The sequence below is a fragment of the Cajanus cajan genome, chromosome 4 (assembly GCF_000230855.2).
Source record: "Cajanus cajan strain Asha chromosome 4, NIPB_CcT2T_4, whole genome shotgun sequence".
NCBI classification, from domain to species: domain Eukaryota; kingdom Viridiplantae; phylum Streptophyta; class Magnoliopsida; order Fabales; family Fabaceae; genus Cajanus; species Cajanus cajan.
This window is the reverse complement of record NC_138520.1, coordinates 71,267,247-71,331,295: the sequence shown is the minus strand read 5'-3', so window position 1 is coordinate 71,331,295 and position 64,049 is coordinate 71,267,247. Positions and strand designations below refer to the sequence as shown.

The following is a 64,049-nucleotide window of genomic DNA, read 5'->3' as shown; positions in this document are numbered from 1 at the left end:
AGAAATGTCATCAAATAGTCAAATACAAACAAGATATATACACAACATGAACAAATTGGTAACAATAACACATTTCACTATTTCATGACATAATAATTAAATAACACATAACATTAAGATGCATATGCAATCAACGAACTACATATTATCATTCATGTGAAAATAACATATGCAATGGACATGAACTACATATTATTATGTATGTGACGTCAGTAAAAATATCACACATTACACTTGTGCATTGTCGCTGACAATACACGTAGAGTAGCTTAAGAGTAGATATTGGGTCACACCTTCAACATACTTTCACTAAGAGAACATATTATCAGGGTTTGGTCGGGATAGCTAAGCTGTGCAAGAATCCTATTCACACAAAGGGTGAGACTGAAACTTCCAAACCAAGCTATCTCCAAGGATTGATCCTCAAGCTTTTACATAAGGGGGTCTTCCTTGGTGGTGTATTTTATATTGTATCCTTAAAAACACTTTTATGCATATGATGCATGTTAACAAACTCTATGCATAATAGTTCACACAATCTCATTAATTCACATATCATATGTCTTATCAAATCACATTATCACATCATTTCACTGTGAATTGATCTCATATCATACAATCCTTAATTATTTCAATGTTAAAGCACATAAATTAATTCACAATAGCTCACGATTATGTGAATAACATACTCGCATACCACAACTAGTTATCGACATTAATTTGTACAATGATTACACATGTTCACAGTTCAAACACAACAATTACACAACATTCTTCGATATACTTCAAGATAGAATCATTATAAAATTATCTAATTATTTGTTAATACCTTAACCATAGTCACTAAGAGATCAATGTCACTAAGAATTTAAATCAATAACTTAACTAGTTTAGCAATCTTATCAATATTACACATTAAGTCTTTAGACATTGTTATTATTAAAACACCCCAAGTCGTTAACAATCAACTTATGTCATAACTTATTGACAATTGATTTATCCCATGATTTATCTTTCCTAAACATTGATATAGGTACCACAAACCATTAATAAGATCAAATACTTAAAAGGTAAAGTTATTCATCATCACCATTTATAAACTACATTCTCACAACTTATTATCTTCAACTTCTATGCTCACCTCAAGAGTTAATTCCACATCTATTATATTTAAAAAAATACAAAATCGTAGTGTTTCAGTTTAAATTTGACAACCTAAACTTCACTCACTAATTTTATCATAACTCAAGTTATAGACTTCTTTTTTAAGTAATTCCAACAACATTTGAAAGCTAAATCTAAGGTTACAACTCTCATGATACACCAAAGGCTAATTCAGTCATTTGGAACACTTGCATGGGCATGCAAGTGGATGCACGTTTGTGTTAGTTGCGATTCAGCATGAAACTTTTCAACACTAGTCAAATGGGCATGCAATGGAGGCACAGGTGTGGTAGTTGTTGTCCTAAGGTGAAATTCATTGCAACAAAGTGCAAAATCCGTACATGATGAACCCAAAACTCTAAACCAGTTGGTAAAAATCATGATTTAAGTTTAATACTACTTTATTATATCGTCAATTACTCCAATCTAACCTCAATTTTATATTCTAATTACATACTCATATTAACTACTTACATAATAACCATTTAGGGATCCCACGAGAACCCACAAGTAATCCAAATTTCTTCACAATTACAGGTTTAATCTTGAAATTGCAAACATATACGACTACATAATATCAAATAGAACAATAAGGAATCATATAGAAGACCAAAAGCACATAATGCAATCAATTGAAAAAACTCTTTCATACGATACAAGTATCAAAGAAGGGATTTGGGGTCAATTCCACTATCCTGAATACATTCCCACACCTTGAGCGAGATTTCTCACTCCTCCATTTACCTTGATAAGCAAAAGAAGATAGTCTTGCAACTTCAGGGTGGTTTCTTTCGTTCTACGATTCTTCGAGATCAAAAGTGTAGAAAGCATAAAAGAAAGTCTAATTAGAAACTTTATCTCTTAAAAACTTAACTCCTCTTTAACCATTTAGTTAAAATACCTGATCATATTTACAAATTTCCTTCTCTTCAATAAATCAATAAATAAACGAAACACTTAATTATAAAACCTGATAATATATTTATTCACACACACACACATTTCTCCAAATAATTATTATAACAAAACATTATAAAAATACATATTTCTCTAATAAATATTATATAAAATAATTTTTGCAAATATCTATTACTTAAATAAAATATTTATAATTATTAAAAGTCTAAAAAATATTTCATAAAACCCTTTAATTAATCAAAATATCCTTTTAATAATTTTAGAAAATTTGGATAGTTATAGAAGTCATTTTCTCAAAAGTGAATATGTTAACTTTGAATACTCTTGACCACTATTTTAAAAATCGAATCGGACCGGCTGGTCAGACTGGTTGCACTAGGAATCGGTGGTCACATATCTAAACAATAAAAAATTATAATGAAAAATATATATTTTTCTCCAAATAATTATTATAACAAAACATTATAAAAATACATATTTCTCTACTAAATACTATACAAAATAATTTTTTGCAAATATTTATTATTTAATTAAAATATTTATAATTATTAAAAGTCTAAAAAATATTTCATAAAACCTTTTAATTAATCAAAATATCCTTTTAATAATTTTAGAAAATTTGGATAGTTATAGAAGTCATTTTCTCAAAATTAGTGAATATGTTAACTTTGAATACTCTTAACCACTATTTTAAAAATCGAATCGGACCGACTGGTCAGACTGGTTGTACTAGGAATTGGTGGTCACATATCTAAACAAAAAAAAATTATAATGAAAATTATATATTTTTCTCCAAATAATTATTATAACAAAACATTATAAAAATACATATTTCTCTAATAAATACTATACAAAATAATTTTTGCAAATATTTATTATTTAATTAAAATATTTATAATTATTAAAAGTCTAAAAAATATTTCATAAAACCCTTTAATTAATCAAAATATCCTTTTAATAATTTTAGAAAATTTGGATAGTTATAGAAGTCATTTTCTCAAAAGTTAATATGTTAACTTTGAATCCTCTTGATCACTATTTTAAAAATTGAATCGGACCGGCTGGTCAGATTGGTTGCACTAGAAATCGGTGGTCCAGCCGGTCCGAATCTTGAGTTGAATCAGTTATGCATTTGATCCATTTCAAATTGGTGTGAACCGGTCAATTTTTTGGTTTAACTAGTGAACTGGTTGGTCAAACTGGTTCAACCACAAATTTTTTTAAATTTTTTTTAAGGGACCACAAACCACAAAAATAACAATGAGAATTGAATCCTGTTAATGAAAGAGCAAAGAGTCTTATTAAATATAACAATGATTACTTGTTCTAATATATTTGTTTGTAATATATGCAACCTAAATAACTTTTATAGTATATTATTAATTTTAAATGATATATTTAATAATATAATATTTATGTATATTTAATAATATAATATCTATGTATATATTATATAATTATTTTGTGATATCAATTGTAAGTATATTATATATGTACATATTATTTATATTTTTAATTTGTATTAATATACAGTTTAACATGTAATTTTTTATGTATTTTTTTTTATATAAAATAAAAATAAAGATAATTTTAAATAAGATGGAAATTGAAATTTAAAATATAGTATAATTTTATTGAAATTTATAAATATAAAATATATTTAATATAAATATTTAAAAATAATAATAAAAATTAAGTCTTGTAATTCAATTCATGACTTACCGGTTCAATCTTTAACCCACCAACCCAATATCCTAACCAATTTAATGACCAATTCGATTTTTCAAACTATGCTCTCATTTCTATCTTAAGTACTGTTAATGATAAGCAAGATTCCATTCAGGTTTTAAAATTGAATCCACCGTAAAATTTAGGAATTTGAGTTGTATTTCATGTCATCCTAACCGGTTTTTCATTCATGTTATAAAAGGAACAACTTTTTCCTTCTAGCTTCTCTCCAATAATTTTCCCTTAAATATTTTTTCTTTGCAAAACTTCTCTCTAATAACTTTTCTAAATATTTTTATATATAAATATTATTATAAAATAACCTATTATTGAAAATAATTAAAAGTAAACATATATATAAAAAAAATACCAAATTTATCCAAATAAAAGTAAAAAATTAGATAAAAAATATTTTAATAATTACTATTCATTATTAAAAATTTTACAAAATCTAATCGTTAAAATAAAAAAAGGGTAAAATATTTTAACAATTACTAATCATTATTAAATTCCACAAAATCCAATAGTTATGCATTATTAAAAATTGAAAATTGTGTGTTTTAGATAAGAACAATTATAAAATGTGAAGGGTATAATTATATGTGAAGAAGTTTAAGAGAAAAATATTTTAAAACAAGATAAACAAATAGAAAGAGAAAAACACATGAGATCCAATGTGTGAAAACCAAAAGCAATTAATGGTATAAGTTTTGAAAGGTAAAATAATTCTAATAAGAATGGAAACTAAAAACAATTAACAAAGGAATTATTCATTTTATATAATGGTATAAAGATGTACAAGTAATCTAGTAATTTTAAAATGTACTACATTCCGTGTAAATAAAAAATGAGTTTGTTGTGTTCTTTTCTTATATTGCAATAAGAATAAGAAATTAATTATTATTTTTGTTATCATTAATTAGTTATTGTATTTTAGAATGGATTGAAGTGAGACTATATATACGCGGCACGATACTCCCTTTATTTGAGAAAATTTCGCCAGAAATTAAAATTTCTCAACTTCAGATCATGAGATATTGTTTAGATTATTCAAAGAAAGTAAGGGCAATATAATAAAGATGGAAAGAATATTTATATATGTAACTACTTTCTTCATTTGTTTACATTAAAATTTTGGAATGGGAACCAACTATAGTCTATATCTATATTTGTCAAGTTCTAATAGGTGAGACAAAATAATAATTAATCATCTGCATTTTTTTTAGAAACTAAAGGTGTTATTTATTTATTTATTAAAAATAACATTAATTGTTCATATCAAATAAGACCAGTGTAAGTAGCAAAGATCTCTTTCTAAGTTATTTAGCGTAGTTGTCCCTTGAATGTACAATTAACGTAATATTATACCTGGCAATCATTTGAAATAGATAAAGCTCCGAATCCAACACACTTCGATTTATTCACAGATATGGACATATATATTTTCGTGTCTGATCTGCATGATATTGAAGAAAATTAAAATATAAAAAAGAAAACCAATGCAAATAATTTTCCCGGAAGGAAGAAAGAACTATCCCGTGATTAATTAAGTGATAATATATTTTTGCCAATTTTAAAATTTGCAGAAAATTTTTTTACAAAATTTTTTGTAAAAAAAAATTTACAAGAAAGTTTTTTACAAAAACAAAATTTGCAAAAAAAATTTGCAAGAAAGTTTAATTTCTAAGAAAATTCGTAGGAAAGTTTCCTGTAAATTTTTTTGCAAGAAATTCTGCAGGAATATTTTTTATGAAAAAAATTAAAGAAATTACTATAAATTCTATCAATAATTCTTCAACTTTCAAATGCTCACAATGAATTCATTCGAAGTATTTGTTTCCATGTCTCCAACATGTGATACATAATCTTTTAAATTCTAAAATTGTAGATTATAAGCCTAACACTTAACAATACAAATTAACTTATAAGGTAAGTGTTATCTCAACTTATATACTCTTTAATTGTTTTATTTTTAATTGATGTGGGACTTCAAATTTTTTTAAAATATTAAACTTATAAATTTTATTTTTTTTTATTTTTCCTGCAGATTAAAATTTGCAGGAAAATCTGCAGGAAAAGTTACCTATAAATTTTTTCTACCATTTAGTAAACATTATTTGCGAATTTATTTTTGCAAGAAAATTTGTAAAAAACAAAATAAAATTCTTACGATATTTTCTGCAAATTTTTGCCATGGAAAAAAAATTCTATGATCATTAAAATTGTAGCAAAATTTGAAAGAATTTCTTGCAAATTATTTTTCGTAAAAAATTTGTAAGAAATATCTGTAAATTATTTTTCACAAATAAATCCGTAAAAAAATTTTGCGAAATTATTATTGCAAGAAAATTTACAAAAAAATTATGTAAATATTTTTTTAAAAAAAATTTGTAAGAAAATGGCACTTTTCTAGTAATATTCATATATGAGCAATTAACACACTTTGAATAAAAAATATATTGCTCCAAATATTTGGGGTATTCATACCCTCCTTAGTCTTTACCGAAGAATTAGTGTACAATATGATATGAACAAATTTAGACTTGAGACCAGAATCGGATGCTAATATATATGTATGTCATATAGTCTTCTTTTTTTTTTTTTTTTTACTTAAATATTGCAAAATAAAATTTAAAAATCAATGTCTCTCATATTTTCATTTTCATTCAGGATTTCAAATTTACAAAAATAAGTATACATTCATTGTAACTAATCATAATCAAAAAAGAGAAATTAATTACACTTCTTAACAGTAATTACACTTCTTAACTGTACTTTGTACAACAACATATATGGAAGAATTAATTTAATTTACTAAGTAATACAATTTTATCTACACTTGCGAAATCAAGGTTAAATTTGCTCGCTCTTGCTTATGAGATCTAAGATTGCAATTGCTTTCCTCTGTGCTCTATTTGTTCCATTTTGTTTGATCTCCACTAGATGATCATACACTCCAAACTGAAGTGCTGCCAAAATAAACTTTGAGTTATTTGAGCACAACTCAAGAAGAACAGAAGCTGCACATTCCTTGTTCTTGGGACTCCCATCTCTCATGAACCCAACTAGGGTTTCAATGAAGGAGAGTTGTCCAATCTCTTGTCTTCCTTCTGAATTCAACACAAGTAGTAACAGAATGGAGAGTGCCTCATCAATCATTCCCAAGTTTGTGTCCGTGAGCAATTGAAGCAAGGGTGTCACAATGCCAGCCCTAATGGCCCTACCTTTATTTGCATGGTTGAGAGATAGGTTAAAAAGAGCTGTAGCAGCATCTTTCTTCCCTCTTACTGTTCCATTCCTCAACAACTTTACCAAAGGGGGTATCCCATTTGATTGTCCAATAATCTCTTTGATCTCATCAAGCATTGACAAGCTGAATAATGTAGCTGCTGAGTTTTCCTTAGCCACACAACTCCCATTCTCCAAAACTTCTATGATAGCTGGAATGGCACCTTCTTTGGATATAAGCCTCTTGTTACCCTCATCAATTGATAGATTCAAAAGTGCTGTCACAGCATGCTCCTGAATTTTTGAGTCTGGATAGGATAGTAGTTGCACTATGGCTGGAATTCCTCCAAGTTCAGCCACCAAAACCCTATTCTCAGGACTTTCCTTTGATATCATACGTATCTTCTCCACTGCCCTTCTTTGCTCTTCTAAATGAATAGAGGATAGGCTCCCAACCAAAGATGGAATTTCATCTTTGCTGTCTATGGTAGAGCTTTCTTGACTTGAAGAATTGTACTTTTTGGGAAGTTTGAAGTTGTTGTTCTCGCACCATTCTTCAATCAAGCTTTTCAATGCACAGTTTGGTGCCAATGATAGATGTTCCAAAGGTTTCCTAGTCTTTGGGCATGTGTTATGGTTGGCTTGGAACCATTTCTCTATGCTTTCCCTTTCATATGTCTTTGATAACCACAAGAAAAATAAATTCGTGAGTGTCATATATAGAGGAAAAAAAAAAAAAAGGCATCATATTTCTTCAAGCATGATCCCTTTTCAACTAAGTTCCAATTTGGTTAAGTTTACTTTAAAGAAATAACCACTTCCTTCGTTTTGTCAATTTGCTAAAAATGTTTTTGAAATAAGAACAAAAATCTTGAAACGTTAGAGTTCTTGAATTTGAGTTTGGTCTAACTCAACTGTGGTGAGGAATATTATCCAAGTCTTTATAAGCATACTTTGAACATATTATACTCCTTGTGTGATCTCAACAAGCATTAAAAAACATGCAATAAGATATAGGTAACTAAAGAAAATCCATTCAAGAACTGTATGATTACCTGTCCAGTTGTGACAATAACAGGATCTGTCATGATTTCTAGTGTTATAGGGCAGAGAAACTCATGAGGAATGATCAAAGAGGTGCTCCTCTCAAGAACCTTTGGCATGGCAGGATCATCAAGGACGTTGGTTTCTTCCATTCCAGCAATTTGTTTGAACCTGTTAAGAAGGCCAATTATTCGCTGAGTACTCTCGTTTTGTTGCCCTTTTCTTTCTTTAGCAAGGTTCCTAATAGCCATTGTTTCTACATTGAGATCCTCCACACTATGAAGCTCCAGCTTTTTAGCCAGCCTCTCAATGATAGCACTATCAGCATTTCTATCATCCTCATCAGAGAACACTACCATCATATCCATTGCTAGTTCTATATCTTGTGTATCAGTTCTTCTCCTGGCTCGCCTGAGTTGCACGTGCATTAGCTCAAGCTGAATCACACAGTACATTACCTCAAGATGTATGATTGAAGATATAGATATAAAGAGGAAAAAAATAGCGTGAACCGAATAATCTTCATGATTTTATCAATGGCACCAGAATTCATACTCCTCATATATACCACAAAGAAGAGCAAATTAATTATTACCCATGGGTAATTAAAGATCCCAGCAAGGGAATTTCTTTCCACATTTTTAAGTATTAACTTTGATACTAAAGCCAACCGAAAATCAGGGTTCAACGGACATGATTACATTTGTTCATAGTAAATAGACAACTACATCTACAAAAAGAAAATATAGTACTGATGCTGTGATGCGGGTTCATTGAGGACACTATTAAGCAACTAAGCATTTGTCTCGACGTGCATGCATTTTCACAGACATAAATGATTATAATTTGAGCTGAGAAAACAAAAAGGCAACAATATTGGGGCTTTCACTGTTCAACAAAATACGGCATCGTGTTTTCCTTCTATACTACATGTTACACAAAATGTATTACTTTTATTTAAACCATTCGCAGAAATAACTTCCACAAACATTTACAAACTAGCCATTTCATTCCTCCTAAAGAAAAGAAAAATCACGTTTCCTACACAAATATGAAGAAAACAAAGCCTACCTGTTCTTTGACTTCATCTGAGACACTCAATTCGTCACAAGGCACACAAGCAAACACTTGGCTTAATTTATCATAAATTTTCTGAAAGTTGATCATAACCGACTCGCACTCCAAAGCCTGAAGAAAAAATAAATAAAAAACAAAATACCCCATTAATTTGTCAAAACTCCCCCGGCAAAACCATCAGTTTTACATCTTCATATACACCCCCCACCAACCCATTTAGCCTTGAAAAACAAGGCATGCATAAACATTCTCAAAATCATGCCAAGTACTAACAACTTCCCGGCAAAAGGTCAAATAAAAACCCTTATGTCAAACATCCTTAAACTCCATAAAATAATAACCCAACAACATATTATATATCAATATTAAAAAATAACTCTCATGGATCAGAAAAGTGAAACAGAAGTTGGTTCAGAACACCGCTAGAAGCATCTAATAATTTCTTGGGACAACATATATAACAGATTGAAGTTTGAATCTGTATGAAGACATATTTAGGAGGATATAGCTAGGAAAGGAGAAAGTTAAAGCATATTTACGAGGTGAATCTTGCTTCCTTGGCTGCACAATTTGAGCAAGTCCTTGGCAGACAAAAGGGCGTCCTTGAGTTTGGCCAACCATGCAAGGCCGTGTTGGTGTAAGGGTTTGGGCAGGTCACGAAGCTCTTCCAAGAGAGGCAACATGAGCTTGAAGCGACGCACGAGGTTGTGGCTCTCCTTCTTCTGCGTCCTTCGGTACTCTCCGAACTGAACCACCGTTTCTATGACTCGCTGGATCTCCTCCACCGGGTCCACTTCCTCCTCTCCCTTCATCGCCATCTCCTCTCACTGCGCCATGCACGCACGTCGCTACGTACCTATTCTCACCACACCCACAAAGCTAGTAAATCAACACAAACATCTTTAATTTTATCTAACTAACTCTTTTCTTTTGGGCTTCATTCATCATGTCACCTTTTGTTTCATTCCGACATTCTTGTGCGGGCAAAATACGATTGAGCAAAGGTTCATGTCTACTTTTGGCGCTTGCCCCTATATTTCGGGATTAATCATTCGCTTCAATGTAATGGGATAATTAAAAGAATCAATAAATTTCACCGAGAATGTATTACATGGGGTTGGGGTTGTCTATACCTCATACTGAGATTCGTCTGTAGTTTTTTATGGGCGTTACTCTTCCTTGCCACTAAAACATAAAAATATCACCGAAAATATGGATAAATTCGTCACAAATTCATTAATATACAATTATATATGATATCCTTTTATGAATGTGACAAAACAAGTTAAATTTCTTTGATCCTATTATTTAGAATTTAAAATTAAAACTAACTTTTTAAAGATATTGAGTGATTGACTATAATCTTACAAAAATATGTTAAGTCATTGACTTTTTATAATTTTTGTTATTGAGTCTACAAAGGTATATTTTAGCAATTAATTTGTAGAGATTTTTATAATTTTAAGAATCCAATTACAGAAGTTTTAGAAGATCAAGATCTAATTACAATTTTTATTAATTTAGGAATTTAATTAAAAAAAAATTAAAAATTCATTCACCTACTTATATTTTAAAAATTATATTAAATACTAAAGAAGATTTTGAATATAAATCCTCTAAAGTATAAAATTATTAGTTCATATATTTTTTTCAATTTTATTTTGTTTGTTATTTTAGAAAAAAAAACAAATTTCTATTTTGATTATTATTTTGCAATATAATGAAAAATTAAATGTATTTTTTCTATTATATCCTTAACTATTTATTATAAAAGTGAAAAAATATAAATACAAATGAAAAAGCATCTATATATATTAAAAAATCACATAATACTCATAATATATGTCAAAAAACTTAATATCAAACAAAATGAAATAGAAAAAGTAACACTTCAACTATATAAACTATTGTACTTGATCTATCCATTTTATATACAATTGTATTGTTTTTATTTCATTTAAGTAAACAACTCTAAATTCCACTTCATTCATTTTATAATATAAGTTTATATTTAATAATTTTTTTTATATTCTCTCCTTCTTGTAAACATATATAATATATTCTTATTTTGTAAAATTTTATAACAAAACAATTTTTTATAATTAGTTATCTAATTATAAAAGATATTTAATTTTTTATTATTTTGATTAACATTTAAATTTTTTCAATCAATTTTAATTAATTGTAATAAAATATTTTAATTAATTTTTTTTTTTATAAATAGAATAAAGCATTGATACTTATATAAAAATATAAAGAAAAATTATGAAAAAAGAAGAGAGAGAAATATGGAATAAAAGAGTTTTTTATTTTTATTTTTGAGAATCAAATTAACCAAACATTCACGTATGTATTTAACCAACTAAACTAAAAACCTTTAGTAAAATATGAAATAAAATGTGAAATATGACAAGAAAAGATAAGGAGAAAAAAGGTAATTTTTTACCCATAATTTTCTCTCTCAAATGAAACTGAATATAGCATTTTACTGTAAAATTATATAAGTAACTTATTCAATAAATTGCTAAATCTAAATTATGAACCTTAACGATAAAAGTATAACATCCATTCTCGTTTTTTTAACTGAATATCGTTTTTTCTTGTAAATTCATTTTTATAAATTAAATGCAGATAGTTACTTTGTACGAGAATAATTTTAACTATTTTTTTTTTCAACGAGAGTCTTTTAGATTTTTTTTATCAATAAATATGTTTTTTGGATTTTTTTTTCATAACCTTATCACTAATAACATAACTTGTTACTTTACTAATAAAAATATATCTTTAATTTAATTAAATGTTATTATTAAATAAATTATAAATAATAACCCTCTCGATAAAATTTAGAATAATTCTCCTAAACAACAAAACTTTCAAGTATTATTTTTCAAGGGTATCTTTAACTATTTTTTTTCTACAAAGATAATCATTTTAGAAAATTTTCTTAACCTTTTAATCTCTTGAAATTTATCGTTCGCAATTTTATTTATAAATCAACTTTGAATACTTTTAAAAAAAATTGATTGTTAAAAATAATTTTGTATGACAATATAAGTTATTTATCATAAAATTAAGATATAATTTATATACTCAAAAATATTTTTTTAACATAAATTTAAATAGAAAATAATTTTATATGCAAAACATATTTATTTTTTATAATTTTTTGTTATTTAAAATAAAATTAATCTTTTGTATTGCATAAATAAAATAAAATAAAAATATTATTATTTTGTTAAAAATTCACCGTAATAATTAAAATAAAACTAATGTATAATTTAATAATTTATTGGATACAAAATCGAGTAAAAAAAGTTGCAAAATGTGGTCACCCATCCGTTAAAATACTGATTATATAAACAATCTGATACGTAAATTATAAAATATAAATTAAGAAACCTCAAAGATAATATATATATATATATATATATATATATATATATATATATATATATATATAACCAATTCTAATTAGTTTTATTGAATATAATAGTATGGATAAAACTATCTTGTGCCTCCATGAAAAGTAAATAAATAAGTGCTCTTATAAAAAAAAAAATAAAAGAGTAATTATTACTTTTAAAAATGTATAATTGTCTTAAAAAAGTGAAAATTAAAAAATATTTTCTTTTATATATTATTAGTATTTTAGTTCGTGAAATGTATTTTATTATATATAATATAATTAAAATTTATAATTCATTATATAAAAATATTATATTTAGATATATAAATTATATTTAAAATAAATATATGTAAATATTTTTAAAAATATAAATTGTATTTTAAATTTATAATAAATAATTTATATTATAAAAAATATTTTTAATTAATAATTTATTTTAAAATATTAATATTTAATTAATAAATATTTATAATAAATATAAAAAAATTAAATAAGAGATTAAAAAAATCTCTAAAAGTGCTCTCATCGAAAAACAATTCTTAAAAACATTCTCAATAGAAATTTGTGTTTAATATATGTTGATCAACATAAATTTTTTATAAAAAAAATGAGATTACTTATTATTTTTTAAAATGTATAATTGTCTTTAAAAGTGGAAATTAAAAAATAATCCCTTTTATATATTGTTAACTTATAAAAACACTAATTTGTACTTTCATATACTTTATTTATAAATTAAAAAAAGATAAATATTAATTAATTAATTAATTAAAGTTAAATAGGAGAGAACGATTAATAATATAAATATTATGCGAGTAATTTTTTTTATAGTTAATCAAAGGTGAAATAAAATTTAAATAATAAATACTTTGAAAATTATATATAGATAAAACAGTGAGAAAAAAGTATATATATATATATAGAAGAGAGATCATTTTAAATTGAAAAGATTAAATGGTTAAAACTTGATATAGAATATAAATTATTAACGAAGTAAGTCTAAATTTAAATAGATTTATTTTCCTATAATAAATAAACTTATTTTTTTTGGAATAAAAAAATCTATCCTCGTATATATATATTACCTTGGTTAAGAGTATTGATATCCATTATACAGATAAAAAAATATTTTTAAAAAAGTTTTACCGAAGAGAACTATTATCATATCTACCAGCGATAGAAATCGAACCGTAATCATATATCAACACTTGATAAGATCCGCATGAACTCCAAAATCGTGTCAAGTGATAAATCCCGGAGTCTCAAATGAAGCTGCTTTTGTTACATTCTGTTTAGAATTGTTATTAACCTTTTTTTCACTGTACTCCACCAAACCACACACTCCACCCTCTCTCACTGTCTATATATCTGGTGCTACTTATTTGTGGGGTACGTTCTCCTTCCTTCCCTATTTTTTATTTGTTTATTTTTTGTGTGAAAACTCAAACAGTCAAACCATTGATCATGTCCACCATGAACAACAAGAACCTCAAAGATTCCGAGCACTTGCACTTTTCATGGACCATAACAAAACTATTGTCTTCCTTCTTCCTCTTAGTCTCCCTCTTCTACCTCTTCTACTCCCTTGGCTTCCTCACACACTCTTACAATTGTGCACAAAAGAAGCCTTACCCTTATTACCCTCTTCCCACCATCAACCACAACGTTAACACCACTCCTCCCCAAGTGCCCTTTGAAAAAACCAACATCTCCCACATAGTATTCGGCATAGGGGCCTCGTCCAGGCTCTGGGCCCACCGAAAAGAGTTCATCAAGCTCTGGTGGAGGCCCAACGAGACAAGGGGCAACGTGTGGCTAGACCAACCAGTGGAAAAAACCGAACCCAGCGAAGACCACCTAGTTCCAACGTTGAAGATATCGAGCGATGTCTCGAACTTCAAGAGCAAGAATCCACGTGGCAACAGGTTGGGGATTCGAATATCCCGCATAGTGTCGGAGACAGTGAGGCTTGGGATGGAGAATGTGAGGTGGTTTGTGATGGGGGATGATGACACTTTCTTTGTGACGGAGAATTTGGTGAAGGTGTTGCAGAAATATGACCATAATGAGTTTTACTACATTGGGACATCTTCGGAGAGCCACATGCAGAATATTCATTTTTCTTATAATATGGCATTTGGGGGAGGGGGGTTTGCGATAAGTTACCCTTTGGCTGTGGCGTTGGAGAGGATGCAGGATAGGTGCATAGAGAGGTACCCTGCATTGTTTACCTCAGATGATATGATCCAGGCTTGTATGGCTGAGCTTGGGGTTCCTCTCACCAAAGAAATTGGCTTCCATCAGGTTAGTGAGTGCTAGTGTGGTACCTAGATTTGAAATTCTCTAGTCTCTTGCATGCTTTAATTTCTCAATGTGTTACTCTTTCTGTTTGGCTTCATCATAAATTGCTCAAAAAGATTTAATTATTTTTTTTTTCGTAAGTTTTACTTTTTAATCTTTATAGTTAATTTTTTTTTATTGCAGTTCTTGTGTGTATATTTTTTTACTGTCTTCTATTTTTATAGGAGTAAAACACAAAGTCTGTGTAACAAAGTATTGGATTTTTTTTTTTTTTTTGATTTAGTGTTAGTTTATATCAATAGGTGACTATGATTAAGAGACTGTTTTATTATAGTTTTTAGTTTTTTTTTTATGTAATCCACACATGCGTTTAGTATTATTTTTCATATTTTTGTAGTGTTATTTAAGTGGGTCTTTTGCTGCTTGACTTTGGTCATTAGTATGACTTAGATGGGGTAAGTGGAGAAACATAAAGGACACATGAGAAGGTAGGTGATGGGTGATTCATTATATGGTTTATTATCATTAATTTAGAAAATCAGACCTAATGTGTTGTAGCTGGAAAATTGAGGAGATGAAAGGAAACAGTGAAGGGTTTTTATTGAACATTTCTTAGTTGGTTGAAGATTTAAGCTATCCATGAGAATTATCTTTTTGATTTATTGTGTTTTTGTTTCTGAAAATATCACATTGACGTAACTAGCTAATTATCTGCACACTCTAAGTCTTACCTATAATAAAAATGTGTTTCGTGTGTCAATTTTCTGTGAAATATACAAACTTGAAACCAGGATGATTGTTTTATCAATAATAATAATAAATCTACGCGTACGAGGCAATAAATGGCATAAACACAAAAAAGACAATATTCATATGTGGTGTCATGGCATGCATACAGTACCAAATACAATATTTTGCTATCATATGAGAGGCGAAATCTGTCTGTTATTTAGAAAATTTATTTTTCTTATTTAAGATTCCTTGGAAATGCTCCAGTTATCGAATTCATCTTAACTTTCACTATCAAAAGACACCGAAACCACCACTGATAATGTCATCCCACGCCACCATCCACAGAGCAATAATGAAAAGTTGTTGCTTTCTCCATCTTTTTAATTCTTTCCTTTTTCTTTAATTAATTCTTTTGAGAATTAATTGTGTATATGTATTATTTAACATGAGCTTTTAACAACATCTAAGACATGATGCGCAGCCTCCACGTGTACTGCACGTGGCAAATTTTATTACTATTGTGAAGAGGTGTCCTGACACAACTCATGACACGTTATATTTGAAACATCGCATAATATAAAACCTTTTCTGTGATCGATTCTTGTTGGTCTAATGGTCGCTGTCAGTGTTAGATGGCATGCATGCATATGTAAGCTGCAACATCTGTTACATAGTTTTGGCACCTAGTGTACATGTTTAAGGAAAATGTTTATATTACGTTCAATACTCTTATAAAGAAAGAAAAACAAAATATAAATATGATATGCGAATATAAAAGAAAAAGTAAAAATACGTAATTACATTTTTAGATATTCAGTATAAAAAAATTACTAACACTCACGCACTCAGCCTCAACTCTTCTATGAACTTGAGAGAGTGTTTTGAGATAAAATATACAGATTTGTCAAAATTAATCAAACATACATATTAAATTAATTTGAGATTTCATTCTTAAATTTTACGAAGTCACGTCATAGCCCATTCTTAATTAATACGTAAATTTCACTAATTAATATTTGAATTTCTTGGATTAACATGAAATACGATAGGATATAATTTTTTCATCTTAGAATTATTTTGATTTTCCTTTTGGTTTATAGTTTGATGTGCACGGCAACGTGTTCGGGCTGCTAGCAGCTCACCCCATCACACCGCTAGTTTCGATGCACCACTTGGACCTGGTGGAGCCCATATTCCCGAACGTGGAGCGCGTGGAGGCCCTACAGCGGCTGATTGGGCCGATGAAAGTGGACCCGTATGGGCTGATGCAACAGTCGATTTGCTACGACAAGGCCCGGCACTGGACCATATCGGTGTCTTGGGGTTACGCAGTTCAAATATTCCGGGGCGTGTTCGTGGCCCGGGACATGGAGATGCCCGCCAGAACCTTTCTCAATTGGGACCGCCGTGCAGATTATACGGGCTTTCCCTTCAACACGCGCCCATTCAGCCGCAATGTTTGTCAGAAGCCTTTTGTTTTTTACTTGTCCGCTTATGATGGGCTTGTTAATCACACTCTCACCGAGTATATTCGGGTCCAGCCCAACCCCGACTGCAAGTGGAAAATGCCGGATCCAGCCCAAATCCAGATTGTGAAGGTCATCAAGAAACCCGACCCGCATTTATGGGATAAGGTCGGTTCCTTTCTTTTCCTAAGGCCCAATAGAACTTATTGTATGATATAAAATGAGAGATTAACACACATTCTGCCCTTAATGTATTATTATTATTATTTTGATTTGAGTGGAACTGAGAATTTGGTTACTTAAATGGGTTTTGTTTTTTGTTATTGGTTGAGCAGTCTCCAAGAAGAAATTGTTGCAGGGTTCAACCAACAAATGAAGAAGGAACTCTGGTGATTGACGTGGGAGAATGCAGAAAAGATGAAATTGTTGAGTAATAGTACTTAATTAGAGGCATGGGGAATAGCTCAGCTTTCTTCTCATGATTCTTAGTCACGTTCTTTATTATTATATGTCCTTTTCAAATGATTTTGGGAACTTCATAGCCAAGGTGTGGAGTATGCAAAAAGACAAGTGTAAATTGGTGTGGGTTTTTGGGTAGGGGTCTATGTAAAAATGTTATAAACTACATTAGATTTTTAAGATTTCATGAAAGAATACTGATTGTAATGTGTTCTTCAATTAAGTAAATACTTTTTTTTTTATTTTCCAAATATAAATTTTCTTCAGCATAATTTTGTATGTAGTTTTTGGACAGGTGAAAAATATAGTTGTAAGTTTTAACATTGAAGCTTTTCTATATTTTTCTTTGAAAAATGCTTTTGCATTAAGAGCTAGTTACATTCTTTAGGGCTATGGCACTTTCACAATTGCTATCAATTATCATTATGCCGTATGGAACAATTCCTCTCCAAGTGTAGAAATATACATGTGTCCTTCAGCAAGTATGGAGGGGAAAATATCTTATTATAAAATTAATTCTAAATTAATAACTAATTTTAAACTACTTTTTATATTCTTCTAGTGACTTTATTAAACTAGTTGGCAACTAAAGGTATTAGAATACTGATGGGTTAGACTAAGAGAACTATCCTAAACACAAAGTGGGTTTATTCAAGTCACCACCATTATATATATCTAAGTCACTTTCACATCATAGCTACTTCATCTTTAATTCACATATCATCCTTCATTTTCTTCCTCTTCCATGACTTTTCCCCTTATACCTCCATCCAATTTTTCTCCTCCCACCTTATCCATTTGTTTTTGTCCCACCTTTTTCACTTTCTGTGCTTCTTCAGCCTTATATCCTTCCGTGACTTTCTAACTCCCACTACTATGATTTTCCCCCTTTTTCAAATTACAATGATAAAGGTAAATGACTCATAACAATTAATACTCATAAAAGACAATTGGAATTAGATAGAAAAATGGAAGGTTGGAAGAAAAAAGTTGTAGACGTAGGAAAAGGAGTAAAGAGATGTAATATCGGGAGAGAAAGGTGGTAAGGAGGTAGCACATGACAAATATAAAAGGCGATGGAAACATGAAATGAGGAGATTCTAGCGTCAAAAAGAGAGAGAAAGAGAAACATAAGTATACTTAGTAATACACTTCAAATAACTTTTATATAGAGACTAATCAAATTCTATTTATAAATTTAAAAATTAATTTTGATAACACTCACTTCAATTGTATGAGAAAAATAAGTTTTTTTTAATCTTAAACATAAGAAACACAAATATCAATTTAAGTTGGTATGAATAGTTAAAAATTCTCATTGCTTTATCAAATGGCTAGAATTCAAATTCTAATTTTTGAATATTTAGAGCACTCAAGCTTGGAGAGTATGTATACTTATTTGATACTTTTCAAATTTAGATACTCCTCAATAATAAATTATAAAAAAAAAATACAAACTCATTTTCATATGTACTAATTCGTATAATTTTTTATACTCTTAATTTAGTATAAAAAATAATGATGAAATATTTATTTATTTCCTATATAAAAGGATGCATTCATTTTTAATGATATAAATTACATTAATGGATTAGGAAAAAGTTATTTCTTACTATTATACTAATAATGTTAGGAATTGTAATTTAAATATATTTTATCTATAGAATTATAATCACAATGTCATAATATTAAAATTCATACTTAAATTTAAGAATTTATATATTATACTTCAATTTTGTAATAATGATTGAATCTATGTCCTCATATTTTTAACTATCTTAATCTCTTCTCACCCAATTACTAAACTAACTCTAGTTTTGAATTTATAGACAAAACATCTCATTGATTTTTACATTTCAAAAAAATAAAAATAGTCTTCAATTAGTTAAAAGATATTTTTTGATGACATAAAAATTATAATCAACACTAAAATTAATTTATTTAAATTTATGATATTATTAATTAAAGTTAATTAAATGTACCTAATTTTATTAATCTTCATTTAATTACTTTTTATTTAAAGGTAGAAAAAAATAATGTGACATCCAGCTAAGAAAAAAATAAAATCCACTCTTAATATATATATATATATATAAAATAAATTTTTTAAAAAAAATTGGAATCCTTGGAATGAGTCAAGACAGTGAATTCCCAGGTTGTTAGAGCGTGTGGGTCCATCCATCTGACTCTCTTCTTCTTCTTCTTCTTCTTCTTCTTCTTCTTCTTCTTCTTGTTTTTCTTCTTCCACTCATTTCTTCGCTACACAACACAACCATGTCTTCCACTCTCTTCTCTCTCCTCTTCCTCCTTCTCCCCTTCACCACCCTCTCCCACCTCTTCTCTCCCCCCGACAACTACCTCATCAACTGCGGCTCCTCCGCCCCCTCCACCCCCGTCGACTACCGCCCCTTCGCCGGCGACCTCGTCCCCCGCCACTCCCCCTTCTCCCCCTCCCCACGCGCCGTTTCAGTCCAAAACGACAACCCCCTCCCCAACCTTCCCCCAATCTACCACACCGCTAGGCTTTTCACCACCCCCGCCAGATACTCCTTCCCCATCACCCTCAAAGGCACTCACATGCTCCGCCTCCACTTTCACCCCTTCAATTCCTCCAATCTCGACCTGGGTCGCGCCCAATTTCACGTCTTGGTCAACGGCCACGTCGTTCTCAGCAACTTCACGCGCTTCGTAAATCCCCAGAGAAACCCTAGAATCGTCGAATATCTCATCTGGGTCGATTCGGAGAAGCTCGTTGTCATGTTTGTGCCTAGCAAGGATTCCAAATTCGCGTTCGTGAATGCCATTGAGGTGATTTCCGCGCCCAAGGACCTTGTTCCCGAGACTGCCCAGTATTTGAGTTCGTCAAAAGTTGAGGTTTTTGATGGGTTGAACAAACAGGCTCTTGAGGTTGTTTACAGGGTCACTGTTGGGGGTCCCAAAGTTACTCCTTTTAATGATTCCTTGTGGAGGACTTGGGTTCCTGATGATGGGTTTTTCAAATCAAGTGCTGGGTCTGAAAAGCTTTACTTTGGTGGGAGGATCAAGTACCGCGTTGGAGGGGCTAGTCGTGAGGTTGGCCCTGATAATGTGTACAATAGTGCAAGGTTGATAAGGAGTAAGAATGATTCTGTTCCTAATGTTAACATGACTTGGGTGTTTCCTGTTGTTGGAGGGTATAAGTACTTGGTTCGGTTGCATTTCTGTGATATTGCTAGTATTTCGCTTGGCTTGCTTTACTTCAATGTGTATGTGAATGGGTATTTGGCGTATGAAGATTTGGATCTCTCTTATGTTATGAATTCGCTGGCTTCGCCGTTTTACGCGGACTTTGTGGTTGATGGAGGAGATGATGGTGTGGGGGGTTTGAGTGTTAGCATTGGTCCTTCCAAGAGCAGCATGGCTCATGTCATTGATGGTATATTGAATGGAGTTGAGGTTATGAAGATGAACAATTCTCACAATAGTCTTGATGGAGAGGTTTGTGCTGATTTTGTTCTGAAGAGCTGGTCCACGGGGAATTCAGGTTTGTTGTTTACTTTGGTGGCTGCTGTTTGCATTGTGTTGAGCTTATCCATAGTGGTTCGTAGGAGGTTCATTGGATCAAGGGAATCTGTGTCGTGGTCGAGGTTGCCTGTGAATTTATCGGACGATAGTGTTAAGAATTAAGATTGGTGATATTTAGTTGTATACTTATATCAAAAGATAAGAAAAAATATTGGCAATATTTAATCAGCAAGTGAATAGTTTGTGTGTAAACTATCAGCAAATCTAGCCATCTAAGGTGGCTTTCAAGAGAAAAGAGAAACATGAAGGCACATGCTGCAGATCAAGCTAGAAAAAGGAAGGAATTCTTCAAAGTCCTACTAGTACCAACTTTTTAGGTATTATTGTATTATATCTATAAGTTGCCTTGTTTATATCATGATATTAGGCATTCCTTTTGCCACTAGACTTTGCTTTCTTATCATTGTTCATTTTGATCTGTTTTGTAATGTTGTAGCCATTTCATCATTTTTATAGTTTGTACTTGTGGAAAATACTGTAACTTTCATATTGAGTGGTTATACTTATATGAGTTTACTGGTGCCCCCAAATTATCTGTTTTGGTTTATGCTTGAACTGAGTTTTGTTTAAATTAATTATGGAACAAATTTCTGATTCCATGAGCATACCTGAAGAACGCAGGGAAATCCAATTTAGAGTATTGCATAGAAAATTGCTTTTGTAGCTCATATGTTTAATTGGTTACCTATTAGATCTGACGACGCACTTAAAGCTCTTGGCTTGAATTACCCTCTTCATAGGTGGCAATGGAATTTGAGATTTTATAATATATGAACCATTATCCTAAGTCTGAATGGAAATTAGCATTTCTGCATTTGCCAGCCTTTTCAGAGAAGTTCTCACATGCTCCTTGAACGATTTTTTCTTTCTCCATGGCCAAGTCATAAGTTCTTATTTGATATTTTGCAACACTTGTTTGTTTTCAATAAGTTCTCTCTTCTTTAATATTAAACTTCTTTGCTTTGATAGCATTTTCCATCCAATGTGATTGTTTTTGGACTTCCGCACGAGTTTTGGATGGAATCTGAGCTCTTTTCTGTTGTGAGAGTTAGCATTTTGTCTTTGCATGGGTCATATCATACTCGGATTTTTCTTCTACCCATGTTCGAAAGCTTATAAAGTTGTTTTAGTTCTTCTATTTGTTTTCTACGCTTTTCTAAACCAGTCCTTTAGCTTGATAATCGTTAAGGGTTAGATGTGTGAGGACTTCGTTGTGAATTTTAAGAAGCTGGAGATTATTTTTGTGAATCTTCTGGATTTGGAGTCTTCTGAAAGATAACAGTAAGCTTTTGATTGTCTAAAGTCTTTCTATTGAAACTTCCTCTAGACTTTTGAGACATTCTCATACCGGTTTAATGGTAATGCAATGTGGATGTAAAATCTTTGATATTGTGAACTAATAAAAAATTATTATTAGTATGATTTCTGAGGTAATTATTGTAATAGTCAATAAACTTGTTAGAATGATGCATACCTGAAAGGTGATTAATGATGTGTTTTGCAACCATTTTGTTCTTAACAACGCTTATTTTCTGACTACTAGACTTCATATCTTTTGATACATATCATTTGTAAAATGCCTTCTAAGGTACAATCTTCTAACTGCATGTTTGATTGCGCGGTGAACCTCTCTAAAGCGCTAAAAAAGAAGGAAACATTGAAGTCATATCAAGTAGCTTTACATTCAACAAACATATTCTAAAACTAGGGATAGTCTTTTGAACGCCATATATTGTAGCATTTACATACGAAAGTACCACAAACGTAAAATAAATTAACATTTTATTAAAGTTCACAATGCCATGTTTATTTTCTTAAATATGAATTTTCTTTTGTGATTTAAATAATTATTATACATGGATTTTACATTTTATATTATAATTATATTATGTATGAATTTTATATGTTAAAATAATATTTGATCAATAAAATTTATGTCATGTAAATTTAATTTAGTCTTTAATTATTAGATTTAGAACATCAAGTATGTCGATAAATAAATAAAAAAATAGTTACGTGGTCTCTTCTGATATTTAATATATGTTCATACCAACATCCTTTATTGTAAATATGTGCTCTGTAAGTGAGTTTATTTACTTTTATCTCCTCATTTAAACATGTTTTGAATTCTCCCATGATGAAAGAAAAAGCATAAATATATTTAAATCTAATTTTTTTTAATTAAAATATATTCAAAAGACAAAAATGAAAGAAAAACACAGCCCAACTAATAACTCGGAGAGGTCATGACCTTTAATTATTCCTAATATTGTAGGCAAGCCATTTTTTATGGTTGATGATGCAGAGCCAAATGAACCATAAATCCCTATATCCCTAGCTCACGCGTTTGGTTGAGTTAATAGGTTTTGATATACACAAACACAATGCCACACCGCCATAATAGTCACCGTTTGAAAAACGTGCTGTTAGATATCAAGTGTACAAATTTTCTACACCGTCGTTCTTGCATTTAAATCTCTCCTTATCTATTAAGAATTTAGGACTCCCATGTTTTCATTTTTGATATTTTTTTACACAATTCAGCCTATAATACGCAAGAGCAAGGTGTATGAAATGCCATATACTGTGATGAAAACATACCAAATGTTTTCGTGAGTAAGGTATGTATTAAGGATAGGTGTATTGGATTAGGATTTTAAAGGATTTCTTTAGTTGAAAAAAGTCATGTGAATTTTAAAAGATTTTGTAGGATTTCTATAATTTTTAAGGTTTTGTAGGATTTTGCAAGATTTTAAATCAAGATTTTAATAAATTCTGTAAGAAATCAGAATTTTAACAGATTCTATGAGACTTTATAGACTTTGCAGAATTTCGTGAATTTTTCACGTATGATAAAAGTTCAAGAATTTTTCATATATTCAAATTTAGAAAGAGTCAAAGACAATTTTTTTTTAATTTTTAATTACTTTCAATTATTTACTCGTGAAGAAATATTTCTAGTATTAAATTTTAAGATACCATAATGTCTTATGTTTATTTCCTTTTAAAAATATGAAAAATCCTAATTTCATAATATAAAAATTAAAAAAAATTAGGGTTCTTCCCCCAATTAAGTTTCATTCTCATTTCATTCTACTCACAGAAATTCTAACTTAAATTCATCTTGATTACAAAGTCTTAAAGATCTACGGTTGATTTTAGAGATCATGATATCAATTTCAGCTTTTACCTTTCCTTTTTCTTGACATATTTTATAAAAAAAATACTACTTAAAAGTTGAAATTTTCTTTGTTATATATCTAAGGAACAAACTCAACTAAATAGAGCAAAATAAAAGCAACTCAATTAAAGAGAACAGAGAGAAAAATAGAGCAAGTCATTAACACTGTTAGGCCCATTTCCCAGTATGACCCACCAGACCCATTAAGTGTGCAGGAGGAAGTTATTACTTATGGAAGACCCCAAAGGATCCGTAACAAACCACCTCACCTAGACGACTACGTGACTGAATGAATTAGCGGCTGCATATTATTCAATGGGCAATTCGGTTATTGTATGCAGGACAGGGTTAACAAACTTTTATTCCTTTTTCTTTTGTCGCATTGTACGTAAGGTGCATATATAGCACCATGAATTAAGCACAAAGGGTAATGAGAATTTTTACGTAACTGTCACATCTTTCTTTCTGATATCCCTTTTTCTGATTTTCTTCTCTTTCTTTCTGAAAACCCCCTTGCATTGGTGCTCTCGTTGTCCCCACATCATGGCAGACCCCTCTGACGCCATTTCCAAACTTGACAAAAAAATTGAACAAATCCTCCTCGCCCAGGCTAATTTTTCCAACACTTTACATGACATTGCTTCCCGCACGTCCCTTTTGGAATCCAAACCATCTTCCCCACCACCATTTGCAAACCACACCTCTCCTCGACCCATAAAATTTGACTTACCCTCCTTCAACGGGGATGATGCTCTGGACTGGATCTTCAAAATTACCCAGTTCTTCGAGTTTCATCAAACCCCACCGGAGCAACACACTCAAATCTCTTCCTTCTATCTTGAAGGACCAGCACTGGCATGGTACCAATGGATGCACAACAATGGTCTCCTCACCTCTTGGGACGCCTTCCTTCGTGCCTTGGAGCTCCGTTTTGCCCCCTCCAAGTTCAAAGACCCCATTGCTGCACTCTGTAAGTTGTCTCAGACCCAATTACTTCAAGATTACATCACTGAGTTCGAATCCATTGCCAATCGCATCTCCGGCTACCCAGCTAGTTTCTACCTTAGTTGCTTCATTTCTGGGTTGAAACCACATCTCCGTCGGGAGGTTACAGCTCTACAACCCACCGACATGCCTCAGGCGGTGGCTTTTGCCAAGCTTCATGACGATAAGTCCCGTATTGTCACACCTCCATTTTCCAGATTCTCCAAACCATCCCTGCCACTAACCGCATCCACCCCACCCAAACCGCTTCCCCCCTCCTTCCTACCCCCTCGACCAAAATACCCATCAAACGACTCACTGAGGCCGAAATGCAGGATCGTAGGGACAAGAACCTTTGTTACAACTGCGATGAAAGGTACACCAGGGGCCACCGTTGCAAATCACAATTTCTCTTACTCGTTGTCCCTGCGGCTGACAACATCTCTGATAGTCTTCCAGAGTAGGAATCCCAACCCCCTGATGACCCTTCACTTGAAGCGGGTCTATCAATCTCCACTCTCTTTCGGGTCAATGGACTCCACAGACTTTTCGGATCACCGGGTCACTTAAAGAATACGAGGTCCATATTATGGTGGATAGCGGGGCAACACACAATTTCATTCAATCCAAAGTGGCCCACTTCCTTAACCTTCCCCTCGAGCCCACTTTGAGTCCACTAAAGGTCATGGTAGGTAATGGAGACTTCCTACCGTGTACAACTTATTGTCCTCAAGCCCAAATTACTCTTGCATCTCTGAAATTTCCCATTGATCTATACCCCTTAGACCTCTCTGGTACAGATATTGTGTTAGGAGTGCAATGGCTTACACAAATAAGCCCATTTATTATGGACTACAATGGGCCCTTTATGTGGTTCATGTGGGAAGGCAACATGGTCGAACTAAAGGGAGAACATAGCTCCAGCCCCATCCCAATCACTGCCCACCAGTTACGACGCTTACATCATACAAATCGTGTTGAAGCTCTTTTCCAACTAATACTAGAGCCTTCTTCACCAACACTACCCTTACCCCCTCAAACTCAACAGCCACAAACAAATTCCACCATTCCTTCCATTGCCCCCCCCCCCCCATTCCAATCATTACTCATAAAATATTGCACCTTATTCACCACCCCTACATCCCTTCCACCCTCGCGAAGCACAGACCATTCCATTCCCCTACTGCCCAATACCCCTCCCATTTCAGTTCGACCATACCACTATCCTCATTTCCAAAAACAGGAAATCAAGACACAGGTTGCAAAGATGCTTGAATCTGGGTTTATCACTCCCAATATCAGTCCATTCTCATCTCCGGTGCTCTTAGTCAAAAAGAAGGACGGCACATGGCGATTTTGCGTGGACTATCGTGCTCTAAATGCCGCCACTGTCAAGGACAAATTCCCCATCCCAACCGTTGATGAATTGTTGGACGAACTCGGTCATGCTTCATGGTTTTCCAAGCTTGATCTCTTCTCAGGATTTCATCAGATATTGATGGTGCCTTCGGATTCAAAGAAAACAGCGTTCAGAACCCATAACAGCCATTTCGAGTTCAAGGTTATGCCCTTTGGGTTGTGTAATGCTCCATCCACATTCCAAGCTACCATGAACGACCTGTTACGGCCACATTTACGACGTTTCATCATTATTTTTTTTATGACATACTCGTCTACAGTCCCACATTGGAGTCTCATCTCAGCCACCTGGAAACAGCTTTCCAACTTCTGCTTGCAAAACTGTTTTCACCTCAACGACTCCAAATGTTCAATTGGCCAGTAATCCATTCATTATTTGGGTCACATTGTATCTCAGAAAGGAGTGCAACCTGACCCTTCTAAAATTCAAGCAGTGCTCGAATGGCCAACTCCAACCTCACTCAAATCCCTTCGAGGCTTCCTGGAGCTTACAGGTTTTTATAGACGCTTCGTGGCAGGTTATGCGTCTATCGCTTCTGCTTTAACTGATTTATTAAAGAAAGATAATTTTCATTGGTTTGATTCTGCTTCTGTTGCATTTACCTCTCTCAAAACTGCTCTAACTAAGGCTCCAGTTCTGGCTTTGCCTCGTTTTGATTGTGTATTCACAGTGCAGACAGATGCATCAACCACGGGCATGGGAGCCGTGCTTTCACAAAACGGACACCCCATTGCTTTTTTCAGTAAACAGTTCTGCCCCAAATTACAACACTCCTCTGCTTATATCCGAGAATTATGCGCCATCACAAGTGCTGTGCAAAAGTGGAGGCAGTACCTGTTGGGTAATCACTTTATCATACTTACCGACCAACAATCCATAAGGGAGTTAACATCACAAACGGTTCTCACCCCTGCTCAACAACCTTATCTGATCAAGCTTCTGGGCTTTGATTTTGACATTCATTACAGGCCAGGCAGAACTAACATTGTTGCTGATGCTCTTTCCAGGGTCGAATCACCACTAGCGACCCCTATTGACACTACATTATCACATTCGGCTCTCTTCATCTTATCCATTCCCCACATGGATTTCATTGAGGATCTAAAGTCCTCCCTTGCTTCCAACAGTGACTTCCAGGACGTCAAGAACAAGTTTGCTAGCACCCCCTCCTCATTTCCGGACTATTCACTTCATCAGGATCTACTTCTCTTCAAAGGCAAGATTTGGCTTCCCCGTTCTTGTTCCATGATCCCTCTACTTTTGCAGGAATTTCACTCCACCCCACTAGCTGGCCACCCCGGTGTGAGTCGCACTTTGAGCAAGTTGCAGGCCAATTTCTATTGGGCTAACATGCGAAAGGATGTCCACACTTTTGTCTCTCAATGCACTATATGTCAGCAGACAAAGACACCAACTCGACGCCCTCCAGGGCTACTGCAACCTATCCCACCACCAGAGCGCTGCTGGGAAGATTTGTCACTGGATTTTATACTAGGACTTCCCTCATACCAGGGGCATACTACTATACTCGTGGTAGTGGATAGATTTTCCAAATGGGCCCATTTTGGCATGCTGCCACGTTCTTTCTCTGCTCTGAAAGTTGCTGAACTTTTTATTAACATGGTGTGCAAACTTCATGGTTTTCCTCGCAGCTTAATTTCGGATCGGGATCCTATATTTTTGAGTCAATTCTGGTGCAAATTATTTCGTATGAGCGGCACTAAGTTGCGTATGTCTACCACCTATCATCCTCAAACGGATGGCCAAACAGAGGTGGCTAACAAAATCCTACAACAATACTTGAGGAGCTTTGTGCATCATCGCCCTTCCTTGTGGGGCAAGCTGCTGCCGTGGGCTGAATGGTGTTTCAACACCACTGTGAACAGCTCTACGGGCCTCACACCATTTGAAGAAATGTTTGGTCGCCCCCCTCCTAACATTCCACAGAATTTGATAGGGGACTCACCTAATGTTGCAGCCCATTCCGAGGTTACTACTAGGGATGCGATTCTGCGTAAGTTGCACTCTAATCTCCACAAGGCACAAGAGGCCATGAAGAGATGGGCAGATACTCGTCGCCGCGATCTTCATTTTGCTATTGGTGACTTGGTTTATGTTCGCCTCTGCCCTCGTCGCCAAGCCTCAGTCACTGGTCCCTACCTTGGTAAGCTGCAGAAGAGGTACTTTGGTCCTTTCAAAGTCTTGGAGAAGGTTGGCAATGTTGTCTACAAGCTTGACCTGCCACCAACTGCACGCATTCATAATGTCTTCCACATCAGTCTACTTCGCCCTCATTTGGGTCCTCCACCATCACCTCAGCCCCTTAGCTTACCTCCGGACATAGAGGACAACCAACCCATACTGGAACCTGCAGGCATTTTTAACTGGAAGCTTTCGAATGATCCTGATGACCCTCAACAACTTGTCTTAATTCAGTGGCAGGGGTTTCCCCTAGAAGAGACCAGTTGGGAGCCGTGGTCTCAAATTAAAGCTCAATTCCACCTTGAGGACAAGGTGACTCTCGAACCAGGAGGAGGTGTTAGGCCCATTTCCCAGTATGACCCACCAGACCCATTAAGTGTGCAGGAAGAAGTTATTACTTATGGAAAACCCTAAAGGATCCGTAACAAACCACCTCACCTAGACGACTACGTGACTGAATGAATTAGTGGCTGCATATTATTCAATGGGCAATTCGGTTATTGTATGCAGGACATGGTTAACAAACTTTTATTCCTTTTTCTTTTGTCGCATTGTACGTAAGGTGCATATATAGCACCATGAATTAAGCACAAAGGGTAATGAGAATTTTTACGTAACTGTCACATCTTTCTTTCTGATATCCCTTTTTCTGATTTTCTTCTCTTTCTTTCTGAAAACCCCCTTTCAAACACCGTCATTTACATATTGGAGTTTCACCAAATAAGGGAATTGAATGGAAATAGTAGTACAATATTATATATGAACAGTAATGCAGTATTATCAATAGAGAAAAAAATGGAGAAGACAAGAAAATAGAAAAAAAAAAAAAAATATATATATATATATATATATATATATATATATGAAAAACTCACTTGGAAATTCATGAAGCACTTGAAAAGTCACTTCAAACAATTTTTCAAATTCTGATGGGTTTGGAGGGAATTATTTTATGAATTTGGTATTTATAGATACTACTAAAATTTTTTTCAAAATCCGTCTAATACAACAATCCTTTAAACTCATTATATTTTTGAATACTAATAGATTGTTTTTAAGTTGTAAAAGTCTCAAATGAATACTAATAGATTTTAATGGACTCTTTAAAAAATTTTGAAAATCTAAATTGAATACTACTGAATTACTTTTAAGTGACATAAAATGATTAAATATTAATAAAAAAAATTTACTTAAAAAAAATCTTTTAAAATCCTATGAAATCCTAAACCAATACACCCCGTAATTTTCTTTCCTTCATTCTCTTTGAACTCGTCATATTTATGTGTATGGATATGAGAAGTTGTTAGGAACAATATTTTTGGCTACTTTCTAGTTTCTACCGAGAATCTTACTTTACAACCAACGCACCAAAATCTGTTACTGCTTTGTTTCTGTTGTAACCTCATCTCAAACCATAGGCTTATTTTGCCTTCTGTTATAATTTTCAATATGTGATTTTAATTTCTCAAATTTTAATTTTATATTTTATCTCTCAATTTTATAATTTTAGTTTTACTGTTAAATATTTATTTATTAACAGTTAAAATTATAATGTTAATTATAATATAATATTTTATTTTTATCTCATAAGAGTGTTAGATGAGATTAAAATAAGTGTAAAAATAAAGATTAAAAGTGTAATTTAATTTAAATATTAATTATTATATTATATTTTTTAAGTCGTGTAACAATCAACGTTCCAATTTTAATAGCAAATAAATAAATATCTAATACATAGTAGTGTTAAAATTACAAATTTTATAAAATTAGAGGTTAAAATTGTGAATTTAAAATTGAAGGATAAAAATTATCATCAATTGAATATTACAAGCTAGAAGAGTAAAAATGCAGTTTAGGCTAAACAAGATATTTTTTTATTGGTAAGAATTACAATAACAATAATAAAAATTTGAATATATATATATATATATATATATTATATCTTAAAGCTTTTTGTTTAAAATTTGAAAAGAAACTAATTAAAATAACAATGTCAATTACTATCTTTTATGAGTTTAATTTTTTATTCATTGGTTAACATGAAAACTTAAGGATCAACTGTAGCATCAATATATGTAATATATATTGACCGTACATTCCAATTAAACTCATGATTTTTTATTTAATTTTGTGGTAACAGTTATTTAAAATTTGATTTGTTTTTTCTTTTAAGTAATATTTGCTTCTCTTGTTCTTTCCAACGTGCATGATTATTGTATATCCATACATACATATAGCAAAATTCAACACACACACGACATTACAACACATCTAAAACACACGCAGGCACACATGAAGCTTGAGACAGGCACGAGCCTCGATGCTATGGATTGTGTTCTCCTTATAAATTATTAACCGCAAGATTCACGGTCCAAATCCCAAATTTACCTTTGATTTGATTATTTCCTATTTTGAAGGCACTGACTCAGCAACGAATCCTTAATACTCAGTACTCACCATTCATTTTGGTTCCTAATGAAATGAACAAAATACCCCTTCACCTCATATAAAGCCATGTTATTGTGGCAAAACACTTTAATTTTCAGTGTTCACTTCCCAGTTTCCACACACTATTTGCCTCTCTTTTAAGTCTCATTGAGCCTTTCACTTTGTTCTTTCCTGTGTCCTTCACTTGGAATAGATCACCACACTGATGAGGTTTACCTTCAAACACGTCAACTCTTTGAATGTGACTCACATGATTTTGGTCACATACTCTTAATATGATATATTTTTTTCCACACTCCAAACAAAGCATTAGGACGTGAAGCTTGCTTTTTGTTTTCCACTACTTATGAAGTTCCACTCATTAGAGTCTTTTTCTCCAAACTCATTGTTCTCACTTTAGTGTAGACTACAAGGCAGAAGAAAGCAAAGGATTAAGAAACCAAACATGGATGTAGAAGTGGTGCAAAAGCCACCTTCTCAACAAAAACATGGCAGGGTTCAATCTGCAATAAGGTTGTTAGTGATGGTTGTGTTTCTGGGTTGGATTTTCATATGGATAATGGCTCCTACAAACACTTACAAACAACAATGGAAGCCTTGGCTTCAAGCAAAGACTAGTTCTACCTTTGGCACACAAGGTATCTTTTTGATTAAGCTTTATAAGCAAAATTCACTTCATGTTTACATTGTTGAATTAGTTTATTATGTTTGATACCAAAATCCAATGATCTTCTTCTTGTAGGAGCATCACTTCTGGTTTACACTTTTCCAATGTTGTTCATAGCTGTTTTGGGATGTGTTTACGTCCACATAGCCAAAAAAGCAAACGGTTTCAGCATGGAAAGGTCCGATATTTTTTTATTCTCAAACCCCCCATTTCGATTTTCTGATCATATATGTTCTTGCAAGGGATTGATTATGGGATAATGATCAACACCTACCCTGAATTCTCTACCCAATGTTGCACATTATTTTGATTTTTTAAGGCAATTAGACATTCAAATAAATTTATTAACTACTTGTGAAAAATATTAAAATGTCTAGAGATATCACGAGATTATTGAAATGTCTGATGATGATTAAACATGTGGAGATAAATTCTCTTTATTGTAAGATATGGAAAAACTGGTTCTGATAATTGTCTTTTGTGTCATCATGCTGCAGTAGTTATAGCAAGAAACATGAGATATCTATATGGAAGCGTTTGGTGCTTGTGAGAGGCCCTCTTGGCATAGTTTCAGTCACAGAAATGGCCTTCTTGATTATGTTCATTGTTCTACTAGTTTGGTCCTTTTCAGTTTACCTTCAGAATGGTTTTGCCCAAATCACCCAAAAATCAGCAGCAGAAAAAGGTGTAAAAGTGTAAGAATATTCTTATCAAACACCTAATTTTAACATTAACTTAATTAGTACATGGTTACAAAAACATGTTATTTTTGCATCAAAGTATTAAGACTTCTATTCAATTGGGCATTGTGATAATAAGGGTTGGTGTTGTTGATAGATATTTTTTTTTTTCTTTTGATTTTGGCAGTTGGGAGATGAAACTAGGCAGTGCAGGTGTGAGGTTGGGTCTGATTGGGAAGATATGTTTGGCATTCTTGTTTTTTCCAGTTGCTCGTGCTTCCTCGGTGCTGCCACTGCTTGGACTCACATCAGAGAGATGCATCAAATACCATATTTGGTTAGGACACTTGGCCATGACCCTTTTCACTGCTCATGGTCTTTGTCTCATCATCAAATGGGCACTTACTGGTCAACTTTCAAAGGTTCATCAACATCCTTATATGTTCTTACTAGTTATTTTTTAGGAGAGATGAAATTATTTTATGAACAAGAAAGAGTTAATCTTCCTCTTCCTCTTCAATTTTCTTGTAATATAACGGTATTAACGAGTAATTCTTCTTTGATCGTTAGATTAAAAGGAAACAAAGAATAAAGATGAAAATCAGAGTAACTTGTTCTCTCCTTGTTAGTTTTCTTAATATTTTATAAAGTTAATAAGTACTAAGTAAAAGAATAAATGTATTTAACTATTTTAAAATATAAAAAAATTTCTTTTTTTTTTTTCTTTGTTCTGCAAGTAGCAGAATTTGTTGGATCTTGGAAGGTGTGTCTTTCAGAAGGTTTAAAACTGTTCTCGTTCGTTTGTAAATTGCAACAGCATGTCATTGTATTATTATTATTATTATTATTATGTATCACGAGAAAATTTAATGTATTGAAACTTCTAAAGTGTAGTGCACGAATCAAAGAAACGAGACAATAAATTGACTAGGGAAATGTGAGCAAAATAGAGAATTAAGAAAAGTCAATACTCACGCTCACTTGATCATATATTTTTTCCCATAAATGCAACCACAATATTTTTTCCCATGTTATTATTTTTTGTGCTCTATTACGCCAAGATAGTTTGTAAATATACCACAATTTTGTTTTTTTTGGTAGTCTCATCTGAATTGACCGTTGATCATATGAGCAATGATGCAAATTTAGCATGGCTATAGTTAATAGTTATTCCTACATTATTTATTGTATTTTTTATGTTGTGGCATGATTTTGTGTGAAAGCAGATGCTGGAATGGAAAAAAAATGGGATATCAAACGTAGCTGGAGAGGTAGCTTTGGTTGTTGGTTTGTTGATGTGGATTGCAGCCATCCCTCGCATTAGGCGAAAAGCTTTTGAGCTCTTCTTCTACACTCACTATCTCTACATTCTCTTCATTGTCTTCTTCATCTTTCACGTTGGCATGTTCCATGCATGCACTGTGCTCCCTGGTTTCTACCTCTTCTTGGTTGATCGTTTCCTAAGGTTTTTACAATCAAGATTGCGAGTTCGTTTGGTTTCTGCTCGTGTTTTGCCATGTCAAACTGTAGAACTCAACTTCTCCAAGAACCATGGTACGATTAACACGACTATCTTAGTTCACTATTATGCTTGTGTTTTAGTTTTTAGTCCTTTAAAGTGTTTTTGTTAAACAAAATTCATCTTTCTACTGGTTTACTAAACTAATGTAGTCAATTTAATAACATGTGACAAACTATGAGATATGGCTCATCAGACATATGTCATATTAATCAAAATTAAATTAAAAAAAATACAGAATCACCAATTCGGTCTAAATACAGATATCTTAAAAAGAGAAAAGTAGAACTCATTAAACTTAAGAAATTGACTTAATGTTAAAACCAAAAAAATTGAGACAAGTGAGCAGAAGGTATTTCAGTCTTCAATATATATACCTCTTGAGAAATGCCTTTTTTTTCATGTTAAGATTTTCTTCAGAAAAAATGTGACATGTTTTTTTTGGTTTTTGGCAGGTTTGACTTACAGTCCCACGAGTATAATGTTCATAAATGTACCAAGTATATCCAAGTTACAGTGGCATCCATTTACCATTACTTCTAATAGTAATTTGGAGCCAAAAATGTTGAGTGTTGTAATCAAAGGTGCGGGAACTTGGTCCCAAAAGCTCTACCAGATGCTTTCAACCCCTTCTGCAATAGATCATCTCAATGTCTCTGTTGAAGGTCCGTATGGACCTGCATCAACCAATTATCTAAGGTCTGCATCTCAGAAGATTAATCAATTTGGACTCCTCACTTTTATTTAATACTTTAATTTCCTAGTAATTAATAACTCTTACTTTTTTATTCACTAGGTATGACACTATTGTGATGGTTAGTGGAGGGAGTGGAATCACCCCTTTTATCTCCATCATCCGGGAGTTAATGCATTTGACCTCAACATTCAAATATAAAATACCAAAAGTTATCCTAATTTGTGCATTCAAAAAATCTTCATATCTCTCAATGCTAGACTTAATCCTTCCAATATCTGGCACCCCCTATGATATTTCCAACATGCAATTACAAATTAAGGCCTACATCACAAGAGAGGAGGAGCATGAATTGAAAAGCCAAATTCACACTCAACAAATATGGTTCAAGCCTAAGGCAACAGATGCATCCATATCTGCTATTTTAGGTCCAAACAATTGGCTTTGGCTTTGTGCTATAATCTCATCCTCGTTCATAATTTTCCTTATCATAATTTTTATCATCACCCGATACATCATTTTCCCTAGAGACCATAATTCTCATAAAATGTTCTCACAACCTTTGAGTTCATTACTCAACATGTTAGCAATATGTGTGTCAATAGCAATGGCTGCTAGTGCAGCTGTTCTTTGGAACAATAAACACAATCACAAAGAAGCAAAGCAAATTCAGGAGTTAGAAGGATCATCAATTGATGAAAGAGATAAAGAACTAGAAAGCCTCCCATACCAATCCATTGTTCAAGCTACAAAGGTGCATTATGGTGTAAGACCTGATCTTAAAAGTAAGTTATTTACCTATTACTTTAACTATGGCCTAGAGATTTATCAATGAAATGAACTCAATTTTTTTTCCCCTTTTTTCTCATTTTGCAGGACTGCTATTTGAATTTAAAGGGTCAAGAGTGGGAGTTTATGTTTCTGGACCCAAGAAAATGAAGCAAGAAGTTGCTACCATTTGCTCATCTGATTTAGCTGAAAATTTGTATTTTGAGTCCTTTAGCTTTAATTGGTAATATTTTTTCTGATACTTTTTGTAGAAATTGTAAAATGTAGCTACTAGAAGGTACGTAGTGGTTTCAGCTAAGAAATGTTTAGCTAATTTCGTAGCTTTAATATAAATAAAAATTAGTTATATATATAAAAAAATCTGGTCCTAATCATCGCTTCCAAGATATCTCTTTGTTTCGTATGAAAAGGTAAACCGAGTTTCATTTAAAAATGTAATTTATGGATACCAAAAATATAAAAGGGGTGTTTATTTCAATTTTTTACTTAAATATAGACAAACTATTTACGCACAAATAGATTGTGAGGACCAACTATATGACTCCATAATAATATCTACAACTATTATTGAATTGACTCATTGATTTGTTTCAATTTTAAAATCCCTTTTAGAATCAAACTGCAAAACTTGTTTTCCTGAGGATTCAATGTAATTGTTATATTCAATAATCGAACTCGAGATATCAGATTAAAGTGAAACAACCTCACCGCTAGTTGATTCAGGTTATAGCTTACTATTTGCAAAATCATTTCAATGGAACATAAATTTCACTCCCCTAATCATCTTTGATAATTCTTTCACGAAATTGATGAATAGACAAGATAACATGGATCAATATGAGGTAATCCCCTAGGCAACATCTTGCTGTTAGGTCCAAACAAATAACATTCAATTTCATGATTGCACAATTCAGAAGGGACAGCATAACTTGACTATAGAAAACACAGCAAATGCTACCCACTCATCTAATCCGCAATTTTCAGGAGAGATCGGAAAAAACAATTATATTTATATATCTTTTAAAAATAAACTTTTTAGAATGAACTTTCAAAAATAAAAAGTGTAACTTTTGAATTATAAATTTTAAAAAATATATTAATATTAATGTAAAATAATCACTTTAGAGGTTCAAAACAAGAGGTTTATTAATCTTGCACCCACCTTGTTTTTTGGGACTTGTGTTTTGGGATAAGGATGACAAATCTTGTAGTGGGAAGAGAAACTACATTCTGGCTTAAATTTTACTATCATAAAGTAAGTTTTACAGCAAATATTCTGTTGGTGTCACATGTGATGATCTGATTGGCTTAATGTAGTACCATGTTTTGTCTCGTAACTTAAGCCATCCGATCCAGTTATAGTTAGCTTTCAAGCTTCAACGTTTCTTGCATCCTCAAAATAAAGAAATAAAGAATCATTTTATGGGTAGTCTGCAAGTTCAAAATAATTATTCAACAAGCAGGTCACAAGACTACATATTTTTTATTATTTTTATTATTAGTAGTAGTAGAAAAAAGAGAGACTTCATATCTTTTAAATTTTAAAAATTATAAATTAAAAAAATTGAATGCCTAATTGTGGATAGTTACTTATAAAATATAAACAGCTATTTCATTTATTTTTCTTAATAAATAAGAAGTATAATGATTCATTAAAATATAAATAAAAAATAATTATTTATCATATATTATTTTTATAATAGATATAGATTATTATTATTATTATTATTATTATTATTATTATTACTATTATTATTACTAATATTATTATTCATAAAACCGAATATGGTACTAACAAAATTTACAACAATTTATACATCATCATCAACCAATTGAATTAGGTTCCTTCATGATTGTATATTCTCATATTATAGATAATCAAAAATATTTTCCTTTTATTTTAAGATAAAAAATTTCAGCATATATCTAGATTGAAGAAGAAAAAAAGTTATAAATTTTATCAAAATATTAGTTATATTGTAAATGTAGTATGATTGTCTTCATGTTATTGATATATTATTCATATTTGTTTTTTCTATAGGAACATCAATTGATGTTTTAACTCTTAAAATCAATTTTCTAAAACTTGGTGAAGGTATTTTTCCTTTGTTTTTAAATACCACCTTTGCTCTTTTTTAGACATTTATTTTTTTGTAAAAAGGATAAGATGGTGTAATATTATTCTCTTATTTTTTCATTATTTTAATTTTTGAGTTATTCAATAGGAGCAATGTTGACTTTATACATATTTTTTTTCTAGTTGATTCCGACTTTCCTAATATGTTAGGCCATCTTGCACCATTAATTTACTTATTTATTTTAAGACTAATGTGATTATTAATTTGTATTTCCATAAAATTTTTAAACATTTTATTAATTTAAAAAATTATTATGATAGTGCTTTCTATTTCTAAATTTAAGGTCTAAAAATAACTATTTACTCTATTTTATGGGTCAATGGATGAACAAAAGCTTTGGAGTAGTCCGACAACCGGCAAGCTGTCAATATTGGTGCTAATCAAAATGCTAGAATGCTATACAAGCTTAAGAAACAATTATAAATCAAATGTGGAAAAGTTATCACCTGTCTTTAATCTTATAGAGGATTTCTATAGTTGATGTTTTGTTTGAGACATATGATGCTTATTATATTTGTAAGTTTGTTTTTAAACTTAAAATGCAATGATGGATGTATTTAACATTTTTATAGATAGATAGATACTTAATAATAATATGAAATTTCAATTAGGCAACATTTTTTTGTTTTACACAATTTTTCTGGTTAGAAACAATTTTTTTTACTCTAGGTTTTTAGGTTTTTACTTAGTAGGCATAATGTATTTGACTTTTTTTCGTGGACTTGACATCCCTTGCGCTAATGTTCATTTTCAATAGTAATGAAATCTTATTTGATTATTAAAAAAAATATGAAATTTAATGCACTGTTTGATATGTGCATATTATAAAATGGATAAAAATTCAAAATTATAATATAAATATATTTATATTATTCACCAATTCATTTCAAAATTCATTAAAAAAAGCATCTAATTTCGTATTAAAAATGGTAAAATCAAACACATTTCATCATTCAGTTTCTAGAAGCAGAAAATAAAAAACATTTTTAATTTTTAAAAATTTGGAAATAAAATCTATCTTCAGAAAATAAAAATAAAAATGTTTTCAGAAATCTATCAGCTCTTAAAGATTGCCTATACAAATACTCGATAACAAAAAACATTTTCTTAAATCAAATCACCCTTAAAATTGAGCCAAGAGATCCCAACAACTTGCTTATATGGTAAAAGGCTAAAATGCCAACTCAAGATATTATGTTTGAGATTTAATAAATTATAAATAAACTATATTTTTATTAAAAGTATTACAAAGTTTTAATAAATCTTAAATCTGATTACACTTAAAGAAAAAGAAAATATGAAATCCTTTATTTTGGAGAGAATGATTTTATGGACCATCGTAGGTAATCCATACAAAAATAATGCAGAGTTATTGAAGGTTAAGACTGATCAATTCCTCTTTAACAAAACAGCAGAGGTTTTCCAAGACAAATAAAATGAGTTTCATTATTTTTATTCTTTAATTGTTGACAGAAAATCAAGAGTGTAGGAATTTAATGATGGATTTTTGTTTTTGCACCCATTAACCGCAGGAAGCAATTTAGCAATTTGAAAAATTAAGAAATGGAAGGGGATAATCATGGTCACTTTTTTTACTTTCTTTTTTCTTCTTTGGCACTGCATACGCCAAGAACTTGCTTGTTGATTACACTCCACAATAGAACCATGCTAAAAGCAAGAGTCTCTAGATCAATAAGCCATGTTTATATGAAAATTAACTCTAGTACCATAAAACAGAAAATGGCACTATATAGAGAAATAGCAAACAAGAAACAGGAACAAACAAGTCTATGATAAGCTCAATTAAGGGAGAAAAAACAAGGGCATAAATTCCACTTTGAACGTCAGGCTGATCAACAGCATATAACTAATTATATACAGATGGATCTGTTTATGCTTTTACAAAAACACATGTTACAAAATGTGGATTAAAAGTGAAAAGAATAATGAAATCCTCAAACATGCACAAGCCTCCCTCCAGATATTTCTAACCTCTATCTACACGTTCTATTCTGGATTCATTGGATTGCACCATAAAATGTTTCGTTACTAAACCAAGGAATAAACGTAGTTTTATGGTCCTCAATCAAATACGTTTATTCCGGTTCCCACAATCAAATCCAAGGGAAAGTACTTACGTGTGACATGATCATTGAGACTGATATGTGGGCGAGGTGAAAAACCACCCAATCAGATTTCTTCAGCAAGAAACAAGTGTGTACCGCAGTCCAGATGTGAATTCTTTACACTCATTTTTCTACCACATTTGCAACTGATGAAAGTTTCTCTTCCAGGTCTACCAGCAAATCTTGATATTCAGTAAATGCTGGGTGTGACTGTAGTGCACAGAAAAGGGTCATGGACATCATATTTTGTTCATTCAATTATACGCGATGCCAAGATAATATAACATATTAGGAAAACAAAAATAGATGTACCTCCAGGGTTGTGCTGTACGCTTTCCAAAGCCGGACATCATGACGGAATAAGTCAAAAAGAACCTGAAAATCTCAAAAGAATACACTGGTCAACAAAGTGAACAACCCTTTCTAAAATGGAAAAAGATCCAAAAGTGACAAAACCATATAAAAATATCTCCCTTAGACACATTTGACCCTCTCTTCAAAGCATGTCGTGACATGTTTCCACCAAGACATTCCAAAAATAAGCACAGCATGTCAGCATAATTTTTTCACTACAAAAATATCTCTCTACCATTTTTTTCTCTAATTTGAGTAATTTCAACATTAGTTTTGATGAAATCATGTCAGCATAATTTCAGATCTGCTATCCTGTACGCAAAGAAGCCAAATATACCTCAGAACGTCTTAAGAGAGTAGCCAGGACAACTATCCATTCCTTAAACTTGACAGAGCACATATGAGCCAGGAGAAAGTCAGCATCCAAACGGCTCTGTAATGTTCCCATTTGAAGCTGGTAAAAAAAAATAGTGTTCAATAATGGAGCCAAGAAAACAAAGCTAATGAAAATATCAGCATAAATCTAGAGAAGCTCCTGCCAAATGTTCAAAGACTGCATTATAACAGATTTTGAAATTGGCTTCAGCTGGGAATCATCAGTTTTACCCCTTGTAAGATCTTAATCATGATTCATGGTTATTTTGACATCATAACTTTTTTCTGTAGAAAAATAAATTTTACCAAAGACAGAAAAGGAGGAAAGTAAAATGGCAGGAGGATAAAGAATAAACCTATATCTAAACAAACTGGGTACCAATATACTCTAGGCCACAGAAAAAGTTTGTAGTATCACCAGAGTATACAACCATGGCCTGAGGAAATAAAATAAGGAAAGCTACAGTAAAGTATCAAAGATTTTATGCATCATCTAACAACTTAGAAAGAGGGCTCGAAAAGACAAAAGGTGGTATTAGGCCACTGCCACTCAAATGTTAAAATCAATGAAATGAAAAATGTTAAAATTTTAAACCTTTTGGCTTATTAATTCAAGCCCAGATGCAAAATTCTCCAACCGAGCACTCCCATATCTTTCACGTTGCAGATACTCCTACAATTGGTGTTATTGAACAATTTAAACACTTCAAACTAAAAGGAAAATTATCTTACAGGGATTAGAATAAGTCAATCAACAAGATCTTACCACTAAATCAAACTGAGTGCCTTTTACAAATGCAACAAGCTTGGAGAGCTCTTTACCAGACATTAGATAACTAGCATGGTTTTCTAAAATATTCTTAACAGAGGTAACATGAGCACTTTGTTCTTTGAATGAGGGGCTGCTCAAACGATAATTACTAGTTAGTATGGTTGACAATTTTGATGCTAGAGAAACCAAAAAAATACAATTTACTAAAGTTTGCATGTACCTTTTATCTAATGATTGCTTCCGCTCACTAGAACGAAAAAGAAAATAGCCTAAAAATCTTGGAGACAATTTATCTGAATCGGTTGATGCTTGGTCATACTCCCTACCAGATCTTAACAAGAATCGCACCTGAGACCCAAAACAAAATAGTTGACACAAAAGAAAATGTCATGATCTCTTGCACAAAATATATTACTCGACCAGCTAAAATGAATAATCCTAGAGTTTCAAAACAATACCAGCTCCCCAGCAAGCTCATACAATGATTCATCTAGTGTTGCCTGTGTAAGTTTGATAAGCACATTAGATGTAACTAAAGTTAATTACAAACCAGAAAAAAAAATAAAAAAGGACCTATGCCCAAACCTGTAATAACCGTAAAGCACAGTACTGACTGACAGCAGGACCTTCAAGTTTGGCAATCACCTGTTATATTCCAGATGAAATTGATTAAATTTTGTTAAGCAAAGCCTAAAGCATATATAATACAACAATCAAACCAAAAAGAGAAACTATCCTCTTTTAAAGAGTAACAGAGTGCAACATGTGTGGGTTAAACACAAGAAAAATTGTCTAACCAATGAGAAATTGAGAAAATTCAAAACCAAGTAAAAGTTAGAATTTTGTCAACAAGTATGCAATGCACTCAAATATAAACCAATTCTTTCAGAAAGAAGAAACCTTTGCATAAATATAAAACCTACTAATTATGATTTAGAAATGAATCAAAACAATTTTTTTTCACAGGGAAGCGCAGATAAAAGAAATAAAAAAGAAATGAGTAAAATGTTTTTTATCCCTCGAAATATTTCGAATGTAGATTTTAATGAGTAAACGTTGATTTGTCCCTCAAAGAATTTAGTATATTTTTAGTCCCTACACTTTAAAAGGAACTTTAAAAGGAACACGTGTTTTTAGTCTCGAATGAAGAATTAAAATCACATCACTTTTGGTAAACATAGGAAATATAAATGTTTTAAACTTTTATAGGGACTAAAATCAAATTTCATAATATTTTGAGGGATTAAATACATAATTTACCCAAAAGAAATTATAAGAAAGCAAGAAATGGCAGAATGATAGCATACTAACATTCCTATAGATAAAGGGGCCAATCGAGAAAGGTAAGCGAGTCTTACAAGTATATAGCAAGCTGCAGTGCGGTACCATCTACGTTGAAAGCATTCCTCGAACAATCTATATAGAGACATGAAATATGCAGTGAAAAGCATTATAATTTTGCACTAACTAGCCAAAAGGTAACCAAATTCAGATAACATTGCAGAACATGAACAGTATAGCAATCGTTCTCACAGTAAAAGGTAAAACTGTTTATTATATAATAGGTGCATGTAGCAAAAATATTAAATTTTGAAAGAGTTGAGAGCATTTCACATATTAATCAAAGTTGAAATTAAAATGAAATACTCGAAGGACATACTCTGTTGATCTTCCAGCAGCAGCAAACAAATCTGCCCAATGACGACCATCAGTTTTTCTTGCAACACTTACAACAACATCAAGGTACTCTGGAAAGTTCCTGATCAGGTCACACGTCTTCTCTAAAAGAGAGCTTTTAGCAGGTATAACAACTGAGATTTGGTTCTTGTTCACATTTGGCCTGGAATAAATTGGTGTGAAAATTAAACAGCCAACACAAAAACCAATTGGCAACTAAGTTTTACCCCAAGAAATCACTGTATCCACAATATCATGTTTCATACTACAGGAATGACATTGACAGGATCACGAGATTAGGTCCTATTGATCTTATAAATGTGGGCTTCAGCAGCTAACTTCCAAAGTGTTTGGGTTTATACCTTCTAGACAAGATTTTTGGTGTTAATAAAACCAAATTAAACTATTTTTTACCAAGGAAATTAAAAGTGAATGGCACCCTTACAGCACCAAAAGCAGCATGAAGCACACAGGGTTGGCTCCGAAGAAAATTATTATATTAAATTATTAATTACTAAATTATGAGACTGTATACTTTTTATGAGATGTGATCAATTGACACCAAGTGTGTGTCTGAAAAAACTGTGAAAATTGAATTATTTTGATAATCAATTATATGTGTAATCCATTATCTTGTTTGGGTAAGTTTTCTAAAATGCGATTTTAAGATGTTTAATTTTGTTAGAATATCACAAAAAATGATCATTTTTTCTATAGTAAATCAGCTTAAAAAATGAAAAAAAAAATGTTGAGAAATAATCATAAACTTCATAAAAACAGCTTTTTTTTCCAAAAAAAAAAATGTTTGCAAATTTAAGTTGTTGTCCCAAATATACAGCTTATTTTACAAACAGTTTTTCCTAAATAAAAAACAGCTAAAATATGGGACTATACGTTTTCCCAAACATGTTGTAAATGTCAAACCTTGTAAAATTGCACCTTTATGAAATTTCTACAAAAATGTAAATTTTATCAATATAACCGTTACATTTAAAGTTTTCAAAGTAAATCAAGTCTTACAAAATTTCATACAATGTAAAAACTAATTGATGTTTGATACTTTAAATACAATATGCAATCTAAAATATAAGTAAATATCTATTATTGGATTATTACACATATATAAGTGACTAAATTATCTAAAATTTATATGATCAAGAGGATAATATCCCATAATTCAACAAGTGCATTGACGAAACTTAAGTTTTGTAAAGTGTTATTAAAAGTGTAATTATAGATAGTATGATACTTGGTGTCAATTGATCCTATCCTATTTTTCAAGTACTAACATTTCCAAATTGAAATACCTGGATATATCTGCTTCAAATACTGTAAAAAGAAGCCACTCTAGACAATGTGAAAAATGAGGCTTCTCAGCTGATAGCTCTGCCAGCCTTAAAGCTTCCTCTATTTTGTCCCTCTAGCAGACACATATAAATGCAAAAGAATCAGAAAGATATCCCTTTTCTCTAAAGAACGAGAGTTCATTAAGAGAGAAATGATAAGTTAAAAAAAAGTTTGAACATCCCTCTAAAACAAAGGCATAAAAAAGAAACACAACAAAAGGAACCCCAACTTTAACCAGACAATTGCAAGCTCCCAAAACCCTTTGACTATATGACTATTCTTCTATCTTGTTTAACCTATACTCTCTAATCTCTATATATACATTAAAATAGCTATCTTAAATGAGAGCATTTTTAAGAGCTACTTTTCAACAAGTACTTTTACTTTTTAGAAGTTTCTCTTCAACAAGTTTTTTTTTGAGATTTTGCTTAACTTGTTATATCTTTCAGTTTATCCTTTTCATCTTTATTTCTAAATTGAATTTCAGTACTCTTAATAAAAATTATCAACAAAAAAATTTTATATAACAATATAAATTATTTATCATAAATCTAAAATATAACAGATGTTAAAAAATATTTATTTATTACGAACTTTAATTATAATAGAATTTATATATTTAAAAGTATTTATTTATTATAAATTTTAGTTAAATAAAACAAACATTTATCCTGTCTGTACATTAGGCTAAAATACTAGTTCTTTCTCATACAAAAAAGTGAGAAATAAGAGAAGCGCTCATATTCAGAGAATAAGCAATCAATATCAGAAACATAAAAGAGATGTATATGATCCATCAGCCATGAAAACCAGGAAAAAAAATGTTATCACAATTCACACATTCCCTGTGAAAGTTTTGAATTATTATATCAAAATCTTGACATTTTTGAAGCAATGGATCATTAATTATGGCAAATAAGAACAAAAACTTTGACAAATTCAATAAAATCTAGGATTAATTCCTATTTCAATATTGCACCTGAAAACAAAATATTACAACAATTATCAAGTTCCTCAAAGATCAACATTAATAATGAAATATTGCAATTTTCTTTTTTCTTTCTTAGATACTTGTTATGTCAATGCACATGAATTTACAAAATTTCCATGCAAGTTTATTACTCTGAAGTTCAAAAGTTACCCAGTAAAAATACGCCTGTGACTCCATTTCTTATAATATTATACATCTGTGGCTCCGAGGCATGTACTTCAAATCATAAAATTGGACTACTTAACAACTTTAATCCCTCTGAAAGATTCAAATTGCCAATGAAATCGCAAGACTATATGAAATCTGAATGAAGTTGGGATTCAAGTCAAAAAATTGTGAGAATCATGATATTATTATTATCTGATTGCACAATCTATCCATTCGATAGGTTTTGACCCAGTTTAACTTTAACATTTTGTCAAGTTTTAAAATAAGTGACCCACGATTTGGTTCAACACTGTTTGAATCTTCTTCTTTGTATTGTGGCACTGCAAAACCCTAAAATCAAAGCTGCATCTTCACAAAGTATCATCAACATTGAAACCTGATCCCTAACCACCATTCTTCTTCCTCCTTCTTAGCCAGCTGCCACCCATCATTGCTGTTTGAAGTTTGATTCTCTCCACCAGACATTATTTCTTCTCCCTTCTCTGTTCTGTTCTTTTGGTGTTTAATTTTTTATGCATTGTAAGTTGCAACTTGTCAAAAACTATGTGTTGCGTACTTGTATTTTTGAGTTGTTTGTTTTTTACTATTCTATAGGTTATGGCATATGAATGCGATGCTTGACATTTATGGAATATAGATTGTATGTACTAATATGCATATATATGGATTTTGTCATCTTACAATTCAATTAAAGGTTTACGATTATTACCCCCCCCCCCCCTTTTCTATTTAAGGTAAAATCCCAATTTTGACTTGAGCAATTATGAATGCCAAGCTATAAAATCTCCTTATAAGAATTGAATGAAAAAGGTAACCAAGACTCCAAGAGACTGAAAAGTCCCAAAAATAAAATATAAATCAAAAGCTCAAGCAATTCTAACAATCTTCAATTTAACTTGATGTAATTACCTGAAGAAGATGGCGGAGCAGGCAATGCAGTATTGTTTGTGCTTGAGGAGATGGTTCAAAACATGGAAATTCAGCACTTGCTGAAAACGACATTCTCTGGGAAACACCAACAACTACACCAGCATTTGGAAGAAGTCCCAAAGGGTATACTTCACGATCAAACTCCAACTCTGGGTCCAACTAAAAATCAAGGCCAATACCAGTAAATTAACTGATTCAAAAATGAAGGAATGACAGAAATTATTTGCTTCAAATAGCCTGAAGTATTGTTTTTCTTTACAATATCTATATATCTACCAGATGAATTGTAAGATGATGAAAGAATGACTCAATAAAGAAAACAGAGAAAAGAATATAACAAGTCAAATGTTTTGCCTAGTGATTCATTTAGGGAGAAGACAGAGAATCAAATACAATATGTAGCCAATCAACAGCGCACAGACACACTAACTACACATACCTACAGCTGCATGCGATTCTTTGTAATTATAACATCAACAAAATATGTCTGAAGGAATGAATTACAATATCCAATGTTAAGAAAGAAATTTTTGCATAAATGAATTATGAATTCAAGCTTAAATATGTTTGTAATCCTTGTAAAATGAGCAAGTTTTGATTTAAGTCCCTGTAAAAAAGAATTTATTTTTCATCTTTCTAAAATTTGTAAACATTGTTTTTGGTCCTTATAAAATATTTTTAGTCCTTATTACATGAGTAAATTTTGGCTTTGATCCCTGAAAAAACATTTTTTCTTTGATTATCATCCTCTAAAATCTAAAATCACTATTTGTGGTCCCTAACGACAATTTTCACATATATAAATAACATTTATTTTTAGAACTTATGAAATTTTTTAGAGGTATCATACACTAATATGGTATCACTAACCCTTATGGGTAACACCTAAGATAGTCACTTAATCTTTTAATGAACAAACTAGTTAACAATGATTACATATAATGATGACTAAAAATAATAATTCTAAATTTTAGAGGATGAAAAATAGAAAAAAATTTATAGGGACTAAAATCAAAACTAATTCATTTTGCAGGAACTAAAAACATATATAAGCCATGAATTCATGCATTATTTCAATGCAGCCTACTAGGTTATAAACATCCTTTGTAGCTAATTTATATCCAGACCTGTAAGAAATCTTCCTGCTTAAAAGAATTGGCACCTGGAGATGGATACCAAACCTGCAACAATGAACTTCCATGTAAAAAACCATCAGACAAGTAAAACAGAAATACACTAGAGGGTGAATCAAGAGCCATAAACCTAGTAAAATTTAGGTATGTACAAACAATGAATAAGAAAGATCTTAACAGTTTACCTGCATGCCTCGATGACCATAATCTAACCATGAAACTTCCTCAATCAAATTTGTTTTATCCTCTGACTGGCCACAGGTGACCCAAAATAGTTCAACTGAATCAGTAAGATTTCTCTCCCGTCCATCATCCAGATCAAGAAGTGAAAGCTCCCCATTTGCCCTCAATATCAAACATCTAGAACAAATCACTTTCATGAGAAATGTCATGTGAAAGTATAATAATAACCACCCCCCCCCCCCAAAAAAAAAAAAAAAAAACAATGCTTTCATCCTAGTATTCTAGTTACATTACATTTGTCTTGGCACAAACACTATAAGGAAAACAAATTTCTTCAAGATGAATTACTAATAGGAGAGGAAAAAAAACTATTGGCTTTGAGAACAGCAACAAAAACAACCAAGTTAAGGAGAGATATCAATCCTAATTTCCACTCAGCAAGCTAGGAACTTGAATCTTATTGTAGTTTAGACAATCATACATATATACATACATATGTGCGTACATGTGTGTGTATGAATATATCTAAATTGGTATGACAATCCATTACATGGGATACTTAGTTGTAATGCATTATGATTCACTGATAATGGTATTTTGAAACATTCCAATTAGAGAAATGGCAACACAAATTAGAGAAAGTGAGTAAAGATGTTCACAAGGAGATTACCTTGCTGGTTCTCTTGTTAATGAATCTGATGAAACGTAATTGTTTGAAATAGATTCTCTTGGTAGTTGGTCAGGTATGAATCGCATTGCTGCAGGATGACTCTTGGCAGTCATAATTGAAAGTTCTCGTACTGCAGAAAGCTGTTTGTCATGTTATCACTTAAAAATGTATAACAATGCAGTCTTTATTGAAGAAATTTCAAAAAAAGAAAAAGAAAAAGGAACATAACAAGCAAGGTACTATTTAAGACAAAAAGAGTTAGAAAAACTTTTTGAAAGTATGCTTTTACCTGTAAATCTGGATTTCCTGAAGGAGTTAATTCACCGAATAATTTCACATGGAATATGTGGACATCAAACGGTCTATATGTAAGCAGCATATAATCTTGGTATACATCCATCACCATTGGTTTAGCAAGCAATGGTTTTCGACAGAGTAATGAACTTTGATCAAGGTGATATCTAGGGTAAAAGAGCAATTCATACCTGATATAAAATAAGGACACCTAAGAGACCATGTATGTAGAACAAAATGGTATTGTATAATGCTACAGAAAGTCAGAAAATATAACTTTTTATGAGACATAAATTTCTTTTTTTGTATGTCTATTAGAGTTAGGCTTTTCCATGCATGTACATTGTTAAACACCACTTGGTTATGAACGAAAATTTTGACAAACACTAAGATTTATAAGTATCAACAGCATGTAACATGTAAGTGAAGAAAAAAAAAGCATCTCACGTGTTGGATGAATCAACATAGTTGCAGACAACAACAATCTTCCCCAGCCATAACAAACCTTTACACTGAATCTTTTGCTCCTGTGTAACATCTCCAAATACTCTCCATCTCTTCATTCGTATATCATATAATATCAAACCATGAAGACCAGCAACAGCTAAGTACATCCCATCCTGGCTAGCTGCCACATGTTGAACAGGCCAGTTTTGGGAAATATAAGAAACCTGCAAAAACTTTTATACTTTAGAAGGGATATCCATTTAGTGAAAATTACATGCTCATAGATTGACAATCAAACACGTAACTGGAAGCTTAAGATGTAGCATTTTTAGTTCATCAGTCTCTTCTGACTGCACAATGAGTAAACGGTCTTCCCCATAAATCACTTGCCGGATGTATGTAGTGCCTGAAACACCTCTGCTAAGACAGCATTTCCCAAATGAGAACGATAGAATTCTCTCTGAAGACCCAGCCTCAATAGCATAAAGTCTATATCCATATTCATCCCACTGCATCAGTGAGGTACCACCCATCAATGGTTCATACTTACAATCATGGTTAGGCTTAGCAATTGGAGAAGACATGGAACTTAAACCTATTTGTCGGACTGTTGACATCAGGCGACACCCAGAAACAGACCAAACCGTAAGACCCCTTAGTTTCCACCCAACTGCAAAAGCGGAATTATCAGGTGTCCAAGCAATGCAACTAACAGGGCCAGTGTCATCAACTGAATATCTGCAAAATAACCACAGTATATTTCAAGATATTAAACCAAAGTCCACCTAAATAAAGGAAAAGGCTCCTCTAGAGTGAATTTGTCTCTAAAGTGCACAAGAATGTATCCAACCTTGATTTTATTAAAGTACATCATGATCACAACACACTTAAATTCAATGGTGTATGCATCCTTATTTGTGCTATTAATAGATAAGGTCATTTTAAAGGAGCCTTATCAGTAAATGACATTCGACACTCATCCCAATATACCAATTAGATAGAGAAAATTATCACTATAGTCATATTTCTTCTGACACCCTGGAATTGCATGCATTAACTAGACAGCAGAGAAATGTAATTTTATTAGTATTAGTATGACTGGTTGTGGAATAACTTAGAATGTGCTGATCTTCCCAATTAGTTTAACTATGATGATACACTTTCAAAACATAACTAATAAAAATGAGATAGCATTAGCATCAAGGAACAAAGGACACAAAACATTAAATTAAGAAATTATACACAATCTTTTGGTGAACTTGCATATCAAGCTTGGAGAAGTAAATCATTAAGGTTTTCAATCTGATACCAATTCCTTACATGCATAATAAATAAAACTTACCCCCAATCATACAAAGAGACTGCACGTATAAGTGATGCTGATTCAGCCAAATCATACAACTCCACTGTCCCTCTTTTGGTACCAACAGCAAGAATGTGCTGCTCTTGAGCTACTGAAGCACATACAGCATCATCACAAGCCAAGCTCTTTTCTGCTTTGATACAGTCAACTTGCCTTAAGCCTTTTTTACTCACAGAACATGAGACAAGTTGCCCATCAGAATACAAGACAAATAGCAACCTCAATGGAAGGCAAAGCTCCAGTTGGTTGATTTCAGACTTTCTAGGAATAATGTGATTGGACATAAGAACCTTTGGGTGACTTTTAGGAGAAAGACCATTCTCTAGAGTAAGTGGCATTTGAGAATTGTCAAAGCTAGCAGTAGGATGTGGATCAAATTGAGAAGCCCCATAGAACTGTTCAGGAGATCATAAAACGATAGTAATATTGTCAAACATCGAAACAAAAAAGGTTGTTGTATACATGATTCAATATTGTCTGTATAACAATGACCATAGAAAGTTAGATTAGGATAGAATGTCCAAAATTATTTAGTCCAGTATGGTTAAATTACCTCCCCTTTCCAAGACATACTGTATAAAGTTCCATCAGAAAGTCCAAATAGCATATGTTTGTTATCACTAACAATATTGCTCCTGGCAAAACAGTTATATAAAGAGAAGTATCAAGATCACACTGCAAATAGCTTCAAATTTAGACTATGATATACAGAGTGAAGCGCAAAAATTTGACACTTTCAAGGGAACACTGAGGAATTACACTGTGATGAATTCCAACAATATACAAGGTGACTTTAGAATTTAGACAAGGCCAGTAGGTTAAAAGAACATGTAGACAGTCAATTGCCATAATAATTAATATAACCCATAGTATGACAGATGCCAATAGTTACTTAATTTAGTTACACACCAACAGTTACTTTGCAAGGCATTGGCAGTTATCAATAGTTACTTTTGCTTTACAAATACCTAACTCTTTACTTCTCTGTTCTCTCTGCATTTCTTACGTATCAAGGAAACATTAACATGGAAGTAAGTAGCATGGTACACTCAACTAAAATGATAACAAAGAAATAAACATCGTTTCCTGGTTTTATTAAAATGGAAAGTATATATTTTAAGCCACAATTACTAAGAGAAGATCCTACTCAACTATAAGGATTCCGATTCATATTCCATAATCTATACTAGCAGTAGTTTTTTTCAATCAAATTAATTCACATAGATGAAGAAAGTTATAAAATCAAAACAAGCACGAAACCTACACCGTCAAATCCTTTACTACCAAAGGAACTTGCTCTGTGAGCAGAAGAGAAATAGCAGCTAGACACACAGCAGAGGGTTGTTTCCCACCGGTGTGTATTCTTTTATCCGAGAGTTGGACCTTGAAAATGTGAAGAAAGAACGAAGTTGTCTGCAAACAGAAAATATAGAAGCATAAGGAACGTAAATATGAATTCAAGAGCATACGTATACTTAAAACATAATGCAAAGTTGGTCACTCATAGCATAAATCTAAACATAAATCAACACACTAACAAACTTACAAGAATAGCGATTAATTTGGCATCAGGGCTCCACACGGCCTTCAAGTTTTCTCCTTCCCTCTGCAATGAATCCGAACTTCTCTTGTACTTCCCCAATCTCACTCTATGCTGAACCAACAAAAATTTTATATAAAAAAAATTTAAGCCCAAACTCCATCTTTCACTCCTCCAAAACTTCCTATACCCACATTACAACAATTCATTCCCATAGCCCTATCAAACCCACTCCATCCATTCCCTTCTCCCTAAGATTTAAAAAATACATAAATAAATGATCCATAACACTCAACTTCAAACACAAACTTCAAATGCCCACATTTCAGAAACTCATCTCCATCAAAACCCAGTTCACATTTTTTCCCAAAAAACTAAATATCATACACAAATTCCAAGCTCCAATAAACAATTAAATACACTCACAAATTCCCAATAAACCCACCTCAATGAAAACCCAGCTCATACCTAAAAACAACACACACACACACGCACGTTAATTCAAACACCCACATTGCAAAAACTCACCTCCGCGAAAACCCATGTCAATTCCCTCCCAAAAACAAAAAATTTACACAGAACCCAATCACACAACAGGTCATGCACGGATCCATGTACCTGGGAAGTGCTCCAGAGTTCAAAATGAGTGGGGGAGACAACGAGCAAGATGCGATTGATGAGTTTGAGGTACACAATGTTCTGTGCAGAGGGACACGGTCCTTGCTCCAGAGGGATGACCTGAGGCCACCCATATGCCATATACATCTTCTTCTTCTTCTTCTTATGATTATTCTCTTTTCAGATTTGCTTCGATTTGTTGCAATCTACGACGGATCTAGAATCTGCAGAGCGATGCCAGGGTCTGCAAAACCGAGATCACGAGCATTTCCTGATGACGCAAATGTTTCAGCTTTGATCCACGATTTCGATTTGGATTTGGGATTGGGAACAACCAAGTTCAACTACAGGGCCACCCCCAACAACACACACTGAAAAATAAAAAATCAAAATATCGTTTGTATCACAAAACTAAAATAAATAAATAATAATAATAACAACAACAAATTATTTAAAATGCATAATAATAATTAACAGTCCCATGTCATACATAATTTTATACGTGTTTAATCGTATACATCATCGTCTTCTTTGTATAAAAAAATTCATATTAGGAACTTGTTCTAGGAGGGATTATAATTTTTCATTTATTTTTTTTTAGAAAAAGACTTTCAAAAAATTTATGTGTTTCGGATTACGGTTCAAATATGTAAATAATTTTTCTTTTTGAAAAATAAGTTGTTTTTTATAAAATTTGAAATTATTTTTTAATATTTTTTAAGCTGATTTATTAAGTAAAAATGGAATTTTTTATCCAAACGAAATAAAATATTATAAAGACAATTTTTAGTTGTAAATAAAATTTTATTTTGATTATAAATTATTATTAAAATAATTTTATTTTCACAATTTTTACAAACACATCATTTCAATAGATCTGATATAGTTTTTAAAATAATTTACAAAAATTATTATATTTAATTATCATGTATGAAATTAACTTAAATATACTATTCTATAAAATATATGTTATTTACTAATTATGTGTGTATTTTAAAAATATTTATCATGAGAGTTTTTATAATATCATAAAGATTAACAATTCTATTATTTATGTGGTGTAAAAAGAATTCTATTATTTATGACAAACTATAATTAAATGACCATTTACAATTTTAATACTTTGTAATTAAACTATAAGATGCTGGTGTGGAATCTTGTCACATCACTTATTATATAATATATATATTTTCTCTTAAAAATTATTGATTTGTTTATACTTGGTGAAATTAGTGTTGTCTTTTTTGTTTTTGAGTAAACATTATAATAAGTAATGATTTAAAAAGAAAGAAATTGTTATTTTAAGGGGAAAATTGGATGGACATGTTTAATATAGACATGTGAAGATAATAATTTTGTGTGAGGTCCATTGAAGTTGGCAGATGGAGCGAAAGAGATGGTGGTGTCAATACTTACGGATGTATAGTACGGAATACAGTTTTATTTTAAGGTACAAAATACAGACTTAACCCATCACTATGCATTAATAATCATTAATGTTAGCTTATAAACAAAAACTAATCATATATTTTATTAAATTTTTCAAACATGATTTAAATTTGCCTACCTTATTTATAATTAATTGGTAATATATTTCAGGCAATTAGTTTGGTTCAAATTGACAATAAATGTTTGACTATTTTATTTTATTTTTACATCAAATACGTACAAAATGTAAATATTTATGGAATAAGTTTTGAGAAAGATGATGTTACTTTATAATGTAGATTTAAACATACACTTAATCTTATTTACACCTTTATACATTTGACACAAGCATGGACATTGTGTTTTATTAGTGTTGTAGTTTGGATATCAAATAATTCACTAACTTCAAATATGAGAACACATTATAATAGGTGGTCTCATTTGCCCCTATGTTAATGAAGTAAATTGAAATCTAAATTTTATAAAATTAACTTATAAGGTGATAATTGTATGTTACTTAAGTTATCTCCAATAATAATTCTTAATTGTGTTTAAAATTGGTTCTTATAAATTTTATCATTAGAGGATGTTGATGTGGAGACATAATGTAAAAATCATTTTTATATAAGAATTTTCAAGAATTGAATTTTATTAACAAAAATGTTTTGTTATTCACATTTAAATAAAAATAAATAAAAGTGTGGATTCCATGAAGTGAATTAAAAACTCAAATTAGGTTCTTCTATTGCAAAAATAGAGAAAGTTGTTAATTTCTAAGTGTCATTGAAGAATTACAAAAATGAATAAAGAGTTCATAATAAGTTCTATTATTGAAGATGCTTTAATATATATTATTATAATTTTATATATATAATATGTGAAATGTCAAGGATTAGATATTTATGAGTGATGGGGTTATTTTTATGGTATTTGTCTGAGAGGATATTTTATAAGTATGTTTGTATTATATAAGTTGTTATTTGTTGTATTATTTTATCGATGTGGGACTTGTTTGAATCCCAACAATCCTCCTCTCAAACAAGGGACCTAACCTTTCATGCAGCGGAATCTGTCTTTATATAGCACATTATATTTTATGAGTTATGAGGGGTTATAGGGTTATTGGCGGCTCTGATACCACTGATGGGGTTATTGGTATTTTTGTTTGAGGGGATATTTTATGAGGTTGTTTTTATAAGGTTATTAGACAAACATACTCCACAATGATGAGATATTGTCCGCTTTGGGACTTAGCCCTCACGGTTTTTGCTTTTGGTCATCACCCAAAAGGCCTCTCAATCATTGAAGTATGTTTGTATTATATAAGTTGTTATTTGTTGTATTATTTTATCGATGTGAGACTTGTTTGAATCCCAACAATGAGTGAGTTGATAACGAGTGACATGATAGACCTACAATAATCATTAGTCACTAGTAAGGTGAGGATTGTTATAACACCTCGTAGATGATACCATTACCATGTTAATAAAGTGGATTGAAGTCTAATTCAACCTAACAAAAATTGGCTTATAAGATGAAAATCACTATCGCACCACATAGATGTCCAATCAAGCAATCATCGACATAAAGAGAGTATGTTGGAGATTTCACATTAAATAGAGATAAAGTCATAATAATATATATATATATATATATATATATATATATATATATATATATATATATATATATAAATGGGGAGTAATCCCCATCCTACAAACTAATTCTGTGAGATTGAGTTAGTCTCTAAATTCACTTTTTTAAGATGAGTTCAAGATCTACCATAATGATTATTGGCTATTGTTGGGTCTATCGTATCACTTGCCATTGAACCACCCACAGATATTCACTCTTGCAAATTAACTTCGCCCTCAAGATATTCAATCCACAACGTGAAGAGATGTATTGGAGATCCTACATCAACTAGTAATGATGCCAAAATAGTGTGTGTGTGTGTGTGTGTATAAATAGAGAAAAATCATCATTTTATAAGTTAGTTTTGTAAGATTAAATTAGACTATAAATTTATTATCTTAAAATGATATCAGAGTCTATTCTTTTGATTATTAACTGTTGTTAAACATACTGTATCAATAGCTATTAAACTTTCATAAATATTCAATAAAATTAAATTAGTATAAAAAAAATAACTATCATTTTACAAATTAATTAATTTTGTATGATTGAATTATACTTTAAATTTGTCTATTTTCTTTGAAATCTCTGCATACAATAACAAACCTCATTTGCTAGTATGATCTATCCTAGTTTATATGATGTTGCTTCACTGATTTATTATTTGGGTGCATGAGTTTGTACATTATATCAGTTTTGTGATATTTGGACCTAAAACATTTGAAGCATATTCCATCAATTACAATCACCGTCCATATGTAAGCACAAAGCTGAACGAACTTAACATCCATGCATTGGATAAACATGTAAATAATACATAATTTACAATAAGATTAACTAAAATTATTTTCTACATTGGTGGTATTTCTAACGGATAATATTATGTGGAAAAATAACCTTTGTTCTACGCGGCTAGATGTAAAAGGTGTTTATAACAAAATCTCATAATTATATTTTTTTTAATACTTTTTTCTTCTTCTTTTTTTTTCTTCTAACTTCCAAAGAACAATAAATAATCCAATTTTTTCAGGAAAAAAAAATATTATTTCACGGAAGTTAGAAAAATAGGAGAAAAAAACATTAAAATAAAAATTTGAATATTACCAAGTATCAATAAAATATTACATGATTGATAATAACTTTGTCTCTTAAGCATGTAATTATAGGTTTCATCTCTGACTAATATGTATGAAAGAACATCTGACAAGAAAGTCAATCTTTTTAAATAAATTTGAGTGCCTTAGAAGATTAACTCTCAGCTTTCAACTAAAACATAAGATTACTTAAATTTACCAAATTTTTTTTGAATACTAATAGTTTAAATAATCGACTTTTATTAATACTAAAACCTTTACTTTCATTCGCTCATTCATCTTTTATGTGTTAATTATAAAATCAGGAAAAAAATTAAAAATAACAAAATAGATTAAGTAAAAAACCATAGAAAAATGAAAAGGATAAAAAAACATTAAAAAATACAACATACATTAAAAAGACGGTTGATGCATGATAATTTTTTTGGAAATCATAATTTCTATAAATCATAAAAATCTATTTAATAAATCATAAAATCTTTTTAAAATATTTTTAAATGTTATTGGAATCAAAAAATTTTATTATATCAAATAAGTAAATAAAAAAATATAACATTTTTATTGTATTAAAACTTTATTTTTATCTCAAAAAAGTTTATTTCTTACCTCTTTCATAAAACCTATGAAAAATCATTCTTCAAAATAATATTTATTAAAAATATATTTTTTTTTAAATAACAAAATAAGCACAAAAAATGAATACTCCCAATATTAGATTATGGAAAAAGTAAAATTTTTTCTTATAGAAGACGGTCTGGAAAAAAAAATCATAGAGAATCCAAGGTCATTTTGACCACTATAAATAAAAAAGAAAAAAAATTTCAAAAATAAATTAAAAAAACTATTTACCAAAATAAATAATTTTGGACACGTAGGAGTGAGAAAAGTGTGAAAACGTCAAGCACTTTGACGTTTTTATTATACTGTGCATGCAGGAATCGTACAGAAAAAAGTACGAAAATGTTAATACTGAAGGCGTCAGATTGGGTGACGTTTTTGTACTGTTCATCCTTTTCAGATGCATAGTCTCAGGGAATCAGAATCTTACTACTGTTCATGGCAGTTTGACTGGAGTACGAAACCTGCTGAAAAAATGCCAACACGAGTGTCGATTTTAGCACAAATTTTAGCATAGAAAACGTCAATTAAGGTGACGTTTTTAGTGCAGATACCAGTTCTCCATTCCTTTAAATAATGTGAAAGTGAAAGTTAAAAAGCAGAGTAACAGAGACGGAGAAATAAGAAGAGAAGGAGAAGGTGTGAAGAAGAACTGAAGAGAACGAGAAAGGAAGAGAAGAAAAGAGGTAATTTGAAAAATTTTGAAAGCATTAGACGTTGTTATTTCGTGCAGGTTTTTGGTAGTCAATGATTCTGGAACGGCCCGTTCTGAAACCAGAATGGGTCGTTCTGCCCCAGTTATTGTGTGTTAAATTTGTAACTGAAACGGGCTGTTCTGAAACCAAAACGGGTCGTTCTGAAGCCAGAACGGGCCGTTCTGAAACGCCATTTTTTTTTGCCATTTTTTGTGTTATAAAATTAGGTATTTTACCATTTTTTTTGTGTTATAAAATTTAAATTATTCGAAATTTAGTGTAATAATTTATGTTTGTGTGATTTTAATTATATAATATTGATGTAGTAGTATAAGATTATTTTGTTTAGGATTTAATTGATTATTCGTTATTTAGGGGTTTACGGTATTTATTATTTAAATTCTATGTACGTATTTCTTGATTTTGTATAATTTCATAATGCCTCGTAAAAGGTTAATCCGGGACCCATTGATGATTCTTTATTGACTATGCAATCAATTCACGTGTCTGAGCACGTATGGAATGGTGAGGCTGATAGAGTTCTTCGTATTAGAAGAGCTACCAAAAGTGGTCATCGAGATGGGTCAATTCCCGACGAATTAAGACCGTATCTTGCACGAGCAGGGATGTTGAGAGTGGCTGAAATCTCATACTTTCCTATTGACCACCAGTTAATTTCAGCATTAGTTGAGAGATGGAGACCAGAATTCTGAGTCCAATTTGTTGTGATCTTGAGACAATATTGCATTAATACATGTGTGTCGACCACCCCATTTCTTTATGACCCACTTATTATTGTACTTTGTGGACATACTAGCCCTTAGTTTCCAAGGGCAACCTTCATTACTATTAGGGCATCGTACAGACAAAACCTTTAATCTAGACTCAAGAACTACAAATGTCTGATGAGCATTCATAGAGTAGTGTTTAACAGCCATTTGGACATCAACTTTTGTATGAAAACGTAGCCCAACATACAACTCATCTCCAACGCACCAAGAATTGGGAACATCTAATCCACCATACCACATTTTTTGATCTGGATGAGACCAACCGATGTAACTATAATGTGGAGTATTGCTCCAAAATGGAGGTTGCGATGGACCTATACGGTTACAACAGGCACAATATGAATAATAAATATTACTAAATTAAAATCAAAATACAAAAAACTTTTATAATTACCTGATTCGTTCATTATGGGAGGATCAATGTTACCTTCGTTAGATAAGCTATCATCTGCAATTTCATCATCTTCTTCAACATTGATATCATCATCGTCACTTAAGTTTGTTGCAAAATCAACGTTTGAATCAGGATGATTTGTTGGTGGCGAAATTGTTTGCTCAAACTGATGGTCACTACTCATTATATTTGACTGTGTCAAAACTGGAGGTTGATGTGCTTCTTCTGCTATAGTTATTTCTTGTAAGGAAAAAGAAGATGTGCCAACAATATCAACAACAATATATAATTCTATCATACTCATATGACTTTGTCGTTGAAAATTATCAAACATGCATGCAACATCTTCATCATCAACAATTTCTACAGCTAGATAAAAAAGGGGATTCACACAATGCAAATATCTGCAAGTAATGCTGGAAACAATTTGGTTATGATGCAATTTCAACTTCACATGAATTTTTTTCTTCAAAGATTCAAAATTCAATCCACGATTTACGCGAATTGTTTTCGTGTCACCTATAAAAATACAACCTTGCTCGTTGTTAATTCTACTACCATTATAATATAATAAGCAAATGAAAGACATTTTTAAAATTAAAATAGAAATATGCAAAATCAAGATACGAATATGATAATAAAGAGAAGAGTAGCAAAACTATAACATGAATCGAAGACTTATAGAATGCAGAATGGTCGAAGCCAGCAACTCATTCATCTATATATAACAAAACTTCTGAATGATAAACGTCATCCCTGATGACGTTTTCATAGTCAAAAAAATGTGTGTTAGTGCCCAATGGTGGTTCAGAGCCCAGTGTTTCAGAGTCAGAGTCAAACACAAGACGTCAGTACCAGTGACATTTTCAATTCATTTTTTGAAAACGTCACTGGTACTGACGTTTTCAGTTGTTTTTCCCAATCAACAGAAACGTGTGAACAGTGCAAACTCGTCGCTCAGATTGATACTTTCTACAAATCGTCACCCATCCCGGCATTTTCTTCTTCCTACATGTCCAAAATTATTTATTTTGGTAAATAATTTTTTTTATTAATTTATTTTAGAAATTTAATTTTTTATTATTTATTCTGGTTCTTAAGCCGAATCCAAGCTTGAAAGTGAAATCTATTGTAATTTGTTGTGCTTCCCTGATATTGCTTTGAACAATTGGCAAGATAAAAGCTCAGAATATTTGATTCAGAATTTTTAGGGTTTGGTTATTTTAGTCTTTTTCAAGCTTATTTACCAATTGTGATGATGTATGGGTTGCCTTGGACCTGCGTTGGGCTCTTGAATAGTAGTCTTCAAATTTGTGATGGGTTCGGTCCAGCCTCTACTAATCTTGTTCCCATGTTCTTTTCAAAGTTATTACCCAAACTCACTTGTTTGTTAGTTTAATCAATCTCAACTATAATAATATTAAAGATTAAATATGTTCTAAATACAAATTTAAAAATAATTTTTTAATTATTAAAATTTTATTTATTTTTTTACTTTTAGTTTTTTAATATATATTTTTTTAATTAATTTTAGTTTATAAACTTTTGTGGATCTTCACTTTTAGTTTTTTAATATTTTCTCCCGTTAACATCTTTAGTATTGATACTAGGATTTTTTGTTCTTGGACAAAATATTTATGAACTAGAACTAAATAAAATTTGTTGAATGACTCAAAGTAAAAGTTGATAAAAGTTTACGGAGTGATAAGTGTTAAACAAAATTAATTCTAAAAAACAAAACTAATGTTTTCTTTTACTTTTTCTTTCTTCCTTTTCCTTTTTTTTTTGCAGGTTGTCGTGTAAGGTTAGTTATGAGCTGAATGTCTATTATAAAATAAATATTATTGTTTGTTTGTTTGTTTATTTATTTATTTATTTATTGGAGTTAACTATTAAATGGCTAATTTAATTAGGTATTTTGATTTGATCACTTCGCACCTCTTCAAAAAAAAAATTCATTTTCTCTTTGGAAATTCATAGCGTGTTTTGATGTAAAATTTAAATGAGATAATTCATTTTTTTTTAAGAATTTAAAATGTATGGAAGTAAAACGTTTTGTTTAAATAGAAAATTTACAAAGAATTTAAAATTTAAACATTTGTTAAATTTTTTAAAACAGTATAATTTCAAAATTTTTCAAAAAGTAAGAACTTGAAATTTTTTATATTTTTTTTATCTCACTCATACAAGGAAAAATATTTAAAGAATAATAGAAATTAAAATTAAAGTAATTTAAATTTTTAAAATTTCTCATCCAAACACACCACATTCATTGAGTTCAGCACTTGTAATTTTTTCTTATTCTTTCACTTTCTTGAAACACCTCTACCAACTTATCTCATATTTCTTTTGCAGACTCAAGAGTAATAATCTTTATAAATATATCATCATATAGTATTGTTTGTATAATGACAAGTAGTCTTTCTTCCTTTACCATTTCGCCAAGCTCACTTATCTTTTGAGTTATTGTTAGATTTTATGGTTTCATTTATCACTATATCTCTCAAACTCTAAGCTCTGAGTTAAATATTTATTTTTGTAATCCACAAATGGTATTTTTTGTGTTTGCAGGTTTTTGTTTTTGTAGATTTTCTTTCTCACTTTTTTTTTCCTTCCATAATAGACCATTAAATAAATGAAACTCTACCAAATTATCGAACTGTATATGAGATATAGTGTATAAGACTAAGCAAAATATAATAAACTAAAAATTAGAAAACTAATAACTTCACATATATATACAAAAGAGAGCAAAATAGACTTGTTATATTTCAAATTTTCGCACGATAATTTGAATTTTGTACGCTTTGAGAATAGTACAACAATAACTTAATTAGAAAAGATATGAATTCGAAACCATCGTTGGATGAAGATTTTGCCTTTTATTTTTTAAGGCGTCTTCGAGGAGAATTGAGAAAAGTAAGATACGTTCGTTCTCTCATTGCTTAAGAAAAAAGTAGATTGTTGTCTTGTCCAATAAATAAAATTGTCTAGTAAATGATAGTTTGATAGATGATGTGTAGGGGTAGTTTTGGTTGTGTAACCTACAATTGGAATATCTTGAAGGTTTAATTAGCATAGCAAATATGAAACTTTCTTTTATTTTATCCTTGGTTACTAAAATCGTGGTTACTTGACCATGGTTATATGTCGTACGTGGACATTGATAAATATTTGTCATAATAAAATGAATGAAGTGAAACACTTGTATAATAAACTATCCGTTATTTTAATAATTTTAGTTAAAGAATTAATAATACAAAGTTTTTTATATTAAAAATAATGTTAGGATGTATAACTTTTTTGGTGACCCTATAATAAAAAATAGTGATGGAATAATTTATGCGTAAATTTTTATAAGAAAAAAATTGTTACTCAAGTTTTTGTGACTTGAGAATTAGTGAAGAAAAATATTTTTTTTTTTTCACTTTGATTACTCTATTTCATTATTTTTTTAATAATGTAGAATACATTTGTTAGAAAATATTATTAAAAAAAAGAACGATGAAAAGTATTGTGTTGTGACACTGATCATTATTCTGAAAGAAAATTTCGGTAAACCTCCGGTATAATCTAAAATTCAATTTACTCTTCAAAGTTTTTGTAGCATCATGTCTATACTCATGCACTTGAAGCCAAAAATGCATTGAAGCTTCATAAATAATGTCCAAAATAACACAAATACAAAGTAAAAATGTATAATGCACATTGCTTTAAAATCTGTTTTACCACTGTTTATATAGTGCATGGAAAATCAGTCCACTAACAAACATGTAAAAAACATTTTTAATACCAACGATAACATAGTCATTAATATAATATGTGAATGGAAACAAAGTAATTAATATGAGGAAATAATTAGTTTTTATATCTTATTATTTGTAGTTTATTAATATTGTTTTTAAAAGAATGTGTTTTATAACTTTTTTATTGAACTAATGTGATGAGAGTGATGAACATTTATCATAATAAAAGGAATGGAAATGAAAAAGAAATTGTCCACATCATAAATGATAGAGAAAATGAAAATAGTTGCAAAAGGAATAGAGTGATGGAGTTTACGACAGAGACTAAGCAGATGATGAGGACCACCGAAAGACTTAAGACGAAAAAAAGCCAAATGAAGAGTCAAAGAATTGGCAATAGCAAAGCAACCACGAGGTGAGCACGTGGGTGTGCATGCTTGATGTAAACTGCGAATGGGAGGCAAAGATTCAACAAATTGGGTTTATGTCTTGGACTCTTGGCTCCCTTCTATCTTCACCATTACCCTCTTGTTAAATTCTAATGAATCATATAAAGTTAAACAAAATTCAAACAATGAATTTTGTGATTATTTATCTCAAAATCATATCAATTAACTTCAAACTGTATAACTATCTATATATTCAATTATTCTTAACTAATTAGTGAGTTTTTTTCGATGACAAATTAATCTTTGTATCTATTGATTTCTTTATATACCTATTTATCTATTTATCTATATATATATTTAAATGAATAATTAGTTTTAAGATGATATATATCATTAAATTTTTTGTATTTTGAGATCATTAATAAATCTAAATGTACTAAGATCGTTTTGTGACAAAATTTG

At 31.2% G+C, this 64,049-nt stretch overlaps 5 protein-coding genes across 5 annotated transcripts; 3 read left to right on the top strand and 2 right to left on the bottom strand.

Moving 5' to 3' along the window:
* Window positions 1–6,526: 6,526 nt before the first annotated feature.
* On the bottom strand, window positions 6,527–10,251 carry PUB15 (Plant U-Box 15). Its single transcript, XM_020364108.3, has 4 exons — window positions 9,699–10,251; window positions 9,154–9,270; window positions 8,094–8,519; window positions 6,527–7,716 (listed from the first exon to the last, which is right to left on the bottom strand). Exons 1-4 carry the CDS (start codon window positions 9,975–9,977, stop codon window positions 6,664–6,666), a joined length of 1,875 nt encoding a protein of 624 aa, XP_020219697.1. The 5' UTR covers window positions 9,978–10,251; the 3' UTR covers window positions 6,527–6,663.
* Window positions 10,252–13,775: 3,524 nt separating this feature from the next.
* On the top strand, window positions 13,776–17,802 carry LOC109801848 (uncharacterized). The gene is made up of 3 exons (XM_020362983.3): window positions 13,776–14,869; window positions 16,699–17,232; window positions 17,400–17,802. Exons 1-3 carry the CDS (start codon window positions 14,030–14,032, stop codon window positions 17,496–17,498), a joined length of 1,473 nt encoding a protein of 490 aa, XP_020218572.1. The 5' UTR covers window positions 13,776–14,029; the 3' UTR covers window positions 17,499–17,802.
* A 1,864-nt stretch (window positions 17,803–19,666) lies between these two features.
* On the top strand, window positions 19,667–21,617 carry LOC109802551 (receptor-like kinase). The gene has a single exon (XM_020363954.3). It carries the CDS (start codon window positions 19,798–19,800, stop codon window positions 21,187–21,189), a length of 1,392 nt encoding a protein of 463 aa, XP_020219543.1. The 5' UTR covers window positions 19,667–19,797; the 3' UTR covers window positions 21,190–21,617.
* Window positions 21,618–31,308: 9,691 nt separating this feature from the next.
* Window positions 31,309–36,149, top strand: LOC109802170 (putative ferric reduction oxidase 1). Its single transcript, XM_020363406.3, has 9 exons — window positions 31,309–31,532; window positions 31,728–31,960; window positions 32,065–32,167; window positions 32,487–32,684; window positions 32,857–33,091; window positions 33,896–34,223; window positions 34,644–34,887; window positions 34,985–35,667; window positions 35,759–36,149. Exons 1-9 carry the CDS (start codon window positions 31,528–31,530, stop codon window positions 35,896–35,898), a joined length of 2,169 nt encoding a protein of 722 aa, XP_020218995.1. The 5' UTR covers window positions 31,309–31,527; the 3' UTR covers window positions 35,899–36,149.
* A 3,435-nt stretch (window positions 36,150–39,584) lies between these two features.
* LOC109801854 (uncharacterized) lies at window positions 39,585–53,183 on the bottom strand. The gene is made up of 23 exons (XM_020362990.2): window positions 52,798–53,183; window positions 52,186–52,293; window positions 51,904–52,052; window positions 51,193–51,274; window positions 50,619–51,034; window positions 49,582–50,014; window positions 49,277–49,500; window positions 48,825–49,020; window positions 48,536–48,675; window positions 47,868–48,042; window positions 47,677–47,730; window positions 46,529–46,708; window positions 44,421–44,533; window positions 43,097–43,276; window positions 42,795–42,852; window positions 42,022–42,081; window positions 41,895–41,936; window positions 41,657–41,784; window positions 41,431–41,566; window positions 41,260–41,337; window positions 40,627–40,743; window positions 40,248–40,310; window positions 39,585–40,145 (listed from the first exon to the last, which is right to left on the bottom strand). Exons 1-23 carry the CDS (start codon window positions 52,942–52,944, stop codon window positions 40,059–40,061), a joined length of 3,366 nt encoding a protein of 1,121 aa, XP_020218579.2. The 5' UTR covers window positions 52,945–53,183; the 3' UTR covers window positions 39,585–40,058.
* Between the last annotated feature and the right edge of the window lie 10,866 nt (window positions 53,184–64,049).

Bases quoted from the DNA above. Each gene is read 5' to 3' on its own strand.
- PUB15 (XM_020364108.3), bottom strand. From the start codon at position 9,977: ATGGCGATGAAGGGAGAGGAGGAAGTGGACCCGGTGGAGGAGATCCAG. The intron at 9,271-9,698 runs GTAAATATGCTT...TTTTTTCTTCAG, and splicing joins AAGGAAGCAAGATTCACCTC to GCTTTGGAGTGCGAGTCGGT. The intron at 8,520-9,153 runs GTAGGCTTTGTT...TGTGTGATTCAG, and splicing joins CAGATGAAGTCAAAGAACAG to CTTGAGCTAATGCACGTGCA.
- LOC109801848 (XM_020362983.3), top strand. From the start codon at position 14,030: ATGTCCACCATGAACAACAAGAACCTCAAAGATTCCGAGCACTTGCAC. The intron at 14,870-16,698 runs GTTAGTGAGTGC...TTTGGTTTATAG, and splicing joins AAGAAATTGGCTTCCATCAG to TTTGATGTGCACGGCAACGT. The intron at 17,233-17,399 runs GTCGGTTCCTTT...TTGGTTGAGCAG, and splicing joins ACCCGCATTTATGGGATAAG to TCTCCAAGAAGAAATTGTTG.
- LOC109802551 (XM_020363954.3), top strand. From the start codon at position 19,798: ATGTCTTCCACTCTCTTCTCTCTCCTCTTCCTCCTTCTCCCCTTCACC.
- LOC109802170 (XM_020363406.3), top strand. The intron at 31,961-32,064 runs GTATCTTTTTGA...TTCTTCTTGTAG, and splicing joins TTCTACCTTTGGCACACAAG to GAGCATCACTTCTGGTTTAC. The intron at 34,888-34,984 runs GTCTGCATCTCA...TTTATTCACTAG, and splicing joins GCATCAACCAATTATCTAAG to GTATGACACTATTGTGATGG.
- LOC109801854 (XM_020362990.2), bottom strand. From the start codon at position 52,944: ATGTATATGGCATATGGGTGGCCTCAGGTCATCCCTCTGGAGCAAGGA. The intron at 52,053-52,185 runs GTAAGTTTGTTA...TTCTGTTTGCAG, and splicing joins CCAAATTAATCGCTATTCTT to ACAACTTCGTTCTTTCTTCA. The intron at 51,275-51,903 runs GTAGGTTTCGTG...CTGTTTTGCCAG, and splicing joins GTAGTAAAGGATTTGACGGT to GAGCAATATTGTTAGTGATA.